Source organism: Rhinoderma darwinii, chromosome 4 (assembly GCF_050947455.1).
Source record: "Rhinoderma darwinii isolate aRhiDar2 chromosome 4, aRhiDar2.hap1, whole genome shotgun sequence".
NCBI lineage: Eukaryota > Metazoa > Chordata > Amphibia > Anura > Rhinodermatidae > Rhinoderma > Rhinoderma darwinii.
In genome coordinates this window covers 145,337-202,500 of record NC_134690.1, presented here as the reverse complement: position 1 = coordinate 202,500, position 57,164 = coordinate 145,337, and the positions used below count along the sequence as shown (strand labels likewise).

At 47.6% G+C, this 57,164-nt stretch overlaps 3 non-coding genes across 3 annotated transcripts; all 3 read right to left on the bottom strand.

Moving 5' to 3' along the window:
- Positions 1–28,961: 28,961 nt before the first annotated feature.
- On the bottom strand, positions 28,962–29,033 carry TRNAE-UUC (transfer RNA glutamic acid (anticodon UUC)). The gene has a single exon. It is a non-coding gene; the product is annotated as a tRNA-Glu (tRNA).
- Positions 29,034–40,687: 11,654 nt separating this feature from the next.
- TRNAY-GUA (transfer RNA tyrosine (anticodon GUA)) lies at positions 40,688–40,773 on the bottom strand. The gene is given in 2 exon segments: positions 40,688–40,723; positions 40,737–40,773. It is a non-coding gene; the product is annotated as a tRNA-Tyr (tRNA).
- Positions 40,774–44,584: 3,811 nt separating this feature from the next.
- Positions 44,585–44,656, bottom strand: TRNAG-UCC (transfer RNA glycine (anticodon UCC)). The gene has a single exon. It is a non-coding gene; the product is annotated as a tRNA-Gly (tRNA).
- Positions 44,657–57,164: the final 12,508 nt, after the last annotated feature.

Here is a 57,164-nt window from a genome sequence, read left to right as displayed (position 1 = left end):
GCCTTCTAAGCTTGCCTTCTAAGCTTGCCACTGCCTGTTTCCTAAGCTTGCAAATATGTTTCATGAGCAAGCAACGAGAGGAAAAATGTCCCGTGTTTTGAGAAGATCTGCAATCAAAACTATTGGAGAATGCGGGCATCGATCCCGCTACTTCTCGCATGCGAAGCGAGCGCTCTACCATTTGAGCTAATTCCCCATTTGTGCCGCTGGGCTGTGGTGCTTGAGACACTACAGGTGTGATTTACACATGTTGGTAAACCGGTTGTATTAAAGCTTTTTTTTTTTTTTTTTTTTTAAGTATGGATGTCACTCTGCCGTAAGGAAAGGAAGAGTGTGGAGCTTGCGGGGTGCCAGGTGTTGTAAAAGTATAGGTTACCCATAGGTTTTACCATTTTCTAACATGCTAGGAGTCAAGAATTGTGAGGAGGAAAAACAAAACCCCAAATCAGGCTAAGAAAGTGGCAATGTAGAAGAAATGGTGCAGATCCTTTGGCTTTTTTGGTTGTTGGCCCAGAAGTCTACACCTGCCCCCTTCTGTTGAAGTAGAGACAATGGGTAGTATGAGAAATTGAGATTTAAAAAGCTGGATAAGAGCACTTAGCAGAGGATGGTTTCGATCCATCGACCTCTGGGTTATGGGCCCAGCACGCTTCCGCTGCGCCACTCTGCTGTTGCTTGCCTTTTAAGCTTGCCTTCTAAGCTTGCCACTGCCTGTTTGATAAGCTTGCAAATATGTTTCATGAGCAAGCAACGAGAGGAAAAATGTCCCGTGTTTTGAGAAGATCTGCAATCAAAACTATTGGAGAATGCGGGCATCGATCCCGCTACTTCTCGCATGCAAAGCGAGCGCTCTACCATTTGAGCTAATTCCCCATTTGTGCCGCTGGGCTGTGGTGCTTGAGACACCACAGGTGTGATTTACCCATGTTGGTAAACCGGTTGCATTAAAGCTGTTTTTTTTTTTTGTTTTTTTTTTTAAGTATGGATGTCACTCTGCCGTAAGGAAAGGAAGAGTGTGGAGCTTGCGGGGTGCCAGGTGTTGTAAAAGTATAGGTTACCCATAGGTTTTACCATTTTCTAACATGCTAGGAGTCAAGAATTGTGAGGAGGAAAAAAAAATCCCCAAATCAGGCTAAGAAAGTGGCAATGTAGAAGAAATGGTGCAGATCCTTTGGCTTTTTTGGTTGTTGGCCCAGAAGTCTACACCTGCCCCCCTCTGTTGAAGTAGAGACAATGGGTAGTATGAGAAATTGAGATTTAAAAAGCTGGATAAGAGCACTTAGCAGAGGATGGTTTCGATCCATCGACCTCAGGGTTATGGGCCCAGCACGCTTCCGCTGCGCCACTCTGCTGTTGCTTGCCTTTTAAGCTTGCCTTCTAAGCTTGCCACTGCCTGTTTCCTAAGCTTGCAAATATGTTTCATGAGCAAGCAACGAGAGGAAAAATGTCCCGTGTTTTGAGAAGATCTGCAATCAAAACTATTGGAGAATGCGGGCATCGATCCCGCTACTTCTCGCATGCGAAGCGAGCGCTCTACCATTTGAGCTAATTCCCCATTTGTGCCGCTGAGTTGTGGTGCTTGAGACACCACAGGTGTGATTTACCCATGTTGGTAAACCGGTTGTATTAAAGCTTTTTTTTTTTTTTTTTTTTAAGTATGGATGTCACTCTGTTGTAAGGAAAGGAAGAGTGTGGAGCTTGCGGGGTGCCAGGTGTTGTAAAAGTATAGGTTACCCATAGGTTTTACCATTTTCTAACATGCTAGGAGTCAAGAATTGTGAGGAGGAAAAAAAAATCCCCAAATCAGGCTAAGAAAGTGGCAATGTAGAAGAAATGGTGCAGATCCTTTGGCTTTTTTGGTTGTTGGCCCAGAAGTCTACACCTGCCCCCCTCTGTTGAAGTAGAGACAATGGGTAGTATGAGAAATTGAGATTTAAAAAGCTGGATAAGAGCACTTAGCAGAGGATGGTTTCGATCCATCGACCTCTGGGTTATGGGCCCAGCACGCTTCCGCTGCGCCACTCTGCTGTTGCTTGCCTTCTAAGCTTGCCTTCTAAGCTTGCCACTGCCTGTTTGATAAGCTTGCAAATATGTTTCATGAGCAAGCAACGAGAGGAAAAATGTCCCGTGTTTTGAGAAGATCTGCAATCAAAACTATTGGAGAATGCGGGCATCGATTCCGCTACTTCTCGCATGCAAAGCGAGCGCTCTACCATTTGAGCTAATTCCCCATTTGTGCCGCCGGGTTGTGGTGCTTGAGACACCACAGGTGTGATTTACCCATGTTGGTAAACCGGTTGCATTAAAGCTGTTTTTTTTTTTTGTTTTTTTTTTTAAGTATGGATGTCACTCTGCCGTAAGGAAAGGAAGAGTGTGGAGCTTGCGGGGTGCCAGGTGTTGTAAAAGTATAGGTTACCCATAGGTTTTACCATTTTCTAACATGCTAGGAGTCAAGAATTGTGAGGAGGAAAAAAAAATCCCCAAATCAGGCTAAGAAAGTGGCAATGTAGAAGAAATGGTGCAGATCCTTTGGCTTTTTTGGTTGTTGGCCCAGAAGTCTACACCTGCCCCCCTCTGTTGAAGTAGAGACAATGGGTAGTATGAGAAATTGAGATTTAAAAAGCTGGATAAGAGCACTTAGCAGAGGATGGTTTCGATCCATCGACCTCTGGGTTATGGGCCCAGCACGCTTCCGCTGCGCCACTCTGCTGTTGCTTGCCTTCTAAGCTTGCCACTGCCTGTTTGATAAGCTTGCAAATATGTTTCATGAGAAAGCAACGAGAGGAAAAATGTCCCGTGTTTTGAGAAGATCTGCAATCAAAACTATTGGAGAATGCGGGCATCGATCCCGCTACTTCTCGCATGCAAAGCGAGCGCTCTACCATTTGAGCTAATTCCCCATTTGTGCCGCCGGGTTGTGGTGCTTGAGACACCACAGGTGTGATTTACCCATGTTGGTAAACCGGTTGCATTAAAGCTGTTTTGTTTTTTTGTTTTTTTTTTTAAGTATGGATGTCACTCTGCCGTAAGGAAAGGAAGAGTGTGGAGCTTGCGGGGTGCCAGGTGTTGTAAAAGTATAGGTTACCCATAGGTTTTACCATTTTCTAACATGCTAGGAGTCAAGAATTGTGAGGAGGAAAAAAAAATCCCCAAATCAGGCTAAGAAAGTGGCAATGTAGAAGAAATGGTGCAGATCCTTTGGCTTTTTTGGTTGTTGGCCCAGAAGTCTACACCTGCCCCCCTCTGTTGAAGTAGAGACAATGGGTAGTATGAGAAATTGAGATTTAAAAAGCTGGATAAGAGCACTTAGCAGAGGATGGTTTCGATCCATCGACCTCTGGGTTATGGGCCCAGCACGCTTCCGCTGCGCCACTCTGCTGTTGCTTGCCTTCTAAGCTTGCCACTGCCTGTTTGATAAGCTTGCAAATATGTTTCATGAGCAAGCAACGAGAGGAAAAATGTCCCGTGTTTTGAGAAGATCTGCAATCAAAACTATTGGAGAATGCGGGCATCGATCCCGCTACTTCTCGCATGCAAAGCGAGCGCTCTACCATTTGAGCTAATTCCCCATTTGTGCCGCCGGGTTGTGGTGCTTGAGACACCACAGGTGTGATTTACACATGTTGGTAAACCGGTTGTATTAAAGCTTTTTTTTTTTTTTAAAGTATGGATGTCACACTGCCGTAAGGAAAGGAAGAGTGTGGAGCTTGCGGGGTGCCAGGTGTTGTAAAAGTATAGGTTACCCATAGGTTTTACCATTTTCTAACATGCTAGGAGTCAAGAATTGTGAGGAGGAAAAAAAAATCCCCAAATCAGGCTAAGAAAGTGGCAATGTAGAAGAAATGGTGCAGATCCTTTGGCTTTTTTGGTTGTTGGCCCTGAAGTCTACACCTGCCCCCCTCTGTTGAAGTAGAGACAATGGGTAGTATGAGAAATTGAGATTTAAAAAGCTGGATAAGAGCACTTAGCAGAGGATGGTTTCGATCCATCGACCTCTGGGTTATGGGCCCAGCACGCTTCCGCTGCGCCACTCTGCTGTTGCTTGCCTTCTAAGCTTGCCACTGCCTGTTTGATAAGCTTGCAAATATGTTTCATGAGCAAGCAACGAGAGGAAAAATGTCCCGTGTTTTGAGAAGATCTGCAATCAAAACTATTGGAGAATGCGGGCATCGATCCCGCTACTTCTCGCATGCAAAGCGAGCGCTCTACCATTTGAGCTAATTCCCCATTTGTGCCGCCAGGTTGTGGTGCTTGAGACACCACAGGTGTGATTTACCCATGTTGGTAAACCGGTTGTATTAAAGCTTTTTTTTTTTTTTAAAGTATGGATGTCACTCTGCCGTAAGGAAAGGAAGAGTGTGGAGCTTGCGGGGTGCCAGGTGTTGTAAAAGTATAGGTTACCCATAGGTTTTACCATTTTCTAACATGCTAGGAGTCAAGAATTGTGAGGAGGAAAAAAAAATCCCCAAATCAGGCTAAGAAAGTGGCAATGTAGAAGAAATGGTGCAGATCCTTTGGCTTTTTTGGTTGTTGGCCCAGAAGTCTACACCTGCCCCCCTCTGTTGAAGTAGAGACAATGGGTAGTATGAGAAATTGAGATTTAAAAAGCTGGATAAGAGCACTTAGCAGAGGATGGTTTCGATCCATCGACCTCTGGGTTATGGGCCCAGCACGCTTCCGCTGCGCCACTCTGCTGTTGCTTGCCTTCTAAGCTTGCCACTGCCTGTTTGATAAGCTTGCAAATATGTTTCATGAGCAAGCAACGAGAGGAAAAATGTCCCGTGTTTTGAGAAGATCTGCAATCAAAACTATTGGAGAATGCGGGCATCGATCCCGCTACTTCTCGCATGCAAAGCGAGCGCTCTACCATTTGAGCTAATTCCCCATTTGTGCCGCCGGGTTGTGGTGCTTGAGACACCACAGGTGTGATTTACACATGTTGGTAAACCGGTTGTATTAAAGCTTTTTTTTTTTTTTAAAGTATGGATGTCACTCTGCCGTAAGGAAAGGAAGAGTGTGGAGCTTGCGGGGTGCCAGGTGTTGTAAAAGTATAGGTTACCCATAGGTTTTACCATTTTCTAACATGCTAGGAGTCAAGAATTGTGAGGAGGAAAAAAAAAACCCCAAATCAGGCTAAGAAAGTGGCAATGTAGAAGAAATGGTGCAGATCCTTTGGCTTTTTTGGTTGTTGGCCCAGAAGTCTACACCTGCCCCCCTCTGTTGAAGTAGAGACAATGGGTAGTATGAGAAATTGAGATTTAAAAAGCTGGATAAGAGCACTTAGCAGAGGATGGTTTCGATCCATCGACCTCTGGGTTATGGGCCCAGCACGCTTCCGCTGCGCCACTCTGCTGTTGCTTGCCTTCTAAGCTTGCCTTCTAAGCTTGCCACTGCCTGTTTCCTAAGCTTGCAAATATGTTTCATGAGCAAGCAACGAGAGGAAAAATGTCCCGTGTTTTGAGAAGATCTGCAATCAAAACTATTGGAGAATGCGGGCATCGATCCCGCTACTTCTCGCATGCGAAGCGAGCGCTTTACCATTTGAGCTAATTCCCCATTTGTGCCGCTGGGTTGTGGTGCTTGAGACACCACAGGTGTGATTTACCCATGTTGGTAAACCGGTTGTATTAAAGCTTTTTTTTTTTTTTTTTTTTTAAGTATGGATGTCACTCTGCCGTAAGGAAAGGAAGAGTGTGGAGCTTGCGGGGTGCCAGGTGTTGTAAAAGTATAGGTTACCCATAGGTTTTACCATTTTCTAACATGCTAGGAGTCAAGAATTGTGAGGAGGAAAAAAAAATCCCCAAATCAGGCTAAGAAAGTGGCAATGTAGAAGAAATGGTGCAGATCCTTTGGCTTTTTTGGTTGTTGGCCCAGAGGTCTACACCTGCCCCCCTCTGTTGAAGTAGAGACAATGGGTAGTATGAGAAATTGAGATTTAAAAAGCTGGATAAGAGCACTTAGCAGAGGATGGTTTCGATCCATCGACCTCTGGGTTATGGGCCCAGCACGCTTCCGCTGCGCCACTCTGCTGTTGCTTGCCTTCTAAGCTTGCCACTGCCTGTTTGATAAGCTTGCAAATATGTTTCATGAGCAAGCAACGAGAGGAAAATTGTCCCGTGTTTTGAGAAGATCTGCAATCAAAACTATTGGAGAATGTGGGCATCGATCCCGCTACTTCTCGCATGCAAAGCGAGCGCTCTAGCATTTGAGCTAATTCCCCATTTGTGCCGCCGGGTTGTGGTGCTTGAGACACCACAGGTGTGATTTACCCATGTTGGTAAACCGGTTGTATTAAAGCTTTTTTTTTTTTTTAAAGTATGGATGTCACTCTGCCGTAAGGAAAGGAAGAGTGTGGAGCTTGCGGGGTGCCAGGTGTTGTAAAAGTATAGGTTACCCATAGGTTTTACCATTTTCTAACATGCTAGGAGTCAAGAATTGTGAGGAGGAAAAAAAAATCCCCAAATCAGGCTAAGAAAGTGGCAATGTAGAAGAAATGGTGCAGATCCTTTGGCTTTTTTGGTTGTTGGCCCAGAGGTCTACACCTGCCCCCCTCTGTTGAAGTAGAGACAATGGGTAGTATGAGAAATTGAGATTTAAAAAGCTGGATAAGAGCACATAGCAGAGGATGGTTTCGATCCATCGACCTCTGGGTTATGGGCCCAGCACGCTTCCGCTGCGCCACTCTGCTGTTGCTTGCCTTCTAAGCTTGCCTTCTAAGCTTGCCACTGCCTGTTTCCTAAGCTTGCAAATATGTTTCATGAGCAAGCAACGAGAGGAAAAATGTCCCGTGTTTTGAGAAGATCTGCAATCAAAACTATTGGAGAATGCGGGCATCGATCCCGCTACTTCTCGCATGCGAAGCGAGCGCTTTACCATTTGAGCTAATTCCCCATTTGTGCCGCTGGGTTGTGGTGCTTGAGACACTACAGGTGTGATTTACCCATGTTGGTAAACCGGTTGTATTAAAGCTTTTTTTTTTTTTTTTTTTAAGTATGGATGTCACTCTGCCGTAAGGAAAGGAAGAGTGTGGAGCTTGCGGGGTGCCAGGTGTTGTAAAAGTATAGGTTACCCATAGGTTTTACCATTTTCTAACATGCTAGGAGTCAAGAATTGTGAGGAGGAAAAAAAAATCCCCAAATCAGGCTAAGAAAGTGGCAATGTAGAAGAAATGGTGCAGATCCTTTGGCTTTTTTGGTTGTTGGCCCAGAAGTCTACACCTGCCCCCCTCTGTTGAAGTAGAGACAATGGGTAGTATGAGAAATTGAGATTTAAAAAGCTGGATAAGAGCACTTAGCAGAGGATGGTTTCGATCCATCGACCTCTGGGTTATGGGCCCAGCACGCTTCCGCTGCGCCACTCTGCTGTTGCTTGCCTTCTAAGCTTGCCTTCTAAGCTTGCCACTGCCTGTTTCCTAAGCTTGCAAATATGTTTCATGAGCAAGCAACGAGAGGAAAAATGTCCCGTGTTTTGAGAAGATCTGCAATCAAAACTATTGGAGAATGCGGGCATCGATCCCGCTACTTCTCGCATGCGAAGCGAGCGCTCTACCATTTGAGCTAATTCCCCATTTGTGCCGCTGGGTTGTGGTGCTTGAGACACTACAGGTGTGATTTACCCATGTTGGTAAACCGGTTGTATTAAAGCTTTTTTTTTTTTTTTTTTTTAAGTATGGATGTCACTCTGCCGTAAGGAAAGGAAGAGTGTGGAGCTTGCGGGGTGCCAGGTGTTGTAAAAGTATAGGTTACCCATAGGTTTTACCATTTTCTAACATGCTAGGAGTCAAGAATTGTGAGGAGGAAAAAAAAATCCCCAAATCAGGCTAAGAAAGTGGCAATGTAGAAGAAATGGTGCAGATCCTTTGGCTTTTTTGGTTGTTGGCCCAGAAGTCTACACCTGCCCCCCTCTGTTGAAGTAGAGACAATGGGTAGTATGAGAAATTGAGATTTAAAAAGCTGGATAAGAGCACTTAGCAGAGGATGGTTTTGATCCATCGACCTCTGGGTTATGGGCCCAGCACGCTTCCGCTGCGCCACTCTGCTGTTGCTTGCCTTCTAAGCTTGCCACTGCCTGTTTGATAAGCTTGCAAATATGTTTCATGAGCAAGCAACGAGAGGAAAAATGTCCCGTGTTTTGAGAAGATCTGCAATCAAAACTATTGGAGAATGCGGGCATCGATCCCGCTACTTCTCGCATGCAAAGCGAGCGCTCTACCATTTGAGCTAATTCCCCATTTGTGCCGCCGGGTTGTGGTGCTTGAGACACCACAGGTGTGATTTACACATGTTGGTAAACCGGTTGTATTAAAGCTTTTTTTTTTTTTTAAAGTATGGATGTCACACTGCCGTAAGGAAAGGAAGAGTGTGGAGCTTGCGGGGTGCCAGGTGTTGTAAAAGTATAGGTTACCCATAGGTTTTACCATTTTCTAACATGCTAGGAGTCAAGAATTGTGAGGAGGAAAAAAAAATCCCCAAATCAGGCTAAGAAAGTGGCAATGTAGAAGAAATGGTGCAGATCCTTTGGCTTTTTTGGTTGTTGGCCCAGAAGTCTACACCTGCCCCCCTCTGTTGAAGTAGAGACAATGGGTAGTATGAGAAATTGAGATTTAAAAAGCTGGATAAGAGCACTTAGCAGAGGATGGTTTCGATCCATCGACCTCTGGGTTATGGGCCCAGCACGCTTCCGCTGCGCCACTCTGCTGTTGCTTGCCTTCTAAGCTTGCCACTGCCTGTTTGATAAGCTTGCAAATATGTTTCATGAGCAAGCAACGAGAGGAAAATTGTCCCGTGTTTTGAGAAGAACTGCAATCAAAACTATTGGAGAATGCGGGCATCGATCCCGCTACTTCTCGCATGCAAAGCGAGCGCTCTACCATTTGAGCTAATTCCCCATTTGTGCCGCTGGGCTGTGGTGCTTGAGACGCCACAGGTGTGATTTACACATGTTGGTAAACCGGTTGTATTAAAGCTTTTTTTTTTTTTTTTTTATGTATGGATGTCACTCTGCCGTAAGGAAAGGAAGAGTGTGGAGCTTGCGGGGTGCCAGGTGTTGTAAAAGTATAGGTTACCCATAGGTTTTACCATTTTCTAACATGCTAGGAGTCAAGAATTGTGAGGAGGAAAAAAAAAATCCCCAAATCAGGCTAAGAAAGTGGCAATGTAGAAGAAATGGTGCAGATCCTTTGGCTTTTTTGGTTGTTGGCCCAGAAGTCTACACCTGCCCCCCTCTGTTGAAGTAGAGACAATGGGTAGTATGAGAAATTGAGATTTAAAAAGCTGGATAAGAGCACTTAGCAGAGGATGGTTTCGATCCATCGACCTCTGGGTTATGGGCCCAGCACGCTTCCGCTGCGCCACTCTGCTGTTGCTTGTCTTCTAAGCTTGCCTTCTAAGCTTGCCACTGGCTGTTTCCTAGGCTTGCAAATATGTTTCATGAGCAAGCAACGAGAGGAAAATTGTCCCGTGTTTTGAGAAGAACTGCAATCAAAACTATTGGAGAATGCGGGCATCGATCCCGCTACTTCTCGCATGCGAAGCGAGCGCTCTACCATTTGAGCTAATTCCCCATTTGTGCCGCTGGGCTGTGGTGCTTGAGACACTACAGGTGTGATTTACCCATGTTGGTAAACCGGTTGTATTAAAGCTTTTTTTTTTTTTTTTTTAAGTATGGATGTCACTCTGCCGTAAGGAAAGGAAGAGTGTGGAGCTTGCGGGGTGCCAGGTGTTGTAAAAGTATAGGTTACCCATAGGTTTTACCATTTTCTAACATGCTAGGAGTCAAGAATTGTGAGGAGGAAAAAGAAAATCCCCAAATCAGGCTAAGAAAGTGGCAATGTAGAAGAAATGGTGCAGATCCTTTGGCTTTTTTGGTTGTTGGCCCAGAAGTCTACACCTGCCCCCCTCTGTTGAAGTAGAGACAATGGGTAGTATGAGAAATTGAGATTTAAAAAGCTGGATAAGAGCACTTAGCAGAGGATGGTTTCAATCCATCGACCTCTGGGTCATGGGCCCAGCACGCTTCCGCTGCGCCACTCTGCTGTTGCTTGCCTTCTAAGCTTGCCTTCTAAGCTTGCCACTGCCTGTTTCCTAAGCTTGCAAATATGTTTCATGAGCAAGCAACGAGAGGAAAAGTGTCCCGTGTTTTGAGAAGAACTGCAATCAAAACTATTGGAGAATGCGGGCATCGATCCCGCTACTTCTCGCATGCGAAGCGAGCGCTCTACCATTTGAGCTAATTCCCCATTTGTGCCGCTGGGCTGTGGTGCTTGAGACACCACAGGTGTGATTTACACATGTTGGTAAACCGGTTGTATTAAAGCTTTTTTTTTTTTTTAAGTATGGATGTCACTCTGCCGTAAGGAAAGGAAGAGTGTGGAGCTTGCGGGGTGCCAGGTGTTGTAAAAGTATAGGTTACCCATAGGTTTTACCATTTTCTAACATGCTAGGAGTCAAGAATTGTGAGGAGGAAAAAAAAAATCCCCAAATCAGGCTAAGAAAGTGGCAATGTAGAAGAAATGGTGCAGATCCTTTGGCTTTTTTGGTTGTTGGCCCAGAGGTCTACACCTGCCCCCCTCTGTTGAAGTAGAGACAATGGGTAGTATGAGAAATTGAGATTTTAAAAGCTGGATAAGAGCACGTAGCAGAGGATGGTTTTGATCCATCGACCTCTGGGTTATGGGCCCAGCACGCTTCGGCTGCGCCACTCTGCTGTTGCTTTCCTTCTAAGCTTGCCCTCTAAGCTTGCCTTCTAAGCTTACCAATGCCTGTTTCCTAAGCTTGCAAATATGTTTCATGAGCAAGCAACGAGAGGAAAAATGTCCCGTGTTTTGAGAATATCTGCAATCAAAACTATTGGAGAATGCGGGCATCGATCCCGCTACTTCTCACATGCGAAGTGAGCGCTCTACCATTTGAGCTAATTCCCCATTTGTGCCGCTGGGCTGTGGTGCTTGAGGCACCACAGGTGTGATTTACCCATGTTGGTAAACCGGTTGTATTAAAGCTTTTTTTTTTTTTTTTTTAGTATGGATGTCACTCTGCCGTAAGGAAAGGAAGAGTGTGGAGCTTGAGGGGTGCCAGGTGTTGTAAAAGTATAGGTTACCCATAGGTTTTACCATTTTCTAACATGCTAGGAGTCAAGAATTGTGAGGAGGAAAAAAAAATCCCCAAATCAGGCTAAGAAAGTGGCAATGTAGAAGAAATGGTGCAGATCCTTTGGCTTTTTTGGTTGTTGGCCCAGAGGTCTACACCTGCCCCCCTCTGTTGAAGTAGAGACAATGGGTAGTATGAGAAATTGAGATTTAAAAAGCTGGATAAGAGCACGTAGCAGAGGATGGTTTCGATCCATCGACCTCTGGGTTATGGGCCCAGCACGCTTCCGCTGCGCCACTCTGCTGTTGCTTGCCTTCTAAGCTTGCCTTCTAAGCTTGCCACTGCCTGTTTCCTAAGCTTGCAAATATGTTTCATGAGCAAGCAACGAGAGGAAAATTGTCCCGTGTTTTGAGAAGATCTGCAATCAAAACTATTGGAGAATGCGGGCATCGATTCCGCTACTTCTCGCATGCAAAGCGAGCGCTCTACCATTTGAGCTAATTCCCCATTTGTGCCGCCGGGTTGTGGTGCTTGAGACGCCACAGGTGTGATTTACACATGTTGGTAAACCGGTTGTATTAAAGCTTTTTTTTTTTTTTTTGTCTCCCTTAATTTTCATTTTGTGCCTGGAGCCCTTCCTGTGTCAGGTTCGCTCCAACTCAGACATAGCGAGTGTATTGCTGGGAGGACGGCCCCATAAAGTCGCTGCGTATGCCAATGACCTGCTTTTCTTTCTCACCGCACCCAGGATCTCTTTGCCCAATCTCATGGCGGAGATGAGTAGATACTCGAAATTGTCCAAGTTCAAAATTAATTATCGTTTGTCGGAGGCTCTCAATGTCTTGTTGCCACAGTCTCTGGTGGAAGATCTGTTGGGGTCCTTCTCTTTCAAATGGGCTAGATACTCGCTCAAGTATTTGGGGGTTCAGCTCTCCAGGGATCTATCTTGCCTTTACGCAGTTAACTACCCTCCCCTCCTTCAACGTGTGAAGAGCGATCTGGACGATGGGCACCTTTACTTGGTTCGGCAGGTGTGCAATTTTTAAAATGAATATCCTGCCATGGATTTTGTACCTTTTTCAGGCCCTGCCCATTCATATCCCCCGGACCTTCTTTCAAGCCCTGTTGTCCTTACTCCATAGATTCATATGAGGGGGAAACCAGCCCGTATAGCCCGCTCCATGCTTTTCCGTTCCAGGTGTGGGGGCGGGGTAGGTCTTCCGGACTTTGTCTCTTATCACCAGGCCTCACACCTGTCATGGATTCTGGATTGGTTCAGGCACATGGAGGTTAAACAGTGGGTCTCGATGGAGCAGTCCATGCTGGCAGTTCCTCTGCAGGCTCTGCCTTGGTTGGGCAGGGACACTCCCCTATCGGCGCGGACACACCCGACAATTGCACACACCTTGGCGGTTGCGTCCCGGCTCTTTCCCCGGAAAGAGATTTCTCCGTCTCCCTCCCCCGGTTCCCAGTCCTGGGCAATCCCGCTTTCCCTCCGGGGTGAGAAAGGGGTCAATTCCGGCATTGGTTGTGGGCAGGTAAAGGGCATGCTGCGCATTTCTTACAAGGGGAGGCTTGGATGACTGGCCCACAGTTAGTGGCTCTGTCTGGCCCTCTTCCTTTTACCGCTTGGCAGATCACTCAATTGAGACATTTTCTCATGTCCTTGCCTAACCCTTCAGAATATGCGCGGGATAATTCCCCTTTTGAGCTCCATTGTACAGGTACGGGCACGTTGCATCACTTTCTGTCCAGGCTATATACCCCACTGATTTCCCCATCCAATCTTCCCACATCTTCCTACCTGCTCTGCTGCGAGAGGGACTTGTGCCTAAAATTTACCCTCCATCGGTTGGCATGTGGTTCGGTAAGATCCAGGAGATTATGAGAATGGAGAATCTCACGGCATCCATGAGAGGGACCCATGCTAAATTTCTCAAAACTTGGTATCACTGGGTCAGATTCCAATCTTCTGTCAAGTTCAGGAATATTATGGCTTCATGAATATAATCCTGAGGCATAGGGGTCATTGTGAGTTTTCTTCCCTCCTTTTCCTCTCTCTGTCTTATCTTCTTTTTTGCTTAACTCTCTCTCTCTCTGATATGTCTACCCACGGACCTTTGTGCATGGCTGCGGGTTCAGGATGCATAGGTCGTCCGTTTCAATTACTGTATCAGATGTGCGTTATTGTGCTTTTTGCACTTAATGTGGAAATTACACTGGCCTGCGAGCCGATGTTTGTGCTGCAGATGTTTGCACTATCGTGTCTTGTTTATTGGAAAACAGAAAATAAAAGAATTTATAAAAAAACATTTAAGGAGTCAAGAGTTGCGAGGAGGAAAAAAAATCCCCAAATTTGGGTAAGAAAGTTGAAATGTAGAAAAATGGTGCAGATCGTTTGGTTTGTTTGGTTGTTGGTGAAAAGTCTACACCTGCCCCCCTCTGTTGAAGTAGAGACAATGGGTAGTATGAGAAATTGAGATTTTTCATATATTAAAATCAAAGCTTGTGAAACTTTTTGTCTTTGAGCAAGAGACATCTAGGGATTGGGGTCCCTATTCTCTTCTGACGAGAAACGAAAGTAACGCTTACCCGAAATGATTGCCTAATTGTAATACGGGGCTGAGGTAAATAAGAGCACTTAGCAGAGGATGGTTTCGATCCATGAACCTCTGGGTTATGGGCTCAGCACGCTTCCACTGCGCCACTCTGCTGTTGCTTGCCTTCTAAGCTTGCCACTGCCTGTTTCCTAAGCTTGCAAATATGTTTCATGAGCAAGCAACGAGAGGAAAATTGTCCCGTGTTTTGAGAAGATCTGCAATCAAAACTATTGGAGAATGCGGGCATCGATCCCGCTACTTCTCGCATGCGAAGCGAGCGCTCTACCATTTGAGCTAATTCCCCATTTGTTAGCCTTGTGAGCTTGCTTTCTAAGTTTGCAAATGTGTTCCATGAGCATGTAACGAGAGGAAAAATGGGTTGGGGAGCTTGCGTCACCATGGTGTGATTTACACATGTTGCTAAACCGGTTGTATTAAAGCTTTTTTTTAAATGTTTATTTAAGTATGGATGTCACTCTGCCGTAAGGAAAGGAAGAGTGTGGAGCTTACAGGGTGCCAGGTGTTGTAAAAGTACGGATTAACCATTGGTTTTACAATTTTTGTAACATGCAAGGAGTATTATCGCGTGCCTCCCGACCAGGCATGAACCCCACTTGATTTGCATGTACTAGATGTTCAATCTGTTGGCTAATAATTTAGCAGAAATTTTGAGGTCTACATTGAGCAATGAGATGGGTCGATAACTGGAGCATAGCTGAGGATCCTTGCCTGGTTTGGAGAGAAATGTGACATGAGCCAAAGTAGAGCTAGGTGGAAAATGGACTTCAGGTAAAATGGAATTGAATGCCTTGAAGGAGATGAATTGCATAGGGAGAGCTTCAGGTTATTTCTCCTTAGGTTTAAGACCTTAGTGATGCCCCTGGTTGCTAGTGCTGCATTGTTGGGTCGCTTAGGAGACCCAGCGATGCAGCTGAAAGCTGCGGGCCATCGGCCATGAGAAACCTCAGGGGGGGGCCCAAGATGAACTTTTGCTTCGGGGGCCCATGAGCCTTTAGCTACGCCCCTGGCTCCAGGGTTTTGCTACTCTGGCACATGTAGTATGTCAGCGCCACCCTGAGAGAGGTGCAGAGCTGTTTGTGTGTTTCGACACCATCTTTAGCGCCCTCTCGCTAATGGTTTTAGAAAGGGTTTCATTATTTCTTTTGAAGCTTCGTCAGTTATGATGTTAACAGAGAACCTTAAAATGGCTAGGGACAACATTGAAGTAGTCAGGGAAAAACTGACAAAATAAATTGCTTTAGGTAGGATGGCTGGCCCCTTTGAGGAGCCTCCATAACCAAATTTGAGGGTGTCCCCTCTTGGCCTGGTACCCCCAAAAAAGGTAGTGGGAAGTTTAGATGATTTAGATCAGGGGTCTCAAACTCGGCCGGATAAATGGGCCGCATATAGAAAAAATGGGAAGTGGACGGGCCGCATTACTTTCAAATGCGTGAACCCCACTTGATTTGCATGTACTAGATGTTCAATCTGTTGGCTAATAATTTAGCAGAAATTTTGAGGTCTACATTGAGCAATGAGATGGGTCGATAACTGGAGCATAGCTGAGGATCCTTGCCTGGTTTGGAGAGAAATGTGACATAAGCCAAAGTAGAGCTAGGTGGAAAATGGACTTCAGGTAAAATGGAATTGAATGCCTTGAAGGAGATGAACTGCATAGGGAGAGCTCCAGGCACTGCAGGGAAGAGGAGGTGGAGTACAAAATTAAAATAAATGCCCATGAGCATTCCTGAGACAAAAGGGCATAGGGATTAGTTCACCGGCCCTCGGAATACCATCAGGAGCGGCGGATTGCCCGCCCTCCCGCAAGATTAAGCCCCAGTTTCCTTCCCAGACCTGCTTGCTCTTCAGGGGCTGTTCCCCCCAACGGTGACGGGAGGCACACAGGTCGGATGTGGCCTGTTCCACCCTCCACATCGTAGGGGTATGTGGTCCCCCCTTCCCCCAGCCTAGTGCAGACATCCGCCATTCCCCCACATTTTCCCAGTGGTCGCTTCACTAACCCGGCTCCTGGGAGAAGTGAGGAGCAGGCGTTGGTGGTCGGGCAGGTGGTGCATGGTCTATCTGCTACCCTCCTGCCTCACTCAGATAGGGGTGGGGTGGCTCCGGAAGAAATGGCCGCAATGTTGGCCTACCACAAGGCCTGCGCGCTGGAAATGAGCCGCACAGGCGCATATGGCACGGTTTGCAGGGCTGCTCCCCTATCTTGTGTCGCTGCTCCTCCCTTGATCCTGGAAGCAGGTGAGAGTGTAGTGACTGCGAGGAGGGTTGTGGGTAAGGCTAGGCAGAAAGGGCAGCACAGGGGTACTGCTGGGAGAGTGCCTCATGGACCAGCTCCCTATCAAGCTGCAAGGTATGTGGATTGGAGGATTGAACAGGATCGTTCTCAGACAGGGTTGCAGAGTTATCCACAGCAACAACAACTGTATCCCTTACCAAGTGACCCATCCTGTTAAGCACTTCCTCTGGGGGGTCCGAATAGGGAAGGTTCCTCTATGCAGGTTCCAAGGGGAATAGAGGTGATGCTGGTCACTCTTCTGCCTTGTCCCTCTTTTCTTTTTGAGATTCAGCGAAGACATCGTCTAGAAGGGAGAGGAAACGTCAATCTGAAACGTCACCATGCCAGAGGAAGTCGTTCCCTGGTGTGGCGGTCGCCTTCGTCATCCTCAGAGAGATTACCCTCCTCTTTTTCGCCATCGTCATATTCTCCACCACAGCGGTCGAGTCGTGCGTCCGAGCGACGAACCCACATGCGGCATCACGATGTCTCCCGTCACGTGGAAGATTTGGGCGGGCCGTCCCAGGTTGTTTCCTCAGCCCGTACCCCAAGTGGGGAGTAGTCCGTGGTTCTGACAGCACCCGCTGTGGACGAAGCAACCTCGAAAGTGGTGGGGACCACTGCACTTGGTGAGTCTTCATGCATTGACACATGGCTTGAAAAAACTAATGTGTCTGGTAGTGATTTACTATCTGTTTTATAGCCAGTGGTGGCCTGTTTGGAAAAAAGTGGCGGTGCGTCAGTGCCTCCTGTTCAGCCAGGCGGGGACAAGCCCCCGTCTGGTTGGGAAGCTAGTTTAGCTTGTCCTACATTTAGGGATTCCCTTTTTTGTGGTGTAGCCTCCTATCGGCACTCACTTGTCTGCCGAGATGAAGGAAAACAAATTGGAAAACTAATTTGTTCATATTTGGTCCTTGGTGTCGGTGGAACAGGTGACTGTAGATTAGGAGCTAGGGGTGCCAGGAAGAGTCGGGTACGATCCAGTACCTAACTATCTGTAGTAGTTACATAGTTAGTACGGCTGAAAGAAGACACATGTCCATGAAGTTCAACCAAGGGACGGGAAAAGGGAAGGAAAAATTTCTACACATAGGAGCTAATATTTTTTTGTTCTAGGAAATTATCTAACGCTTTTTTAAAGCCATCTACTGTCCCTGCTGTGATGGCTCCTGCGGTGTCTACTGTCCCTGCTGTGACGGCTCCTGCGGTAGGCTATTCCATAGATTCACAGTTCTCACGGTAAAGAAGGCTTGTCGCCTCTGCAGCTTGAACCTTTTTTTCTCCAGACGGAGGGAGTGCCCCCTTGTTTTTTGAGGGGGTTTTACAAGGAACAGGATTTCACAATATTTTTTGTATGCGCCATTAATATATTTATATAAGTTAATCATGTCCCCCCTTAGTCGTCTTTTTTAAAGGCTAAATAGGTTTAATTCTTTCAATCTTTCCTCATAACTTAAATTCTCCATGCCCCTAATTAGCTTTGTTGCTCTTCTTTGTATTTTTTCCAACTCCAGGGCATCCTTTCTATGAACTGGAGCCCAGAACTGAACTGCATATTCTAGATGAGGCCTCACTAATGCTTTGTAAAGTGGCAATATTACATCCCTGTCCCGTGAGTCCATGCCTCTTTTAATACACGACAATATCCTGCTGGCCTTTGAAGCAGCTGATTGACACTGCATGCTGTTATTGAGTTTATGATTTACAAGTACACCCAGATCCTTCTCAACAAGTGAATCCGCCAGTGTAGCTCCACCTAGGACATATGATGCATGCAGGTTGTTGGTACCCAGATGCATAACTTTACATTTATCTACATTAAAATTCATCTGCCAAGTGGACGCCCAAACACTTCGTTTGTTTAAATTTGCCTGCAATTCATGAACATCTTCCATAGACTGAACTATATTACATAGCTTGGTGTCATCTGCAAAAATAGAAATAGTGCTATTAATCCCATCCTCTATATCATTAATAAATAAGTTGAATAATAGGGGCCCCAGCACTGAACCCTGGGGTACACCACTTATTACCGGGGACCATTCAGAGTAGGAATCATTGACCACAACTCTCTGGATACGGTCCTTGAGCCAATTCTCAATCCAATTACAAACTATATTTTCTAAACCTATAGTCCTTAATTTACCCATTAGGCGTCTATGGGGGACAGTGTCAAATGCCTTTGCAAAGTCCAAAAACACTAAATCCACAGCGGCCCCTCTGTCTAGACTTCTGCTCACCTCTTCATAAAAACAGATTAGGTTAGTTTGACAACTTCTGTACTTAGTAAAACCGTGCTGGCTGTCACTTATAATGCTATTTATTGTCACATAATCCTGTATATAGTCCCTCAATAGCCCCTCAAACATTTTCCCCACGATGGATGTTAAGCTTACTGGTCTATAATTAACCGGGGAAGACCTAGAGCCCTATTTGAAAATAGGCACCACATTTGCGCTGCGCCAGTCCCTTGGGACTATACCAGTCACTAGAGATTCTCTGAATATTATGAAAAGGGGGACAGAAATAACTGAACTAAGCTCTTTAAGAATTCTAGTGGTTTGGCTCTGGGCGGCCGCAGGCTGGTATTAGGCTGGTAAAGGACAGAAAAAGTGTCCCTTCCCACCCTGGCAATGCTAGCTTGCTGCTGCTGCTGCTGCTGCTGCTGCTGTGTTGAATCTGGCTGGTTATGAAAAAAAAACAAAAAACACACACAACCCTCATTAACCATTTTATTGAGAATAAAAAAAACACCGTCATCGAAGTAGTTCAACAATGAACCTGCAAGAAAACACAAACACACAAAAATAATTAGTAACACATACAAAAAGCAAAACAATTCTTATACTTACCTTTCCTGGGTCCAGCACTGGAGCCGCAATGTCAGCTAGCTGGGCCCTGTATCCAATCCTATCATGTGTGATACAGTCGGCTGGGCCACTGTATCTAATCCCATCATGTGTGATACTGTCTGCTGGGCCTTATATCTAATCCTATCATGTGTGATACTGACTGCTGAGCCTAAGTATCTAATTCTATCCATAGCTATAGGGTCGTAGTGCTGTAGATATGCTGTCTCCTATACACACATATACATACACATTTTTTTTGGGGGGGACATATGAATTGGGGTTATTTCTCCTTAGGTTTAAGACCTTAGTGATGTCCCTGGCTGCTAGTGCTGCATTGTTGGGTCGCTTAGGAGACCCAGCGATGCAGCTGAAAGCTGCGGGCCATCGGCCATGAGAAACTTTGGGGGGGGGCCAATTAACTTTTGCTTCGGGGGCCCATGAGCCTTTAGCTACGCCCCTGGCTCCAGGGTTTTGCTACTCTGGCACATGTAGTATGTCAGCGCCACCCTGAGAGAGGTGCAGAGCTGTTTGTGTGTTTCGACACCATCTTTAGCGCCCTCTCGCTAATGGTTTTAGAAAGGGTTTCATTATTTCTTTTGAAGCTTCGTCAGTTATGATGTTAACAGAGAACCTTAAAATGGCTAGGGACAACATTGAAGTAGTCAGGGAAAAACTGACAAAATAAATTGCTTTAGGTAGGATGGCTGGCCCCTTTGAGGAGCCTCCATAACCAAATTTGAGGGTGTCCCCTCTTGGCCTGGTACCCCCAAAAAAGGTAGTGGGAAGTTTAGATGATTTAGATCAGGGGTCTCAAACTCGGCCGGATAAGTGGGCCGCATATAGAAAAAATGGGAAGTGGACGGGCCGCATTACTTTCAAATTTGATACAATACAAAATTATTGTTAATCAATTAGTTATTTGAACTACTATAACACAATATTACTATAATAATAATACTACATTACTATAATAATACCGCTAGGTTTAAAATTTGAGATATTTCTCCACGTGCTTATTTCAACAATCCAGCTGTAATGATGGGGGTAAGGAAACAGACAAGTGAGCCCTAATCTACACGCCACTCAGTCCCTGCCTACTTGCAACGACCCGCCCTAGGCGACGGGGTACAACTGGGTGACGATCCCTACGCTCAATAAGTGCACGACAGACAAACAGACAAGGGTACACAGAAGCAGGGGGAAAGGGGGAGTTTCCCACGGCAACACCGAGATCAACAAAAGTGGTGAACAAGCCGACTCAAACCAGGAGAGTACGAGGTACCAAACGCAGAGCAGGAGAGTAGTGAACAAGCCGAGTCAAACCAGGAGTGTACGAGGTACCAAACGCAGAGCAGGAGAGTAGTCAGTAAGCCAGGGTCTATATGAAGCAAGGACAATAGTACAAGAAGCTGCAGCAGGGCCAGGAAAGCAAACGAGAAGAATCACAAGCAAGGAGGAACAGGAAAGGCAGGTATAAATAGACAGAGGGCGGGAGCTAGCTACGTCTTGGCAGGCTGTGATAGGCTCTCCCACTCCTAAGCCAGCCATCCTGATTGGTGGAAGATGGAGTCAGTCTCACAGACATAGAATCTGTTAGGGATCTGCCAGGTACTACGTCTAGGTATACTCCTGGGATTAATCAATCCACACCTGAGGCCAGACCTGTTCGACTGACACCCTCTCCCACCAACCAGGGTGGCAGGCTCAGGAGTGGGAGAGCCTATCGCGGCCTGGTCAGTCGGAGTTAGCTCCGCCCCCTGTCCTTTATTACCTGCTGTGTTCTCCTCCTCAGTGCTTGTAATTCTTTTGGATTCCTGGCCCCACTGCTGCTTGCTCCAGCCTGCTTCTGCCGTGCTTCTGCCTTGCTGCTGTTCTGCTTAACCTGCTTTGCTTTGCCTCCGGCTTGCTTCCTCCTCCGTGCTCACTTGGGTATACTCCACCTTATCCTGGTCCTGACTACTCATTCACCGCTCCGTTTCCTCGTGGCGTTCCGTGGGCTACTGCCCCTTCCCTTGCGTGTTCCCTGTTTGTTTTCCCGTGCACTTAGACAGCGTAGGGACCGCCGCCCAGTTGTACCCCGTCGCCTAGGGCGGGTCGTTGCAAGTAGGCAGGGACAGGGCGGTGGGTAGATTAGGGCTCACTTTCCCTTCACCTCCTTCCTGCCATTACAGAATCAGGTGCAGACTGATTACCTATGGGTGTGGATACAGAAGCTGTGATACAGAAGCTGTGCCTGGCAGATCCTTAACAGTACCCCCCCCTTTTATGAGGGGCCACCGGACCCTTTCTAGATGGACCTGGTTTATTGGGGAAACGAAGGTGGAACCTCCTGACCAATACCCCAGCGTGAACATCCCGGGCGGGTACCCAAGTCCTCTCCTCAGGCCCGTATCCTCTCCAATGGACCAGGTACTGGAGGGAGCCTTGGACCATCTTGCTGTCCACAATCTTGGCCACCTCGAATTCCACCCCCTCAGGGGTGAGAACGGGAACAGGAGGTTTCCTCGAGGGAGCCAAGGACGGGGAGCAGCGTTTAAGGAGGGAGGCATGAAACACGTCGTGTACTCGAAAAGATGGGGGCAACTCCAGTCAGAAGGAGACAGGATTGAGGACTTCAATGACCTTGTACGGCCCTATAAACCGGGGAGCAAACTTCTTGGATGGGACTTTAAGGCGCAAGTTCTTTGACGATAGCCACACCAGATCCCCGACCATAAACAAGGGGTTAGCAGAACGTCTTCTATCTGCCTGAGTTTTTTGTATGCTCTGGGACGCCTCTAGGTTCTTCTGAACCTGGGCCCAGACTGTGCACAGTTCCCGATGAACGACCTCTACTTCGGGATTGTTGGAACTACCAGGTGAAACGGAGGAGAACCGTTGATTAAACACCTTAAATATTGTTCTAGAGACTGATTAGTCCTCTCGGTTTGGCCATTAGTTTCAGGATGGAAGGCAGAGGAGAAGGACAGATCAATCTCCAACTTTTTACAGAAGGCTCTCCAAAACAAAGAAACAAATTGTACCCCTCTGTCAGAAACAATATTGACAGGGACCCCATGGAGACGCAGGATGTGTTTGACAAACAAGGTAGCTAACATCTTAGCATTGGGTAGTTTTTTGAGGGGCACAAAGTGGCACATCTTACTGAAGCGGTCTACTACAACCCACACCACCGACTTGCCTTGAGATGGAGGCAAATCGGTGATAAAATCCATGGAGATATGGGTCCAAGGTCTCTGGGGAATGGGCAAAGAACGTAGTAAGCCCGCTGGTCGGGACCTGGGAGTCTTGGACCTAGCACAAACCTCACAAGCGACGTAGGCCTTAACGTCTTTAGGCAACCCAGGCCACCAATAGTTTCTGGCAATGAGGTGTTTGGTACCCAGGATGCCTGGATGACCAGATAGTGCGGAGTCATGATTTTCCCTAAGTACCCTTAGCCGGAATTGTAGGGGAACAAACAGCTTGTTCTCAGGAAGGTTCCCGGGAGCTGAACCTTGATCAGCAGCAATTTCAGAGACTAAATCAGAATCAATAGAGGAAACGATTATACCTGGAGGCAAAATACAAGCAGGATCTTCCTCCGAAGGAGGGCTGGCCATGAAGCTGCGCGACAGTGCATCAGCCTTAATATTTTTAGACCCAGCCCTATAGGTAACCAAAAAATTGAATCTGGTAAAAAATAACGCCCATCGAGCTTGTCTCGGGTTTAGCCTCCGGGCAGATTCTAGGAAAACCAAATTCTTGTGGTCGGTAAGGACCGTTACCTGGTGCCTAGCCCCCTCCAGGAAGTGGCGCCACTCTTCAAATGCCCATTTAATGGCTAAGAGTTCGCGGTTGCCAATATGATAGTTACTCTCAGTGGGCGAAAACTTCCTGGAGAAGTAGGCACAGGGACGGAGATGGGTGAATGACCTGGTACCCTGGGACAAGACAGGCCCCACTCCCACCTCGGACACATAAACCGCCACGATAAATGGCTCCATTTGGTTGGGCTCAACCAACACCGGGGCCGAGATAAAGCACTTCTTAAGGACCTCAAAAGCCTGGACAGCCTCAGGAGGCCAGCGGAGGAGATCAGCACCCTTGCGAGTGAGGTCCGTAAGAGGCTTAGCGATGACCGAGAAGTTAGCAATAAATCTCCTGTAATAATTAGCAAACTCCAAGAAGCACTGTAACGCCTTCAGGGAGGCAGGTTGGACCCATTCCGCCACAGCCTGGACCTTGGCGGGGTCCATGCGGAATTCATGAGGAGTGAGGATTTGACCCAAAAATGGTATCTCCTGCACCCCAAACACACATTTTTCGGTCTTTGCAAACAGTTTGTTTTCCCGAAGGACCTGGAGCACCTTCCTGACATGCTCAATGTGGGAGGACCAGTCCTTGGAAAACACAAGTATGTCATCAAGGTGCACTACAAGAAATACCCCCAGGTAATCTCTTAAAATATCATTTATGAAATTCTGGAAGACCGCGGGAGCATTACACAAACCAAAGGGCATGACGAGGTATTCAAAATGACCTTCGGGCGTGTTAAACGCAGTCTTCCACTCATCCCCCTCTTTGATGCGGATAAGGTTATACGCCCCCCGTAGATCAAACTTAGAGAACCATTGGGCCCCCTGAACCTGATTAAAGAGATCAGGAATCAAAGGAAGGGGATACTGGTTCCTTACAGTGACCTTATTCAAGTTACGGTAGTCAATGCATGGCCTAAGACCACCATCCTTCTTCCCTACGAAGAAGAAGCCAGCACCTACCGGAGAAGTAGAGGGGTGAATCTAACCCTTGGCCAGGCATTCCTGGATATACTCTCTCATGGCTTCACGTTCAGGACAAGAAAGATTAAATATCCTACCCTTAGGGAGCTTAGCTCCTGGTACCAAATCGATAGCGCAATCGTATTCTCTATGAGGAGGTAACACTTCGGAGGCCTCCCTAGAGAAAACATCAGCGAAGTCCTGAACAAACTCGGGTAGCGTATTCGCCTCCTCAGGGGGAGAAATAGAATTAACAGAAAAACATGAGGTCAAGCATTCATTACCCCATTTGGTAAGATCCCCAGTATTCCAGTCAAACGTGGGATTATGCAACTGCAACCAGGGAAGGCCTAAAACCAAATCGGACGATAATCCCTGCATCACCAGTACAGAGCACTGCTCCAAATGCATGGAGCCAACAAGGAGTTCAAAAACAGGGGTATGCTGTGTAAAATAACCATTAGCAAGTGGAGTGGAGTCGATACCCACTACCGGGACAGGTTTAGGCAAATCAATCAAAGGCATAGCTAGAGACATAGCAAATTCCACAGACATGATATTAGCAGACGACCCTGGTGATGATTCTGATGATACTTATGGTGTCCTGGTGATGATGCTTGTGATACTTGTGGTGTCCCGGTGATGATGCTGGTGATACTTGTTTTGTCCCAGTGATTATGCTGGTGATACTTGTGGTGTCCTGGTGATGATCTTGGTGTTACTTGTGGTGCCCTGGTTATGATGCTGGTGATACTTGTGGTGTCCCGGTGATGATGCTGGTGATACTTGTGGTGTCCCGGTGATGATGCTGGTTATACTTGTGGTGTTCTGGTGATGATGCTGGTGATACTTGTGGTGTTCCAGTGATGATGCTGGTGATACTGGTGGTGTCCTTGGGATGATCTTGGTGATACTTGTGGTGCCCTGGTGATGATGCTGGTGATACTTGTGGTATCCCGGTGATGATTCTGGTGATATTTGTGGTGTCCTGGTGATGATGCTGGTGATTCTTGTGGTGTCCTTGGGATGATCTTGGTGATACTTGTGGTGCCCTGGTGATGATGCTGGTAAAACTTGTGGTGTCCCGGTAATGATTCTGGTGATATTTGTCGTGTCCCGGTGATGATGCTGGCGATACTTGTGTTGTCCTGGTGATGATGCTGGCGATACTTGTGTTGTCCTGGTGATGATGCTGGTGATACTTGTGGTGTCCCGGTGATGATGCTGGTGATACTTTTGTTGTCCTGGTGATGATGCTGGTGATACTGGTGGTGTCCTTGGGATGATCTTGGTGATACTTGTGGTGCCCTGGTGATGATGCTGGTGATTCTTGTGGTGTCCTTGGGATGATCTTGGTGATACTTGTGGTGCCCTGGTGATGATGCTGGTGATACTTGTGGTGTCACGGTAATGATTCTGGTGATATTTGTCGTGTCCCAGTGATGATGCTGGCGATACTTGTGTTGTCCTGGTGATGATGCTGGTGATACTTGTGGTGTCCCGGTGATGATGCTGGTGATACTTGTGGTGTCCCGGTGATGATGCTGGTGATACTTGTGATGTCCCGGTGATGATGCTGGTGATACTTGTGTCCCGGTGATGATGCTGGTGATACTTGTGATGTCCCGGTGATGGTCCTGTTGATACTTGTTGTGTCCCAGTGATGATGCTGGTGATACTTGTGTCCCGCTGATGATGCTGGTGATACTTGTGTCCTGGTGATGATGCTGGTGATACTTGTGGTGTCGGTAATAAAACGGCCCGTCGGAACAGAACGCCGTTTTCCCCATTGAAATCAATGGGCAAATGTTTGGAGGCGTTGTGCGTCCGATTTTTTGGCCGTTTTACGGCTGTTTAAGGGCCGAAATACGGCTGAAAATAGGCCGTGTGAACATACCCTTACATCATGCTTTCTACTCCAGTTACATCAAGAGCTGCAGTCACAATTCTGCTGTTACATCATGCTTTCTACTCCAGTTACATCAAGAGCTGCAGTCACAATTCTGCTGTTACATCATACTTTCTACTCCAGTTACATCCAGAGCAGCAGTCACAATTCTGCAGTTACATTATGTCTTATAGCAATGTCTTGTACCCCAGTCACATCCAGAGTTTCAGCAACAAGTCCTGTTACATAATGCCTTTTGCTCCAGTCACAACTAGAGCTTGTCACAATTCTGCTGTTACATCATGTCTTATACTTCAGTCACATCCAGAGCAGCAGTCATGATTCTGATGTTACATCATGTCTCATACTCCAATCACATCCAGAGCTGCAGTTACAATTCTTCTGTTATAACATGTCTTACACCCCAGACACATCTGGGGCTGCAGTCACAATTCTGCTTTTTCATCATGTCTAATATTTTAGTCACATCCAGAACAGCAGTCACAATTTTGCTCATACTCCAATCACTTCCAGAGCTGCAGTCATGGTTCTGCTGTCACATAATTTCTTATACTATAGTCACATCCAGAACTTCAGTCACAATTGTGATGTTATATCATGTCTTAAACTCCAGTCACATCTGGAGCTGCGCTCACAATTCTGCTGTTACATCATGTCTCATACTCCAATCACTTCCAGAGCTGCAGTTACAATTCTTCTGTTATAACATGTCTTACACCCCAGACACATCTGGCGCTGCAGTGACAATTCTGCTTTTACATCATGTCTCAAACTCCAGACACATCCAGAGCTGTAGTCACAATTCTGCTGTCACGTCATGTCTTGTACTCCTGTCACATCCAGAGCTGTACTCACAATTCTGCTTTTACATCATGTGTTATATTTTAGTCACATCCAGAGCAACAGTCACAATTTTGCTGTTATAACAAGTCTCATACTCCAATCACATCCAGAGCTGCAGTCCCAATTCTGCTGTCACATCATGTCTTGTACTCCAGTCACATGCAGAGCTGTACTCACAATTCTGCTGTCACATCATGCCTTATACTCCAGTCACATCCAGAGCTGTACTCACAATTCTGCTGTCACATCATGCCTTATACTCCAGTCACATCCAGAGCTGTACTCACAATTCTGCTGTCACATCATGCCTTATACTTCAGTCACATCCAGAGCTGTACTCACAATTCTGCTGTCACATCATGCCTTATACTCCAGTCACATCCAGAGCTGTACTCACAATTCTGCTGTCACATCATGTCTTGTACGCCAGTCACATCCAGAGCTGTACTCACAATTCTGCTGTCACATCATGCCTTATACTCCAGTCACATCCAGAGCTGTACTCACAATCCTGCTGTCACATCATGTCTAATACTCCAGTCACATCCAGAGCTGTACTCACAATTCTGCTGGCTGTTGATATATTTCTCCTGATCACTCTCTCATAGCAGCTTGGCAGCTTTACATTTTCTCACTTTCTGTCTCTGTGCATTGTGGGAAGTGTAGTTTTAGCTTCCTCAGTGGACAGCACAGTGTGGAGAGTATAGACTACAAGTCCCATGATGCAGCAGATGCCGAGCACGCTCTGTGCACACCCTGATTGTGCAGATGAATGATGGACAGCCTGAGAGGTTGACTCAGGCTGCCGACATTTCCTCCGGAGCTCCTCCCCCGATGTCCTGCTGTGAATTCCTCTCATAGAAGACGTCAGTGATTCCAGGACGAGCGCTGACGGATCACAACAAAATAAACAAAGTATCTTCCCATACCGGGAGTCGAACCCGGGCGAAAACCAGGAATCCTAACCGCTAGACCATATGGGAGATGTGCATAGAGTACATAGGACCGCTGCTGAGTATTGTGCACTAGCCTGAGGGGCAGGGTTTGCAGATTGTCTATTAGTGAGCTGGGAGGGGCTAACACGTTCATCAGCTCCTTACACCGCAGTCACTCGTTTTACCGGATAATCGTGACAATCAGCGTCCAATAATCCAGAACTTCTGATAATCCAGCACAGGACCAGGAGAAGCAATGATGAGATCGCATGTGACTGGTGGTTCTCGTCTTCCCTGGGGGGTACATATTATACCCGCTTCTATGATTGTCCGATACTCCATCACCTCCTGCCCATTCCTGATTAATGGAATTTTACTGTTTATACCGGACAAGTACCAGACGTAAGTGCCGACTACGGGAGACCGTAATGACTGTAATAGAGGCGCAGCGCGTGCCGTCCGCAGTTCTCATTCTCCTGTGTCTTGTTTCTTATAGTTATATATAAGTTATATTACTGCCAGGATCAGTAAAACATGGCTGCTTTCTTCCTGGACAGCGCCACACCTGTCCACAGGCTATGTCTGGTATTGCAGCTCAGCTCATTGAAGTGAATAGGGCTGAGCCGCAATACCTCGGTGACTGACGAATGCGATCGATAGACTTCCTCTGTCAAACCATCAGCGCTTCTGAAACTTAGTCATGGGGTCCCAATGGGTTAATGTGATTTATGCCCCGGCAGACAAGAATGCTACGTAATACCGATCCTTCAAAAACATTATGTAAGTGATCAAACGATTGCAGATTCAAATCCACTAGAGGGACAAATAAAAATATCCCACTTTTTCCATAAACAATAATTTTATCCTTTATAGATAGTAAATCGTCAAAAAATAAAATATCAGGAATCGCCAGTCACAACGAAGAATAAACACGAAATATTATTACAACATTTTTCCCATAGAACGGATTTGCTGTTTTTTACATCCTCCCAAAAAAAAAAAAAAAATCGTTAAGAAATTATTTGTACCCCAAAATGAGAAAATGATGCCAGAAAAAACTACAACTTGTCCGGAAAATGACGAAAAGAAATAAAAATCTCAGATCGCGGAAATGAAAAAAAACACAAAAAAAATCCTCAAAACCACAAACAGTCCGACCCTTCGGGGGTTAATAGAACTTTTGCACTTTTGTTTGTGCGGAGTTTTACGCGCTTTGACATCAATGGGAAAAGGCATTGTAGTCCATACGACGCTTGTTTTTTACATGCGCGTATTTAAAAAAAACGCGTCGTGTAAAAAAAGAAGCATCAGGTCAATTCCTAATTGAACCGCGCCAAAAATGCGTCAATGGGATTCCTAATTACGCACCCAAAATGTGTCAAAAGCACCTGCACTTTAAAATGCGCTTTGCAAAAATGCTAGCGTTTTTGACGCGTTTCCACATTGTTGTTTTTTTAGCGCAGTGTGAACAAGGCAAAGTGCTGCGTAATATGTTGGCGCTATATAAATAAAGATTATTATTATATTACCATCAGAACGGCTGATGCCAGTGTGTCATCTGTGTTCTCCTTTAAGAGTAACTCTGGGTATAATGCTGTTTACTTGTTATTTTCTAATTTCATACAAGATTTACATCTTTTTAATGTATTTTTATAAAATTAGGAAAAAAAAAACTCATCTTCCCATACCGGGAGTCGAACCCGGGCCGCCTGGGTGAAAACCAGGAATCCTAACCGCTAGACCATATGGGAGATTACGCTTGCTGCAAGCCCTGATGTGGATAATGTGCTGCGTCTGTATGGGAACCATAATTCTCCTAATAGAAGCTCCATACATTGCAGCATTACCATAAAGAAAGTTCCTTCTATCACTTGTCTGCAATTACCCGGGGAAGACCTACAGCAATTTGCCCTGCGCCTAGTGGCGTAACTACCGCGGTAGCAGCCGTAGCGGCTGCTACAGGGCCTGGGGCTTGAGGGGGCCCGTGCCGCCAACCGACACGCCCACCCAAATGCCCGGGGGCGCCGCTAGCAGCCGTTATGACTGCTACAGCGGTAGCGCCGCTACTGTGGGGCCCGCGCCGCCGAGCCTTACACAGGCCCTCTCATGGTGTCGCTAGCACCGGAGGGGGCCCCAGTGCTAGCGGCAGCCAAATACATGTATTAGCACTGAATGGCCGGGCATGTTCCGTGTCTGACCATCCAGTGCCTTACAATGACACTGATTGGCTAGCGGCGCGATGACATCATCGCGCCGCTTCCATGCTTGGAAGGTGCTGATTGGCGGGGCAAGTCATTCTGCCCGCCAATCAGCGTCATTGGAGGACGCTCGTTCAGCTCCTGCAGACATGCTCAGATGCTCAGAAGAGAGCATGTCTGCTTCGCCAGTGAACAGTGTGGGAACGGGATCATGTGAGTATGTCAAGTTTATATATTTTTTTCCTCATAAGAATGTGAATGGCATTATCTATAGTGGGGGGGGGGTCTATCTACAGGGGGGGTCGTCTTTATGTGGGCTATTATATATAGGGGGGTCTATATGTGGGGCAGTAGCTACAGGGGTGTCTATATGTGGGGGTGTGGGCCACTATATACAGGTGGCTCTATATGTGGGCCATTATATACAGGGGGTCTATATGTGGGCCACTATATACAGGGGGGGTCTATATGTGGGGCACTATATACAGGGGGGGTCTATATGTGGGGCACTAGCTACAGGGGAGGTCTGTATGTGGGGATGTGGGCCACTATCTACAGGGGGGTCTATATGTAGTGCACAGTCTACAGGGGTGGGCTATATGTGGGACACTATATACAGGGGGAGCTATATGTGAGACACTATCTATAGAGGTGGGCTATACGTGGAGCACTAACTATAGGGGAAGCTATATGTAGGGCAGCACGGTGGCTCAGTGGTTAGCACTATTGCCTTGCAGCTCTGGAGTCCATATGTGGGCACTATCTACAGGGGCTTCTATGTAGGTCACTATCTACAGGGGGCATGGTGTGTGTGTGTGTGTGTGTGTGTGTGTGTGTGTGTGTGTGTGAGTGTGTGTGTGTGTGTGTGTGTGTGTGTGTGTGTGTGTGTGTGTGTGTGTGTGTGAGACAGTTATATTTAGATGTGTTGAGAATTTTAACTTTGTTTACAGGTGCAGAAATGTTTTAAAAGTGAGAAGCTGAAGACATCTAAACGGAAAACTGCAGAAATGGGTCATGGTCGGGAGAAATCCATCATAGATGTCTGAACCGGAGGGAGAAGAAAAGAACTAGAATCTGAGACGTCACCGGTGAGTCACATAATGTAAATGTTTATTCTGCCTCTAATCAGCACTATAGTCACTGTATGATCTGCAGCGAGATGATGGTGGTATGATTTTTTTTTGTGAAACCGCATCTCCCAGCATATCCTTACCATTGTTCCGGCCATGCTGGGAGCTGTAGTTTTACGCCGTACAAACCTATACGCAGTGGCGTAACTACCGCTATAGCAGCCGTAGCGACTTCTACGGGGCCTGCAGCATGAGGGGGCCCGTGCCACCCGCCGGCACGGCCCCATCCCATGGCCGCAGGCTGCGCTAGCAGCCGCTATGGCTGCTACAGCGCGACGCCACTGAAGGGGTTGTTCCTACAAAAGACATGCATCCCCTATCCACAGGATTGGGGATACATGTGGGATCGCTGGGACGCCCAGCGATGAGGAGAACGGGGGACCGAAAGTCCCCCCTAAGTTCTCCAGGACAAACCTCGGACTTCTGGGGTCTGTGTCGGCAGCTCCATGGAAATGACTTGCGCACTGGTCGCGCTTGTGCGCATGCGTGACCAGCGCTCCTTTCATTTTTATTGAACTGCGCAGACGCCGGAAGTCCGAGGTTCGTCATGGAGAACTTCGGGGGACTTTCGGTCCCCCGTTCTCCTTATCGCTGCCAGCGATCACACATGTATCCCCTATCCTGTGGATATCCTGTGGAGAGGGGATACATATCTTTTGTAGGACACACTATAGGCCGTTTTTTTTTTGGGGGGAGGACTATATGGCGTTATCTACAGAGGGGGTCTGTATGGCGTTATCTACAGAGAGGGCTGTATGGCGTTATCTACAGGGGGGGCTGCATGGCGTTATCTACAGAGGGGGCTGTATGGCGTTATCTACAGAGGGGGCTGTATGGCGTTATCTACAGAGGGGGCTGTATGGCGTTATCTACAGAGGGGGTCTGTATGGCGTTATCTACAGAGAGGGCTGTATGGCGTTATCTACAGGGGGGGCTGCATGGCGTTATCTACAGAGGGGGCTGTATGGCGTTATCTACAGAGGGGGCTGTATGGCGTTATCTACAGAGGGGGCTGTATGGCGTTATCTACAGAGGGGGCTGTATGGCGTTATCTACAGAGAGGGCTGTATGGCGTTATCTACAGAGGGGGCTGTATGGCGTTATCTACAGAGAGGGCTGTATGGCGTTATCTACAGAGGGGGCTGTATGGCGTTATCTACAGAGGGGGCTGTATGGCGTTATCTACAGAGGGGGCTGTATGGCGTTATCTACAGAGGGGGTCTGTATGGCGTTATCTACAGAGAGGGCTGTATGGCGTTATCTACAGAGGGGGCTGTATGGCGTTATCTACAGAGGGGGTCTGTATGGCGTTATCTACAGAGAGGGCTGTATGGCGTTATCTACAGAGGGGGCTGTATGGCGTTATCTACAGAGAGGGCTGTATGGCGTTATCTACAGAGGGGGCTGTATGGCGTTATCTACAGGGGGGGCTGTATGGCGCTATCTACAGGGGGGCTGTATGGCGCTATCTACAGAGGGGGCTGTATGGCGTTATCTACAGAGGGGGCTGTATGGCGTTATCTACAGAGGGGGCTGTATGGGGCTATCTACAGAGGGGGCTGTATGGCGTTATCTACAGAGGGGGCTGTATGGCGTTATCTACAGAGGGGGCTGTATGGCGTTATCTACAGAGGGGGTCTGTATGGCGTTATCTACAGAGAGGGCTGTATGGCGTTATCTACAGAGGGGGCTGTATGGCGTTATCTACAGAGAGGGCTGTATGGCGTTATCTACAGAGGGGGCTGTATGGCGTTATCTACAGGGGGGGCTGTATGGCGCTATCTACAGGGGGGCTGTATGGCGCTATCTACAGAGGGGGCTGTATGGCGTTATCTACAGAGGGGGCTGTATGGCGTTATCTACAGAGGGGGCTGTATGGCGTTATCTACAGAGGGGGCTGTATGGGGCTATCTACAGAGGGGGCTGTATGGCGTTATCTACAGAGGGGGCTGTATGGCGTTATCTACAGAGGGGGCTGTATGGCGTTATCTACAGAGGGGGCTGTATGGCGTTATCTACAGAGGGGGCTGTATGGCGTTATCTACAGAGGGGGCTGTATGGCGTTATCTACAGAGGGGGCTGTATGGCGTTATCTACAGGGGGGCTGTATGGCGTTATCTACAGAGGGGGCTGTATGGCGTTATCTACAGAGGGGGCTGTATGGCGTTATCTACAGAGGGGGCTGTATGGCGTTATCTACAGGGGGCTGTGTATGGTGCTATCTATAGGGGGCGCTCTGTGGTGGAGTCTATAGGGAGGCACTATCTACAAGGGGGGGTTGTGTGATACCCAGCAGAGGGGGGGGCCCCCAGTCAAAAGTTTGCTATGGGGCCCAGTCTTTCCTAGTTACGCCCCTGCCTGCGCCAGTCCCTAGAGAATCTCTGAATATTATGAAGAGGGGGACGCACCCAGACATTTTTTGCTTTTTCATTTTTGTTTTTTCTCCCCGCCTTCCTGGAGCCATAGTTTTTTTTATTTTTTCTGTCAGTAGAGCGGTCTGAGGGCTTATTTTTTGCGGGAGGAGTTGTAGTTTCTATTGACACCATTTAAAATACCATATAATGTACTGGGAAACCGAAAAAAAATTATTGTGGGGTGGAATTGGAAAAAAACTCAATTCCTCCATTGCTTTTTGGGTTTTGTTTTTACGGCTTTCACCGTGCAGTAAAAACGACAACTGAACTTCACTCTGCAGCTCATTAAGAATTACGGAGATAAAAGTTGATATCGTTTTTTTATATTTTACAAGGAAAAAAATATTAGTTAAAAAAAGAGCCAGAACTTTTTTTCATTTTCGGTGGATTGAGTGAGGGATTATTTTTTGCGGGACGAGCTGTAGTTTTTATTGGTACCAATTTTTGGTATATACGATTTTTTGATCACTTTTTATGAAAACATTTTTAGCTCTACGTTGACCAAAAAAACAACAATTCTGCTGTTTTAATTTTTTTTACGCCGTTCACCGTAGGATTTAAGTAATGGTATATTGTAATAGTTCGGACATTTACAGACACGGCGATACCAGTTTTTGTCCCCAGCACTGGTCCCGCCTCCATCAGCTCCTGAGCATTGGCCCCATCCACATCTGCTCCTCAGCACTGGCCACGCCTCCATCAGCTCCTCAGCACTGGTCCCGCCTCCATCAGCTCCTCAGCACTAGCCCCGTCCACATCTGCTCCTCAGCACTGGCCACGCCTACATCAGCTCTTTAACACTGGCCCCGCCCACATCAGCTCCTCAGCACTGGCCCCACCTCCATGAGCTCCTCAGCACTGGCCCCGTCCACATCTGCTCCTCAGCACTGGCCCCGCCTACATCAGCTCCTCAGCACTGGCCCCGCCTACATCAGCTCCTCAGCACTGGTCCCGCCTCCATCAGCTGCTCTTTCTTCTGTTGTATATACAGAGCTACTTGATCCCCTGTGACCAACTCCCCATTACCATTATTTAGGGGTTCTATATGTTCAGACCTTGACTTTTTTGCATTTATATTCCTGAGGAATTTTGGGGGATTTGTTTTGCTATCTTTGGCCATTTATTTAGATTTTTGAAAGCCCAAGATCACGATACAAGATCACGGTACAAGATCACGGTACAAGATCACAATACAAGATCACGATACAAGATCGCGCCATCTTCTCCTAAAGTACCACAAACAATGTGAAGGGTGCCACACAAAAAAGTGTTCACTCAGATGTAAGGTGTCACAAGTCCTCACTAAAAGAAGAGCCCCGGACCTATTCCCCGAAACTCCGGGCCAAAAAGCCCCATAAGATACAGTAAGGGCTTATTCACACGGACGTGGGCTCTCTCGGATGTGCGGGTTCCGTTTTCAAAGATTAACTTAGACTTGAGTCTATGGAGAGATCCGCGAAAACGGAAGAAAATAGGGCATGTTCTATTTTTCAACGGACCCTTCACACAATCCAGTGAAACAACGGCCATGTGAACGGCCCCACTGAAAAATATGTTTCTGTGTAATGGCCGTTGTTTTAACAGCCGTCACCCAGAACTATTCAACGCTCGTGTGAATAAGCCCGAAGTGAATCAGAGCCGTGTCTTCTAGCAGGTCCAGCACTAGTAACTGCGATCCCCCCAATACTGGCCCTGTGGTCCCTGCTAGTAATGACTGGCCCTCTAATACTGACCCCTGTGTTCTCTACTATTAACAGTTACCCCTCCAATACTGACCCCTGTGGTCCCTACTAGTAATGACTGCCCCTCTAATACTGACCCCTGTGGTCCCTACTAGTAATGACTGCCCCTCTAATACTGACCCCTGTGGTCCCTACTAGTAATGACTGCCCCTCTAATACTGCCCCCTGTGGTCACAACTAGTAGATGTGATCACTACCTATTCTGGCCCTTGTTACCCCACTAGTAACGGTGACACAAAATGTATTCAGACATTACAATAACAATAGGTTAAAAACAACTAGAAAACCACAAACTTCACACTACCCCTCCCCCTCTCTTCTCCTCACACTACCCCTCCCCCTCTCTTCTCACACTACCCCTCCCCCTCTCTTCTCCTCACACTACCTCCCCCTCTCTTCTCCTCACAATACCCCTCCCCTCTCCTCACTCTACCCCTCCCCCTCTCTTCTCCTCACAACCCCACTCTCTTCTCCTCACTCCCCTCCCCCACACTACCCCTCCCCCTCTCTTCTACTCACACTACCCCTCCCCCTCTCTTACTACCCCTCACACTCCCCTCCCCCTCTCTTCTACTCACACTACCCCTCCCCCTCTCTTATCCTCCTCCCCCTCTCTTCTCCTCACACTACCCCTCCCCCTCTCTTCTCCTCACACTACCCCTCCCCCTCTCTCCTCCTCACAATACCCCTCCCCCTCTCTTCTCCTCACACCACCCCTCCCCCTCTTCTCCTCACACTACCCCTCCCCCTCAATTCTACTCACACTACCCCTCCCCCTCTCTTATCCTCACACTACCCCTCCCCCTCTCTTCTCCTCACACTACCCCTCCCCTTACTTCTCCTCACACTACCCCTCCCCCTCTTCTCCTCACACTACCCCTCCCCCTCTCTTCTCCTCACACTACCCCTCCCCCTCTCTTCTCCTCACACTACCCCTCCCCCTCTCTTCTCCTCACACTACCCCTCCCCCTCTTCTCATAACACTACCGCTCCCCCTCTCTATTCCTCACACTACCTTTCCCCCTCTCTTCTCCTCACACTACCCCTCCCCCTCTCTTCTCCTCACACTACCCCTCCCCCTCACACTACCCCTCCCCCTCTCTTCTCCTCACACTACCCCTCCCCCTCTCTTCTCATCACACTACCCCTCCCCCTCTCTTCTCCTCACTCTACCTCTCCCCCTCTCTTCTCCTCACACTACCCCTCTCTTCTCCTCACACTACCCCTTCCCCTCTCTTCTCCTCACACTACCCCTTCCCCTCTCTTCTCCTCACACTACCCCTCCCCCTCTCTTCTCCTCACATTACGCCTCCCTCTCTTCTCCTCACACTACCCCTCACCCTCCCCCTCTCTTCTCCTCACACTACCCTTCCCCCTCTTCTCCTCACACTACCCCTCCCCCTCACTTCTCCTCACATTACCCCTCCCCCTCTTCTCCTCACACTACCCCCCCTCTCTTCTCCTCACACTACCCCTCCCCCTCTACTCCTCACACTACCCCTCCCCCTCTTCTCCTCACACTACCCCTCCCCCTTTCTTCTCCTCACACTACCCCTCCCCCTCTACTCCTCACACTACCCCTCCCCCTCTTCTCCTCACACTACCCCCCCTCTCTTCTCCTCACACTACCCCTCCCCCTCTCTTCTCCTCACACTACCCCTCCCCCTCTCTTCTCCTCACACTACCCCTCCCCCTCTTCTCCTCACACTACCCCTCCCCCTCTCTTCTCCTCACACTACCCCTCCCCCTCTCTTCTCCTCACACTACCCCTCCCCCTCTACTCCTCACACTACCCCTCCCCCTCTTCTCCTCACACTACCCCCCCTCTCTTCTCCTCACACTACCCCTCCCCCTCTCTTCTCCTCACACTACCCCTCCCCCTCTCTTCTCCTCACACTACCCCTCCCCCTCTTCTCCTCACACTACCCCTCCCCCTCTCTTCTCCTCACACTACCCCTCCCCCTCTCTTTTCCTTGTCACACACGCGGTCTCACACTTGTCACACACGCTGTCTCACACTTGTCCCACACACTGTCTCATATTTGTTACACACGCTGTCTCACACTTGTCACACACACAGTCTCACACTTGTCACACACAGTCTCACACTTGTCACACACGCTGTCTCACACTTGTCACACACACAGTCTCACACTTGTCACACACAGTCTCACACTTGTCATACACACTGTCTCACACTTGTCACACACGCTGTCTCACACTTGTCCCACACACTGTCTCATATTTGTTACACACGCTGTCTCACACTTGTCACACACACAGTCTCACACTTGTCACACACAGTCTCACACTTGTCATACACACTGTCTCACACTTGTCACACACGCTGTCTCACACTTGTCATACACACTGTCTCACACTTGCCCCACACACTGTCTCATATTTGTTACACACGCTGTCTCACACGCTGTCTCACACTTGTCACACACACAGTCTCACACTTGTCACACACGCTGTTTCACACTTGTCACACACATCTCACACTTGTCACACACTGTCTCACACATGCTGTCTCACACTTGTCACACACGCTGTCTCACACTTGTCACACACATCTCACACTTGTCACACACTGTCTCACACATGCTGTCTCACACTTGTCACACACACTGTCTCACACACTGTCTCACACGCTGTCTCACACTTGTCACACACACTGTCTCACACACTGTCTCACACTTGTCACACACAGTCTCACACTTGTCACACACACTGTCTCACACTTGTCACACACGCTGTCTCACACTGTCTCACACTTGTCACACACTTGTCACACACACTGTCTCACACTTGTCACACACACTGTCTCACACACTGTCTCACACACTTGTCATACACACTGTCTCACACTTGTCACACACGCTGTCTCACACTTGTCTCACACTGTCTCACACTTGTCTCACACTTGTCACACACACTGTCTCACACTTGTCACACACACTGTCTCACACTTGTCACACACACTGTCTCACACACTGTCTCACACACTGTCTCACACTTGTCACACACACTGTCTCACACACTATCTCACACTTGCCACACATGCTGTCTCACACTTGTCACAAACGCTGTCTCACACTTGTCACACACGCTGCACACACACGCTGTCTCACACTTGTCACACACACTGTCTCACACTTGTCACACACACGCTGTCTCACACTTGTCACACACACGCTGTCTCACACTTGTCACACACGCTGTCTCACACTTGTCACACACGCTGTTTCACACTTGTCACACACGCTGTTTCACACTTGTCATACACACTGTCTCACACTTGTCACACACGCTGTCTCACACACTGTCTCACACTTGTCACACACAGTCTGACACTTGTCACACACGCTGTTTCACACTTGTCATACACACTGTCTCACACTTGTCACACACGCTGTCTCACACTTGTCACACACTGTCTCACACTTGTCACACACTGTCTCACACTTGTCACACACGCTGTCTCACACTTGACACACACGCTGTCTCACACTTGACACACACGCTGTCTCACAAATGTCACACACGCTGTCTCAAAAATGTCACACACGCTGTCTCACAAATGTCACACACGCTGTCTCACACACGTCACACACACTGTCTCACACACGTCACACACGCTGTCTCACACACGTCACACATGCTGTCTCACAAATGTCACACACACTGTCTCACACTTGTCACACACGCTGTCTCACACACGTCACACATGCTGTCTCACAAATGTCACACACACTGTCTCACACTTGTCACACACGCTGTCTCACACACGTCACCTCACACACGTCACACATGCTGTCTCACAAATGTCACACACACTGTCTCACACTTGTCACACACACTGTCTCACACTTGTCACACACACTGTCTCACACTTGTCACACACACTGTCTCACACACTGTCTCACACTTGTCACACACACTGTCTCACACACACTGTCTCACACTTGTCACACACACTGTCTCACACACTGTCTCACACTTGTCACACATGCTGTCTCACACTTGTCACAAACGCTGTCTCACACTTGTCACACACACACGTCACACACTTGTCACACACACGCTGTCTCACACTTGTCACACACACGCTGTCTCACACTTGTCACACACGCTGTCTCACACTTGTCACACACGCTGTTTCACACTTGTCACACACGCTGTTTCACACTTGTCATACACACTGTCTCACACTTGTCACACACGCTGTCTCACACACTGTCTCACACTTGTCACACACAGTCTGACACTTGTCACACACGCTGTTTCACACTTGTCACACACACACGTCACACACTTGTCACACACACGCTGTCTCACACTTGTCACAAACGCTGTCTCACACTTGTCACACACACACGTCACACACTTGTCACACACACGCTGTCTCACACTTGTCACACACACGCTGTCTCACACTTGTCACACACGCTGTCTCACACTTGTCACACACGCTGTTTCACACTTGTCACACACGCTGTTTCACACTTGTCATACACACTGTCTCACACTTGTCACACATGCTGTCTCACACGTGTCACACACTGTCTCACACTTGTCACACACTGTCTCACACTTGTCACACACACACGTCACACACTTGTCACACACACGCTGTCTCACACTTGTCACAAACGCTGTCTCACACTTGTCACACACACACGTCACACACTTGTCACACACACGCTGTCTCACACTTGTCACACACACGCTGTCTCACACTTGTCACACACGCTGTCTCACACTTGTCACACACGCTGTTTCACACTTGTCACACACGCTGTTTCACACTTGTCATACACACTGTCTCACACTTGTCACACACTTGTCACACACGCTGTCTCATACTTGACACACACGCTGTCTCACACTTGACACACACGCTGTCTCACACTTGTCACACACACTGTCTCACAAATGTCACACACACTGTCTCACAAATGTCACACACACTGTCTCACACTTGTCACACACGCTGTCTCACACACGTCACACACGCTGTCTCACACACGTCACACACGCTGTCTCACACACGTCACACACACTGTCTCACAAATGTCACACACGCTGTCTCACAAATGTCACACACGCTGTCTCACACTTGTCACACACGCTGTCTCACACTTGTCACACACGCTGTCTCACACACGTCACACACACGCTGTCTCACACTTGTCACACTTACTGTCTCACACTTGTCACACACGCTGTCTCACACTTGTCACACACGCTGGCTTACACTTGTCACACACGCTGTCTCACTCTTGTCACACACGCTGTCTCACACTTGTCACACACGCTGTCTCACACTTGTCACACACACTGTCTCACACTTGTCACACACGCTGTCTCACACTTGTCACACACACTGTCTCACACTTGTCACACACACTGTCTCACACTTGTCACACACGCTGTCTCACACTTGTCACACACGCTGTCTCACACTTGTCACACACACGTTCTCACACTTGTCACACACTGTCTCACACTTGACACACACGCTGTCTCACACTTGTCACACACACGCTGTCTCACACTTGTCACACACACTGTCTCACACTTGACACACACACTTTCTCACACTTGTCGCACACACTGTCTCACACTTGTCACACACACTGTCTTATGGCATTGTGCATTCTTTAGAAATGGCTGTTAACCCTTTCCCTGCTTGCTGCTGAGTGGAGCTACAGAATTGTCCCCAGGATGAAGGCTAATGTGTTAGCAAGTTGCATGAGGAACCATAATCTTCCTAATAGAAGCTCCACCTCATGTAGAGGGAAGTAAAGTAAATTATTCTGGTTGAGTAGAGGAGATCCTATAAAACAAATTGTCGGTTTTCCCAATATTCAGGTTTCAGTTCGAAATAAAGGAAATTGAAAAAATACCAAAAAATCTCCTTCGAGCCGGAATTGAACCAGCGACCTAAGGATGTCTGTGTTTCCTCTACAGTCCTCCGCTCTACCAGCTGAGCTATCGAAGGAGCTGTTTGCCTGTTTCTCTGCAGGGGATTATCTACAATATGAGAGAAGTCTACCAATTAACACTTGATGATGGGAGTGGTTATCCTGAGATCTCTGACAGTGATGGTTTTCAGGACGTGGAGACGAGAGTCGTGGGTGTCAGGAAGCTGCAATATAGTTTACAATGCCGTGCATCCAGGGGAGATAAACTAAAGTAACAACCAAGAGGGGAAGCGACTTTGTTACCAGTTACGCTACATTTGCACGAACGTAGCCCACCTCGGACGTGAAAAACTGCCATTCACGTCCGAGGTGGAGCCGTGCGGGACGTGTTGTCATGGATCCCTCACAGACTACAGTCTATGGAGAGATGCGTGACACACAGGAAAATGGGACATGTCCTTTTTTTCAATGGACCGTTCACATGCTCAGTTGAAACAACGGTCGTGTGAACCGCCCCATTGAAACACATGGGTCCGTGTGGCAGCCATTGTTTTAACAGCCGTCACACGGACGAGATTCACGTTCTTGTGAATGAGCCCTAAGGGGGGATTCACACGAGCGTGTATTGGGTCCGTGCGGGCCGCGTGGTTTTCACGCGGCACGCATGGACCAATACAAGTCTATGGGGCAGTACAGACAGTCCGTGCTTTTTGCGCAGCGTTTGTCTGCTGCGCAAAAAGCACGACAGGTTCAATAACTCTGTGTATTTCGCGCATCACGCACCCATTGAAGTCAATGGGTGCGTGAAAACCACGCAGGTTGCACGGAAGCACTTCCGTGCGAACCGACTGAAACAGCGCACCAGCTGTCAAAAGGATGAATGTAAACAGAAAAGCACCACGTGCTTTTCTGTTACCGAACATCCAAACGGAGTGTCTTTGCGATGAGCGAAGCCGGACAAGCGAACCGAACTTCACCGGGTTCGGCCGAACTCGTTTTGGCCGAACCCGACAAAAAAATTATCGGTACGCGACGTCAGGAGATAGTCACTGTCCATGGTGCTGAAAGAGTTAAACTGTTTCAGCACCATGGACAGTGACTTCCGATCCCAATATACATGAACCTGTAGAAAAAAAAACGAAGTTCTGACTTACCGATAACTCCCGGCGTCTTCCTCCAGTCTGACCTCCCGGGATGACAATTCAGTCCAAGTGACAGCTCCAGCCAATCACAGGCCAAGCACAGGCTGCAGCGGTCACATGGACTGGCGCGTCATCCAGGGAGGTGGGGCCCGATGTCGAGAGGCGCGTCACCAAGGACGCGTCACCAAGGCAGCGGCCGGGAAGTTCTCGGTAAGTACGAACTTTTTCTTTTTTTTCAACACGTTTTTCGATATTGTGTTCGGCATTCACTGTCGAGGGTGCTGAAAGAGTTAGCTCTTTCAGCACCTTGGACAGTGACGGGCGTCGACTAGCCTCATCTCTATGATGGCGGCTGTGCGAAAATCACGCAGCCGCGCATCATACACGGATGACACACGCAGCTGTCAAATGGTTTTTGCGCGTTTAAAACGCTGCGTTGTTTGCGCGCGCAAAAACGCAACGTCCGTCTGTATCTCCCCTAAGGTTGTGTGTTATCACAAAGACAAGTGAAGTGGTCACCCAACCAGTGTCAACGAAACTGCAGAGAATGATGGGAGATTGTGGGAGTGAAATCATGAGGAGGAAAAACATTCTATGAAATAAGCTAACTCCCTCCCATGGACTAGATCAGGTTTCCACCCCTAGGAGGCGCTATATCTAAGAGTTCAAAAAAATGAGAAGCAAGTCAATAAATAATGCTAATATTTCACACTGTATAGATGTAGGGCTCCGGGGCACACATTGGACGGTACAGGGCACATTGGGGGACATTCAGAGGCTTACCCAGTCCCATCTAGCCTGGTGCCCACATTGCTCACTGATGGGCCAGGAGAAAGTATTGACACCTTTGAAGTAAAACCAGTGGATCCTGACCAAATAGAGACGAACCTTACACTTTCCAACTGAAACTTCATCCTGGCCAAAGAAAAGAGGCGACACCCTGAGTTTGTACTACACATGTAACGAAGGTGCATGGGAGCGTCTAGTGAGGACCATCCCACTGAGGAGGTCATTGAACACCTTGAAGATCATCTGGCATAGATGTCTAGTGGGGCAAATATTATTAGAAGATCATGAATACCTGCCACATATGTATTTGTGGAGCCCTGGACATCTTCTCCATTTAGAGATTAATGATGACTAACCTAAAGCTGCTCATACACATCAGATAAATGCAGAACACGTCCATTTCAGATTCCCCCAGTAACAATCCAGTAAATATGGTGCCTCACGACGGTCTCTTGATGTGGTACGGCATTATTGAATTTCACCGTAGCTGATCCTTTGAACCGATCCGTGCCGAGGCTTCATCACTGATGGCTAGATAAGCTTATAATGATGTTCTCCAACATAACAGGGAATCTCATTCATGATTGGTGAAAGTGCCTGATATCGCCCGGTACCTGGTCCAATCATTGGCTTGGTATTTGCTCTGGGACAATATAACTAAGAATGTTTCCTTGCTTTGGCTCTAGGGTGAAAAAAGAGGAATATCCCAATTTTTATCCTCCCCCTGTGCAGTTAATTTTTTAGTGGGTCTTTGAAAGGGAAGAGGTGGGACATGTCCCTGCGGCGTAAACACGTGACATAGTGTCTTCATGAATGCCCGGGTGTAAACAAGAACTGACAGGAAACGTCAACTTGGGAGTAGCAAGAATCGGTTAGGAAAGTTTATAGAAGTTTATCATTTTTCTATTTTAAAGGATCTAAAAAAATCTGAAGTTAATAACAGGACGTCCAGAACCAAACTCGGGCAGAGGTAACTGAGAGTAGTCATTATTTTTACCTGTTTGTCAGTAGTCTGTGTGACATCTGGCTGTTCATGGCTTCTTTAAAGGAACAGTGTCATCACAAATTTATTTTTCATATGTTAAAGATGTTAGTGCTTTATTAAAAACGTTTATATTTATTTGTGTGTTTGTGTGTTACTTTTTCTTATTTTTACACTTTTTCTTCCCTATGGGGGCTGCCATTTTTTGTTCCATTTCTGTATGTGTCGATTAACGACACATACAGACATGGAATACGGCAGCCACAGTCCCATAGGGACTGCGAACGGGTCCCGTCCCATCCACTTCTGTGTACGCCGTCTGTGTGGGAACTGCGCATGCGCCGCTCCCACACAGTCCAATTTGAAATTGGCGCCGTCCGGCGCTATTTTCCTGTGGACCGGAAGTCGCGGCCGGACAGTAAGATTACTACTTCCGGTCGCGGCTTCCGGACTTGTGCACTTGGACCAGAGGCAGCAGATGGAGCGGACGGGCCGGAGGGAGCCGCGGCGGCAGGAGCAGGTAAGAGATTTCAATGTATGTTCGTGTTTGTGTACGTTTACTACTGTATGTAAACCTACTACACTGCGTGTTAGCTCAAAAAATGGCGACACACAGTGTAGGAGGTTAGACCGTTCAAACCCCTCGTTTATCCCGGCACTAGCCAGGATAAAGGAGGGGGGGGATGCTGAGAGCTCACTAGAGCGAGGGCTTTTTACCCAATTTTGCAATGCTGCAATTTTGAATTTTGGGAATAGCTCCATCTAGTGACCAGCAATGGGAAATATTATAAATTAGAATCTAATTTATAATATTTCCTGACTCGTGAAAAAAATAAAAAAAATTGGAACAATGTTTAATCACCTACACACTAAATGTTTAATAAAAAAAAACAAAACATGTTTTTCTGGCAACACATTCCCTTTAATGACACGTCGTTTCTTCAAGCTAAAACAGGAATTTAAAAAAAACTTTCTTGCGTTGGCCGGGAATCGAACCCGGGTCAACTGCTTGGAAGGCAGCTATGCTCACCACTATACCACCAACGCTCCATGAAAAGCCCACTCAATGCAGTAACTGCCATCCGTCTATCACATGCGGGAGGAGTGTATAGCCCAGTGCACATACTCTAATACACATATGTGGGGTCATCATTTTCTTGGTTTCTTATGTGGACAATGTTCCCAATTTGCTGCCTGTGATCCAATTATGTCCCCCCTGTGTCCTCATCCTGGCTGTGGCAGACAATAGACGAGCAATACACATAATAGTACAAAGGACTCAACTCACATACTGACTGTAGAAATACAAACTAAAGTCATTAACAAATGATGGTGACTAGAAACTGCCAAGATGTTCCTCCCCCTGAGGGGTATATAAGGGCTTGTCCTGGGGAGGATGGAGATCTCCTGGATGTAGACTTTACTGAGAGCTGAAGCTGAGGCCAGCGCTCTGAGTGGTTTCCTGTGAATTATACATCACTGGCTGTGTATTGTGGTCTACTGGACTGTACCTTATTTTGTGGACTGTGTTTTGTCCCTGCATGGAATATAACCTGGTCTGTCAGCATTGGTTGCTATAAAACTTGTTGGAGCTGCCCTGTCGTCACTGGCTCTGTATATCGTGTAATCACCTAACAAACCCCATGACAACTGGTGTCGGAAGTGGGATCAACAGAGCGCAGCTCCATGGAGAACCTCCCACCGACTGAGTTCTGGAACTGGACAGTACTTAGTCCCCAAGAACGAGCCAGAGAACTTGGCCTGAACTACCAGGGACTGTTGAAATAGCCATTGATTGATCTACTGGTGAGTGATCGCCCGATCACCTCCTCCCATGTGGCTAATGGACATGCTCCGGCGACAGGGGCTCTTACCACTAAAAACGAATGCTTGGTGTGGTATGAGGAGGAAATGGCAGCTCTGAAAGCAGTTGTTACTCCGCAGTATAAGCTGGAAACTGCTCGCATGGGGATTATACATCATTGGCTGCGTATTGTGGTCTTCTGGACTGTACCTTATTTTGTGGACTGTGTTGTTCCTGCATGGAAGGCAATCTGTTCTGTCTGCACTGGATGCAATAAACCTTGTTGGAGCTGCCGTGGCATCACTGGCTCTGTTGATAGTGTATTAACCTATCGAACCCGCTGGAGGGGAGACGAGATGGAACCGGGACTTCACTTCCAGAGGGGCTGTCATCTGCGGCCGGCGCTGCTCCATCAGGTACCGACTGTACCTTCTCCTCGGTCTCGGGTTCTCCGGGGCAGTTTCCCTCCCTGCTGGCTGGGGTAGAGCCGAGCTCTTCTGGGGCTGTGATGGCGCTGCCTGCTCGGGACTGCTCGCCACGTGGTGCCTGTCATGGCGGCCGGGTCTCTCCTTCTTCCTCCCTTCATGTGCTGGGGCCTGCATTGCTGCCTTCTAACTCTCCCAGAGATTTGGCTGTTCATCCCTCCTCTCATATAGGTGGTTCTGCTGTCCTAGGGGATGATTTACAGGGCCTGAGACAACAGTTATCAGCCTTGCCCACTAAACAGGACATGGAGCGTTATGTAAACCGTCTGGAGACGACATACAAATCAGAGATACAATCTCTTACCACTAATCTCTCCCAATTGTCTGATCAAGTACAGCGGATGGAAAGCGATGTTTCCGCTGTTACACAGCAGCAAGTTTCTCATGCCGACCGATTGGATCAACACTCCCATCAGATTCACGCGCTATTTAACCTTGCTGAGGATCATGAGAATCGGAATCGCCGTAATAATATTCGGCTTCGGGGCATCCCTGAGGATATCTCTCCGGGTCAACTCATTCCTGCTCTACAGTCTCTGTTTAGTTCATTACTAGGGCGCCCTGCTGATGATCCTCTGGAGCTGGATAGAGCTCACAGGACTCTAGGCCCTCGTAACCCAGATCCTGATAGGCCTAGAGATGTGCTATGCCGTGTCCATTTCTTTTCTCTCAAGGAGCAGATCATGAGGAAGGCCCGAGATAAAGGCGAGGTTTTATTACAGGGAGTCAAGATCCAGCTGCTGTCTGAGTTGTCCAGGATGATTTTGGACAAACGCAGAGTTCTACGTCTTTTGCTGGATGTCTTGAGAGAACACGAGATCTCCTATTCCTGGGGTCACCCCTTTCAGCTGCAGGTTCACAGGGACGGGGCGCTGCTGAGTGTTCAAGACCCAGGGGATGTTCCGGATTTCTGCGCTGCTCTCCATTTGCCTAGAGTTTCTCTTCCTGATTGGCCTTATGTTCTCGTCCCGCCGCCGCGTCCACGATCACGCAGGCGAGGTCGTTCTCCTGCTTCTCCTATGAGGCGTCACGATGGTCGTCCTGCTGATCCGATGTGATACCTTCCTAATGTCTCCTTACGGCCTGCTGTCAGAGTTTAATTTCAACTGTTATTATATTTATCATATGAGGCGATTGTCTCCTGAGTTTCATGTAGACATTACTGTTTGGGTCTGCCTTTTGTTCTAGGTGATTGCTGCTGGAGATCTGGTGGCTACTTGATGGTGGTTGATTGCTGTCAACGCGCTACAAACGTGAATGTTTATATATTTTTTCTATTATTTCCTTTATTGCTAACCTGTTTGTACATTTATGCTGACAATGAATGTATTCAGGGCTGTTCTCTGCTGGGGTTTCTTTAGGTCCCTACTAATGCTGTATACCCTTGCTTAATTATTTTGGGGTATTATGCTAAGTGCCTTGGTTTTCCTTTCTTTTATGTTATATCGCTATTTATGTAATAATTTGCTGGGTTGGGGGGTGCGGGGCGCTGGCTAGACCTTGTCCTGACACTTCTCCTCTTTCGGACTCACTGGTTGTATCCGGTGTATATTGGATTGTTTCTCCTTGATTAGATCAAGGAGTGGGTGATTGTTTCACCCACTTGTTTGTCCTTGTTGTCGTGTCTCCCTTCCTTGTCTGTCTTGTCTTTCTCTTCATTGCTGTAGCGCATTTATTGGTTTGCTAGTCCTGCGTGCGCTGGAGATGACACAGTTGAAAGTCTGTACCTTTAATGCTAGAGGGCTTAATGTCCCGGAAAAACGCTCGCAGATATAGAACATGCACAAAGAGCGTGTAAATATCTTGTTTTTACAGGAGACTCATTTTCAGGTGGGCCATACACCACAGTTTACGAATCTTTATTATCCAGTTTGGTTCCACAGTGCCAACCCGGAATCCAAGTCCAAGGGCGCTAGTATATGTGTTCACAAGTCACTTTCTCATAAACTCGTAGATGTCCTAGTTGACCCGGGTGGTCGGTATGTGTTTCTTAAATTGTCCATTCGGAATAAGCTGTTCACTTTGGCTAATTTGTACCTCCCCAATCAGGATCAGGCTCGGGTGTGCTGCGCGTATTTGCGGAAATTAGAGGAGTTCACGGAGGGAGTTTTAATTGTGGGCGGTGATTTTAACCTGACATTCGATTCCAGACTTGACACCTCCTCGGGCAGGTCTGCGGTTCCGAAGTCCCACTTGGGAACCTTGAAGACTGTGATGCATTCCAGGCAATTGATTGACGTGTGGAGGATTCTGTATACTTACTTCTCCCCGCTACACAATATGTACAGTCGGCTGAACGCCTTTCTTGTTAGCCACCATTTGCTTACCCGGCATCCTACTTCTGAAGTGGGCCCTATGGTTTGGTCGGATCATGCCCCCGTATTTCTGTCACTTACATTTCCTAGCTAGGTAGCCAATTTCCAGTCTTGGAAACGTAATGATAATTTACTGCGTGACTCAGTGTGTGTGTCAGCCCTTAAGGACTCGCTTACCGGCTTTTTTGAGGTTCATGCGCATGAACCCACTCCATTACCGTTACAGTGGGAGGCGCTGAAATGTGTGGTTAGAGGAGTCCTGATACAACATGGGGCATGTTTGAAGCGGGAAAAAGGGGTAGCTATTGCGCGGCTCCTTACTCAGATACGGGAACTGGAATCCTGTCTTAAGCGCATTCTTTCCTCACAGATTTTTGCGGAACTACAGCGAGAGAATCATTGCGTTCTCTAATAGACCAGTCGCACGCTCGGTTCAGGGACCGGATGCGAAAGCATTCTTACGAATTTGATGACAAATGTGGCAGGTCTCTGGCACGGATACTGCATCCTCGCACACAGTCGTCGTACATCCCTAAAATTACATCTCCCTCGGGCGGTGAGGTTCATGATCCGGTGGGCATCACTGATTGCTTCAGACAATGTTACTCGACCTTGTATAATCTTAAAGGTCATTTTCAAGATATGCAGGCGGATGCGTTGCGGGATAAAATAGACCGTTATGTGAACGACACTGCGTTGCCGTCCTTGGGGGACGGGGAGGCTTTGGGACTTGAGGAGGATTTTTTGGAATCGGAAGTGGAGCGTGCTATTGGAGACTCTCCTTTGGGCAAAAGCCCAGGACCCGATGGGTTTAATAATAAATTCTACAAGACATTTAAAGATCAACTGGCTCCATTCTTGACGAAAGTTTTTAATTCCGTGTCTTCCTCGTGTCCCTTTGCACCTCAGTCCCTTGAGGCCCATATTACCCATCTACCAAAACCGGGCAAGGATCCGACGTCGTGCACAAATTTCCAGCCAATATCGTTGATAAATGTGGACGTTAAGATTTTCGCGAAGTTGCTTGCCTCTCGACTCTCGCCGTTCTTACCTGCCCTGATCACGGATGACCAGGTGGGGTTTGTACGTGGTAGAGAAGCGCGGGATAACACTAATAAGACCCTTCTTTTAACATCATACTGCCAAACCCGTAAGATACCGATGTGTTTACTCTCGGTCGATGCCGAAAAGGCTTTTGACAGGGTGCATTGGGTGTTTCTCCGTGTTCGAGTTAATGGTTTGTTATCGGACTCTTTGTCTATTACTAATGGCACGAGGCAGGGGTGCCCACTCTCACCTCTACTATATGTTTTGGTCATGGAACACCTGGCCGTGGCACTGCGGAGAAACCCTAATATCAATGGCATATGTGTAGGCACACACCATCACAAACTGGCGCTTTATGCTGACGATCTCCTTGTGTACATTACACCTCCCATGATTTCCTTGCCATCTTTGACTGGGGAATTTGAGCGATTTGGTCATTTGAGTAATTTTAAAGTCAATTACTCTAAATCGGAGGCATTGAATATATCTCTCGATACTACTCTAGCCGCTCATCTTGCTCGGGTCTTCCAGTTTAGGTGGCAATCTAAGTCTCTAAAATATTTGGGGGTTCATATCCCCACACAACAGTCGGATTTGTTTGCCTTGAATTACACGCCCATTCTGCAGCGTACCTTGAGGGATCTAATGTCGTATGGCGGGAACCGCATGTCGTGGTTTGGGCGCATTAACGCGGTTAAAATTGATATTCTGCCCAAATTCCTATACATATTCCAGACCGTCCCTATTATGGTACCAGCGAGTTTCTTCCAAACCTTGCATAGGACCATAACTAAATTTATGTGGGGCTCCTCTAAGCCTCGTATTCGTTTTGCTGTCCTTAGTCGGCCAAAAGTGGAGGGGGACGCGGGTTTGCCGGACTTTAAACGCTACCATCAAGCTGCGGTCCTCATGCGATTGTTAGACTGGTTTCCGCTCAGGTGTGGGTAAGCAATGGGTGCGCATTGAGAAGGCTATGTCTCCCCTAGCACTGTCGTCTCTGCCTTGGTTGTCTTTTCTCCAGCGACCTTCATCTTCTCTGCCTTCCCTCACACGTCAGTTTCTTGTAGTCTGGGAGCGGATCATTGCTACGTTGGATCTTGTTCACCGTCCGGGTCCTCTGACTCCTCTTTTTGATGACCCTTCCTTCCCTCCGGCGGTGGGTGTAGACACATTCCTCTGTTGGGAGAGACAGGATGGTGGTTATTTGGCTAAGACTCTTACACCTCAGGGTGCAATTTTGTTGCAGACTGTTGTCTCTGAAGCCTGCCTTGGGAGACGTTCAATATGGTGGTCCTATTTTTAGTTGCGTTCATATCTTTCTTCCATGGGTAATTGTCTTGTGTTGCTGCAGGATAAGACTCCTCTGGAACACTATTTGTTGTTGACTTCTGCTCCTTCTCATGTGCTGTCCTATTTACATGGGATCCTCCTACCTAAATACGATTACTCTCAGTTGACATTCACTACAGCATGGGACGAGGAACTGGGGATTCGACATTCAGCAGAGGAGTGGGGCACTTCTTTCTTCCTGGCACACAAGTTACCGACCTCGTGTTTCGCTCAGGAAAAAAATTATAAGATACTCACCAGATGGTACCACTGTCCTGCCTTGCTGCATAGGATATTTCCTAATGTATCTGAGGAGTGCTGGAGGTGTGGGGCGGCTCCTGGAACTATGCTGCACATTTGGTGGGACTGTCCCAAGCTCCGTCCCTTTTGGGAAAAAAATGTTGATCTTGGTAACAAACTTTTTCATACTGAGGTTAAGACTTCGGCCTCTATTGTTTTACTTTCCATGGTTCCTGGATCACTCCCACACCTCAAAAAGGGTGTCTTTCGGCATTTTTTGACCGCAGCAAGAACGGTGATCCCTCGTCATTGGAAGTCCAGTACTGTGCCTTCCTTGAAGGAATGGGTAACGGAGGTGAACGGGATTATGAGGATGGAGGAGTTGATGTCCGCTGATCGGGGCAAATCTGAGCTCTTTGTCCGCACTTGGGCAGTGTGGTCTGGATTCCGGGGTGGTACTGATCTACCTCTCTGGCTGGATGGCCTCTTTTGAAACGCTTATATAGCCAACTTTTGTGTGCTATGTCCATATGTGTTTCCCTTTGTTGTCTTGTGTCTGTGTAAGTCTAAAGTTTTAATGTGCACCTGTATGTGACAATTCTTAACCAATTGTGGGGACTGGTTTCCCTAAATATTGCACTAATTCCGTTGCACACATGGTACTGTTATTCTCATTGCATCTCTTATTTAGCCTATATCTACTGGCTGGGAGGCTACCTCCTACTGCTGTTTCTATGTTTCTGTAATCTTTATGCGATATTGAAGTTATTATATTGCACTGCGTGCAAAGTTTTGCAAATTTATGAAACAATGTGTATGCTATGTTATGCTATGTTATATATTTTTATATTTTCAAAATAAAAATCTTTGATAAAGATCGTGTTCTTCTTTAAAACAATATGAGGAGAGCACTGACCTGAACAACTGCACTTCTGTGGAGCTCCGGCGTCCCCAGCTACATCTAACTCCGTCCAGGCGGATCCTCTCCGGGAAACCCTTGCAGAGGCTCTCCGGAGGCACCAAGATCTCTGGTGTGCAAACATTATAGGCAGGTGAGCCTCCCAACCCTTGGGGCCTACTACAAGGTACTAGATTTCCGGTTTCTACCGAAACCTGAACCTCCTGCGATCGTTGTGGCTTTTTCCTGAGGCCCTAAACTTGGCGATCAGGATCGGGGGAAGCCTTCACTCCCTCCCAGACAGCTGGGTGTTCGTGGCTGAATTTTTCCATATTGCGGCCTAGTTCGCGAATTAAGGCTGCGGCCTAAATTTCTGATGGCCCCCATAGACAGTCTTGGGCGGAGGGCTTGAGAAACCTGGGACGTCTCCTCACCTACCAAACACCCATCTGGGCTGTATAACTGGGCCAAATAGGCTATGCATAGGCCCTGCAAAAGTGTCTGATAAAAGCTACCTTCACGGCACTCTGGACTTCGGACCGCTTGCAGTGTTTGGGTCTCTAATTCTCGGAGTGTTTTTTCCTAGATACCAGCAACAGCGCCATTTGTACATATTGCTGAACTCACGGTCCTCTGTCCCATTTATCTACCTACACGATCTATTCTCTTCCCTTCGTTATTGAGGACGCATTTCTTTTCATATTATTTATTTATACGTGTTTTTAAATATAACAAAAAAATATATACAGTACAAAAACAGACATTTTACTATTCTATTTTTTACCCGTTCCTTGCAAGTTTCGGTTTCAAATATAAAAACAGCATCTTCAGGCAATAACATCCTGTTTTTCACAACAAAAAAAAAATTCCTTTTAGAAAATATAAACTTCTTCTCTCTCCCCACAGGGGACCCCCGGTCAGTCTCCTCTATCACCATCTTTTGAAAGTCCGACTCGATACTCAGGAGACCCACAAAAACGGATCCACTCTCTCTATTCATGTGTTTGGAAATGTCCGTCTCTTTTCATCACCATCTGTTACCAGATCTTCCATTCTCACAATATCATTTACTAATAAGAGCCAGGCATTCACTGCCGGTGGATCCCGATCCCTCCACTTCATAGGGACAGCCGCTCTTGCAGCATTTGTCAGGTTTTTAAGAAGCGAATCTTTATACTGTTTATATGGGATATCGCTGTGATGCAGAAGGAAGTGCTCAGGACCCAATGGTCCCACGTCCTTTATGACCAGTCTTATTACTCTACTGATCTCTCTCCAATAAACTTTAAGCTTTTTACACTCACAAAATATATGAAATAATGATCCATTTTCTGCACCACATCTCCAGCAATTTGGAGAATACGACTTACATTTTTTATGAATTTTCAGCGGGGCCGCGTACCAGCGGGTCGTTGTTTTATACCGTTTCTTGTGTTTTACTACATATACTTGTTTTATGGGTTAATGTCTATATTTTGGTCTGCTGTAAATCTTATTCCCAGATCTTGCTCCCACGAGGTCATATACATCGGTGACCTGTCTCTGTACTAATCAGCAGTCTATAGATAGTAGATAAAGCCTTCTATATTCTCCCCTCACTACTACACATTTCCTCAAGCTTAGTACATTTCCTATCGATCTCTCCATTTTGCGGTAGGCCGACTAGGAAATGTGTCAAATGATTTGTTCTCCAAATCCCAACGGACACGGGTCAGTTATCGGCATAATCTGTTCTTTGTTCAGCCAGCTTTGATCTCTCCTAAAGTGAACCCCTCTATAGATCCCTCTCTTCTGCCACTTCTTAAAAATTATGTCTTCTATCCCTGGTACAAACTCGCTTGTACCTAATATTGGAAACGTAGGGCACGGATAAGGGGATATGTTTTTCTCTTTAAAAGCTTTGTTGCCTGCTCTTAATGTTGCTCCAATAGTTGGGTGACTACTCAGGTTACTCCTTATTTCATTATTGGCCCAAGGTAGACAATCTAATCTAGTCTCCGAGAAGGTCTGTTCTACTGTACTTCTACCCATCTTTTATCCTTATGGCAGCACCAATCTATCACCCTGTCCAGGTGTCTTGCCTGATAATACGACCTAAAATCTGGGAGATCTATCCCTCCCGCTTTCTTCTGTCACTTCAGAACTTCCTTCAAAACTCTGGCTGGTTTCCCGGCCCAAATGAATTTATGTTGAATTGAGGACATAGATTGGAAGAAACTGCCTGGTATCTTGATCAGTATTGTCTGGAAAAAATACAATATCCTAGGTAGGATATCCATTTTTATAGCTGCACATATGCCATACCATGTAATATAGTTTCTTTCTCATCTCTGAAAATCCTCTTTTATTGTTTTTACATTTTTTGGGAAATTGTATATGAACAGGGTTGCAGCACATGTGGTTAAGTTAATGCCAAGATACTTCAATGTTGTCACGGGCACAGGGTAGGTGGACCCACTAGGCCGCTCCGCCGTAGCGGGGAGGCAGCTGACCAGGTCACAGTCTAAGCAGAAGTAAATGGTAGACAGTATGCTTGGGTACCTGAAATAGTCCGGGCGGTGGCTGTGGCTTCAGCACGGATGGAGGCAAGTGGCTCCAGACGTGGTAGGCAGTATCCGATGGCACTTGACGTGGCAGATGGCACTTGACGTGGCAGAAGACACTTGACGTGGCAGATGGCACTTGACGTGGCAGATGGCACTTGACGTGGCAGATGGCACTTGAACGCGGGTAGACACAGGAACAATACATAATACATGAACGGTAACAGGGCACGGGTAACAGCTGGAATGGGAGACACTAAGGAACCATTTGCGAGACAGACTGGGAAAGACTAACAACGCTCAGGCAAGGATTAGAAGGCCAGGGGCCTTCTTATAGACCAGGAAATCGTGGCAGTTGATGGTGATGACGATTTCCTAATTGCGCACGCTGGCCCTTTAAGGCCGGGCGCGAGCGTGCGCGCGCACCCTACGGGATCCAACCGAACGGAGCGGAAGTGAGCGCTGGCATCTCCTAGGAGGGAGACGGAGGCCAGCGCTCACAGATCCATCTCTGCGGGCGTCGGGAGGTGAGTAAACCCGACGGTCCGTGGCCATGGGCGCTACAGTATCCCCCCTCTTCTTGGGGCCAGAGTGAGAGAGGAACTTTTTAATAAGAGCAGGAGCACTGAGGTTCTCTTCTGGCTCCCAGGACCTCTCCTCAGGACCAAACCCTCTCCAGTCCACCAAATAGAAAGTCCTTCCTCCTACTCTCTTGCGGTCCAGGATCTCCTTTACCTCAAATACATCAGAAGGACCGCTGGGAGCAACTGTGGGACTAGAGGTCTTGCTGTAGCGGTTCAGGGCCACTGGTTTCAGGAGGGACACATGGAAGGAGTTAGGGATTCTGAGGGTAGGAGGCAGCCGCAGCTTATAGGAGACAGGGTTAATTTGTTGCAGGATCTCGAAAGGACCAAGGAACCTGGGAGCGAACTTGTATGAAGGCACCCTCAAGCGAATGTTCCGAGAGGACAGCCAGACTTTAGTCCCAGGAAGATACTGAGGCGGCTCTCTTCTCTTGGTATCTGCCTTTCGCTTCATGCGATCGACTGCCAGCAAAATAGAGGACCGGGTCTGTTGCCAGATTTGCAGGAAGTCCCCATATGCAGAGTCAGCAGCGGGTACCTGAGATGAAGTCGACACAGGAAGAGGGACTCTGGGATGTTGACTGTACACGATGTGAAACGGAGTGGAAGCGGTGGACTCACTTGTGTGGTTATTGTAAGAAAACTCAGCCGATGGAAGAAGCTGTACCCAGTTATCGTGCTGCGAAGAGATGAAGTGGCGGAGATAATTTTCCATGATCTGGTTGATCCTCTCAACTTGCCCATTGGACTGGGGGTGATAGGCAGAGGAAAAGTCCAAACTCGCATCCTGGAGTTTACAGAGGGCTCTCCAGAACTTAGAGGTAAACTGAACCCCCCGGTCGGACACAATGTGAAGAGGCAAGCCATGCAAGCGGAAGATGTGCAGAATGAAGAGACTTGCCAGTCGAGGAGCAGAGGGTAGGCCGGTCAGCGGGATAAAATGTGCCATCTTAGAGAACCGGTCCACCACCACCCAGATGGTGTTGCATCCTGCTGAGAGAGGAAGGTCCGTGACGAAGTCCATAGCAATGTGCTGCCAGGGAGCACTGGGTACAGGCAGGGGTTGAAGCAGGCCGGCAGGCTTGGAGTGAGTCACTTTATTAGAGGCACACACCGTGCAAGCAGAGACAAAGTCCAGAACATCCTTAGGTAGCGTGGGCCACCAGAAGTGACGAGCGACCAGGTCTTAGGTTTTACGGACACCGGCGTGCCCAGCCAGTTTAGAACTGTGTCCCCAGCGGAGAATTCTTTTTCTGTCTGCCAACCGAACAAAAGTTCTCCCCGGAGGGATATTTCTAAGCTGCAGAGGATTGGCGGTGACAACGCAGGATGGGTCTATGATCGTCTGAAGGGACTCCACCGTGTCTTCCGTCTCAAATGATCTGGACAGGGCATCGGCCCTCACATTCTTGTCAGCGGGACGGTAGTGGAGGAGAAATTGGAAACGGGTGAAGAACAGTGACCACCTGGCTTGACAAGGATTCAGTCTTTGAGCGGACTGAAGGTAAGTAAGATTCTTGTGGTCGGTGAAGATCAGGATGGGGTGAGCAGCGCCTTCTAAAAGATGTCTCCACTCCTCCAGGGCCAATTTGATAGCCAGCAGCTCCCGATCTCCAATGGAATAATTGCGCTCAGTAGAGGAAAACAGTCTTGAGTAGTAGCCACATACTACTGCCTTTCCTTTGGAGCTCCTCTGGAACAGAAGTGCGCCTGCACCAACAGAGGAAGCGTCCACTTCCAGTGAGAACTCCCGAGATACGTCAGGGTGATGGAGGATTGAAGCTGAAGTGTAGGCTTTCTTGAGGCTAATGAATGCGGACTCTGCCTCTGGAGTCCACACCTTGGCGTCCACACCTTTCTTGGTAAGGGTAGAGATGGGGGCCGTCAGAGAAGAAAAGTTCGGAATAAACTGCCGGTAGAAATTGGCGAAACCCAGGAACCACTGTATGGCCCTTAGGCCTTGAGGACGTGGCCATTCCAGGACAGACTTTAGCTTCTCAGGGTCCATCTTAAGGCCTTGATCCGAGATGACATAGCCCAGGAAGGGCAAAGACCTCTTTTCAAAGGTGCATTTCTCTAACTTGGCATACAAGCGATTCTCTCTTAGTCGCAGAAGAACTTGACGAACATGCCTCCGATGGGTCATCAGATCTGGGGAGAAGATTAGAATATCATCGAGATAAACTACAACACACGTATAGAGGGGATCTCGGAAGATGTCATTAACGAACTCCTGAAATACTGCGGGAGCGTTACACAGTCCGAAGGGCATCACTAGGTATTCTTAGTGCCCATCGCGGGTGTTAAATG